Source organism: Arachis ipaensis, chromosome B9 (genome assembly GCF_059453495.1).
Source record: "Arachis ipaensis isolate K30076 ecotype BB chromosome B9, ASM5945349v1, whole genome shotgun sequence".
Lineage (NCBI taxonomy): Eukaryota > Viridiplantae > Streptophyta > Magnoliopsida > Fabales > Fabaceae > Arachis > Arachis ipaensis.
Window position 1 is genome coordinate 3,007,888 of NC_142444.1, and position 60,948 is coordinate 3,068,835.

General features: G+C 30.0%; 7 protein-coding genes, 2 long non-coding RNA genes, 1 other non-coding gene and 1 pseudogene across 12 annotated transcripts; 4 read left to right on the plus strand and 7 right to left on the minus strand.

Moving 5' to 3' along the window:
* Positions 1-4,824: 4,824 nt before the first annotated feature.
* Positions 4,825-5,918, minus strand: LOC107614644 (F-box protein At4g09920-like; annotated as a pseudogene).
* Positions 5,919-18,504: 12,586 nt separating this feature from the next.
* Positions 18,505-23,018, plus strand: LOC107617431 (uncharacterized; the record flags this gene model as incomplete). The annotated part of the gene is made up of 8 exons (XM_088498164.1): positions 18,505-19,008; positions 19,736-19,814; positions 19,895-19,956; positions 20,136-20,368; positions 20,803-20,841; positions 20,947-21,669; positions 21,918-21,979; positions 22,058-23,018. Coding segments are annotated over 4 exons (834 nt in total), but the record flags the coding sequence as incomplete, so codon positions are not given.
* Positions 19,552-19,662, plus strand: LOC148543533 (small nucleolar RNA snoR2/U65). The gene has a single exon (XR_015901802.1). It is a non-coding gene; the product is annotated as a small nucleolar RNA snoR2/U65 (small nucleolar RNA).
* LOC148543534 (putative S-adenosylmethionine-dependent methyltransferase At5g37990) lies at positions 21,824-22,360 on the plus strand. The gene is made up of 2 exons (XM_088498165.1): positions 21,824-21,979; positions 22,058-22,360. The coding sequence occupies exons 1-2, from the start codon at positions 21,824-21,826 to the stop codon at positions 22,358-22,360; spliced, it is 459 nt and encodes a 152-aa protein (XP_088354291.1).
* A 259-nt stretch (positions 23,019-23,277) lies between the features above and the next one.
* Positions 23,278-26,347, minus strand: LOC107614642 (uncharacterized). The gene is made up of 6 exons (XM_021112654.2): positions 25,949-26,347; positions 25,466-25,610; positions 24,659-24,996; positions 24,027-24,098; positions 23,725-23,813; positions 23,278-23,622 (listed from the first exon to the last, which is right to left on the minus strand). The coding sequence occupies exons 3-6, from the start codon at positions 24,915-24,917 to the stop codon at positions 23,476-23,478; spliced, it is 567 nt and encodes a 188-aa protein (XP_020968313.1). The 5' UTR covers positions 24,918-24,996; positions 25,466-25,610; positions 25,949-26,347; the 3' UTR covers positions 23,278-23,475.
* Positions 26,348-28,420: 2,073 nt separating this feature from the next.
* On the plus strand, positions 28,421-31,199 carry LOC148543535 (uncharacterized). The gene is made up of 3 exons (XR_015899289.1): positions 28,421-28,851; positions 29,981-30,347; positions 30,793-31,199. It is a non-coding gene; the product is annotated as an uncharacterized LOC148543535 (long non-coding RNA).
* A 119-nt stretch (positions 31,200-31,318) lies between these two features.
* LOC148543536 (uncharacterized) lies at positions 31,319-34,761 on the minus strand. Of its 3 annotated transcripts, XR_015899291.1 has the most exons (5): positions 34,370-34,761; positions 33,337-33,408; positions 32,793-32,864; positions 31,882-31,995; positions 31,319-31,668 (listed from the first exon to the last, which is right to left on the minus strand). It is a non-coding gene; the product is annotated as an uncharacterized LOC148543536 (long non-coding RNA). The 3 variants fall into 3 exon arrangements; XR_015899290.1 differs by lacking the exon at positions 34,370-34,761 and having other exon boundaries at positions 33,337-33,475; XR_015899292.1 differs by lacking the exon at positions 34,370-34,761 and having other exon boundaries at positions 31,442-31,590; positions 33,337-33,475.
* A 584-nt stretch (positions 34,762-35,345) lies between these two features.
* Positions 35,346-36,736, minus strand: LOC107614641 (FBD-associated F-box protein At4g10400-like). Its single transcript, XM_016316783.2, has 2 exons — positions 35,699-36,736; positions 35,346-35,606 (listed from the first exon to the last, which is right to left on the minus strand). Exons 1-2 carry the CDS (start codon positions 36,734-36,736, stop codon positions 35,346-35,348), a joined length of 1,299 nt encoding a protein of 432 aa, XP_016172269.2.
* A 15,166-nt stretch (positions 36,737-51,902) lies between these two features.
* On the minus strand, positions 51,903-53,196 carry LOC107614640 (FBD-associated F-box protein At4g10400-like). The gene has a single exon (XM_088500209.1). The coding sequence runs from the start codon at positions 53,168-53,170 to the stop codon at positions 52,091-52,093; it is 1,080 nt and encodes a 359-aa protein (XP_088356335.1). The 5' UTR covers positions 53,171-53,196; the 3' UTR covers positions 51,903-52,090.
* A 2,536-nt stretch (positions 53,197-55,732) lies between these two features.
* LOC110267289 (putative F-box protein At3g58910) lies at positions 55,733-56,945 on the minus strand. The gene has a single exon (XM_088500198.1). It carries the CDS (start codon positions 56,943-56,945, stop codon positions 56,166-56,168), a length of 780 nt encoding a protein of 259 aa, XP_088356324.1. The 3' UTR covers positions 55,733-56,165.
* Positions 56,946-58,065: 1,120 nt separating this feature from the next.
* LOC110267288 (FBD-associated F-box protein At4g10400-like) lies at positions 58,066-60,708 on the minus strand. The gene is made up of 3 exons (XM_088500197.1): positions 59,615-60,708; positions 59,266-59,547; positions 58,066-58,166 (listed from the first exon to the last, which is right to left on the minus strand). Exons 1-3 carry the CDS (start codon positions 60,671-60,673, stop codon positions 58,116-58,118), a joined length of 1,392 nt encoding a protein of 463 aa, XP_088356323.1. The 5' UTR covers positions 60,674-60,708; the 3' UTR covers positions 58,066-58,115.
* Positions 60,709-60,948: the final 240 nt, after the last annotated feature.

Here is a 60,948-nt window from a genome sequence, read left to right on the forward strand (position 1 = left end):
CCAAAGTCTGTAGTCCACTGCTTGCACAAAGATCTTCATCCTCTCCTTCCAATAGGTGTAATTTTTCCCATTGAAAAGAGGAGGTCGGTTGCTTGATTGTCCTTCGGTCAGATTGTAGGACACCAGATTTGAGCCACTGTTTTCTGCCATTTGGATCTTTACTCCAAGCTACAAAGCTTGATCTCTTTGAGACCAAGCTCTGATACCAATTGATGGTTATCAGTGGCTAAAAGAAGGGGGGTTGAATCTTAGCCCCCTTTTCGCTTGATAATACTTGCTGGCCTTAGAAATTGCTTCTGGAGACTTTTTGTCTTTTTATCTCGTCACTAGCCACGAGACTTTTATTTTGTCTCGTCCCCAGCCATGAGACTTTTCTTTTTGTCTCGTCAATCAGCACGAGATATTTTTGGTTTTATCTCCTGTTGCAGCAGAAACATAAATGGAGTAGAAGAAAGAGAATATTACACCCAGATATATCCTGGTTCAGCTGCTAAGTGCAGTGCAGCCTACATCCAGTCTCCATCACAACAATGATGGAATTTCACTATAATCATCCTTGATTACAAACACCAATTCTCCCTAGGAACTACCTTTCCTATCCGGGACAAGTCTAGAATCTAAACCCAAACTGAACTTGACTTGATCACAGCCAAGCTTTCAACTGTAAAGTGCTAACCCAACTTACAAGGGGATTCCCACAGAATCATGAAACACAACACAGATGTACAAAGGAACTCTAAGGACATCTATGATTTTTTCTTTTAATTTTGCACTCTCTTCCTTTTTCCGCTCTATGGCTTTTTCATTACAAACCTCACTGTTTGGCTTTTTCCATGAGACTCAAGACATGACAAAATTAAACAGAAAAATACAAAACAGAATACATTGAAGGAGAAAAAATTCTGTTAGCTTAGGTAGCTCTGAGAAGCCTGTGCTTTGCACTCTCACTCCTTGAATCAACCCTAACAGTTCACCCTTACTTATAGGAAGAACCCTCCAAGGTTGAAACCAAACAAACTAAGCCAATCTTCTTCTTCTTCAAACAGAACCGGTTCGGCCAGAGAGAGAAAAGAGATAACACATGCAAAACCCAACATGCAATTACCTCTAGTCCTTCCTTGGTCACCACTCTTCATCAATCCGAACCCTTTATCCTTGCCTTGCTCTCCAAGATGAACTTCTGGCCCTTGATGCTTCATGATGATGATAACTTCATCTGCTCCAATCTCTGCCTCTTCCATCACGTAGCCGCTCTAGCTACCTCCTGTGGTGGTTGAGCAGAATCAGAGACAAACTATCCTCCCAAGATTCTTCTTCTCTGTTGGCCGAGATCTTCACTTTCGTTTTTGGTATGGAGGAGCCAAGATCTCTTCACAAAATCTTACCACAAGTGTGAGAGGATCTTAGCCACAGCATACTTTTAGTTTGCTTTTTCTTGCCATCATTTTGATGGTCTTTAGGCGTGCTTCTTCTTCTCTACGGTAGCTTGCTATAGCTTCCATGGTTGGCTGTGTAATGACCGAAAGAGATGAAGAAAGCTGAGAGAGAGAGGAAGGAGAAATTTGAACATTAACTAATGGATTTTGACAAAGTAAATTAAATGTTCACTTCCCTTTGTTTCTCGGTGGCGTGTAGCAGCAAAGGAGCCATCAAATCAATTGTATAATCTCTCTCATATTTTCCATGCATTTATTAACTTCACTTAAATGAGATTTGAATTCCATCACATGGTGAAGTATGAGATTCGTTGGAGACATAAGGTAATAAAAATATTTGCTTTCCTTCTCCATTGGTTTCGGATCATGCATGAGGAACAATTTGGGCTTGTATTAATAATAAGTAAAACTGGCCCATCTAATAAAACATTTCAGCCAGCAAAAATTACGTAAGGCTGAATTTTGATTTTATTGGGCTTAGGATTTTCTTTTCTACTCGGCCCAAGAAACAAATAATTATTTCAGCCATGATCTCATCAATTTAATATTAAGGCTGAAAAACTGGCCCAATATACACTTGCATTGCAAAATTATTCAATCAACATATGAAAATTAAAATAATAATCTTGCAATTAATCATATTTATAATGTTTGATCATCACTTAAATTAAAACTGGAGTTTTCCAAACTCATCAGATTGTTTGTTCATTTTCTACTTAAAAATTTCCCTTAAAATGAACGTATACTGTTGAACAATTTGACCCCCCAGATCACCATTTTTGAATTTCAGGGTACAAGTTGAAACACCACCATCCTTTAGCTTCAGTTGCTCTGTAACATCTTTCTTGTCCATGTTTGTGAGATTAACCGTAGTCTCAGCAAAAGGCATTTTGACTACCAGAAAAATCTGTGAAGACATTTTAGGAATCAAAATAAGAGTAATTGTGTCTTCCATTTTGTGTAAAAAGACTTTCCTTTTCCGAGTGCCATTATTATAACTAATCTTTAACAAATCAAATTGGATACTTACTATCAAAGCATGTGTGGGGTTCATTCAAGATGTCCCGTTTGATACTGTGATCAAGTATACTAAGAAAAGGAAAAGAAGGAACTTAAAAAACATTGGAGAACCCTGTCTTGTTCTTATATGTTCCAACACAATTCCATAGTCTTTTAATCAACATATCTTTTACAATATGCATGTCTTAATGGTAATGACAGTAATAATAATGGTAGTTGAGGTTGAGATTGAGGTGGTAAATTTAGGATTAGGTTAAATTAAATAGTAGTTTAAAATTTTGAATAATTGTTTAGGATTTGGACAATTTTTTTTATAAAGGCTCAACTTCTTTCTTTTTTATGGATATAAAGTCAATTTAATTTTTTCGTGAATAAATTTGTTAATGTTCTAAAATTTTGTAAGTAAAAATAGTAGTTTACTCATTTATTTCGTCAGAAACTATTATTTTTTTCTTTTTATCCCAAATAAAGATCAAATAGATTGAATAAATATATATAGATTATAAAAATGCTAGGCGGATAATCACTTTGTACAATCAAATCTAACTAAGTACTTAAATTTTTTTTTAAAATTATATCAATAAATTTATATATTATGTATAAAAAATTGTGCTACGTCAACTTAGAAAAAAAATTTAGAGTGGATTTAAAATTTTCATTGGAGGAGAGAGTTGTTCCAATGGGAGATGGACCTTGTCCATCAACTTCACGACAGGTTAAGGCCAGTTAAGCTCTCAACGGATCGAGAGGATGCTGTTGTGTGAAAGTTTGATAAGAAGGGTGTCTTTTCTACTAACTCTTTTCTGCAAGTCATCCAATCGGAAACATTGACCGATGAGATCACAAGTTATAATTTCACCAATGCGATTTGGAGAAGCGTGATACCCCGAGAGTGAAGCTATTTGGATGGTTTGTGCTAGTTGGTAGAGTTAATACTAAGGAGTGGTTGGGCAGATTGGGTGTTATTCCTAATAGTGATAATGCTTGTGTTCTGTGTAAAAAGGAGATAGAATTTGTGCAGCATTTATTTCTCCTATGTGAAGTTACATGGCAGGTGTGGTGCACATGGTTGAGGTATTTTCGTACAGATTGGACTGTTCCTGACACAATAAAAGTGCTGTTTGAAAGTTGGACTGGAATGCACAATAGAAAACAAGAGCAGAGAAAGTGGTTGACTGGTTTCTTTGTAGTGATCTGAAATATCTGGTAGGAACGGAACAATAGAATTTTCAAAAATAAAGAAGCAGGTGTTGCGGAATTACAAAGCAGGACGGTTTTGAGCTACCAAGAATGGACTTCTAGTAATCCTGGTGGGTATTGATGGCAATACTTAGGGGCCAAGGAGATTGATATCTCTCCTGTAGGCAGATTTTTTTATTTTCTTATTATTTATACTCCACTCTATTGTGTTGAGTCTCCTTTGTTTCAAAAAAAAAAAAAAAAAAAAAAAAAGAAACGCGTGATGCATATATACTGTTGGTTTTTATTGAATTTATATTAATTTAGTTAGATTTATTTATCAAAAATATTTGTCTATGTAAGATGTTCGTATATATTATAATTTGGAGGAGAGAACTAGAGGTATTTTATGTTTGTTACATAAATAAAATAGATAAAGATACATAAGATAAAATCAATGAAGTAAAAGATTTGTCGGGATCTATCAACACTTCCACATTTGGGAGCTTCATTCACCTGAATGGTGTAAAGTTAAAATGGTATCCTTGTTGCTAAAATATTCTTGTTCCAAGTCTGAAGTACCAATTACTGAATTTCTATATACAACAAAAGGCTGTGTGAAACGAATGAATCATAATAGTATCAAGTATATATATGATAAATATCTGAAGAGACATCTGTGTTAAAATATAAAAAGAAAAAATCATCAAAATTTAAGTTTCCTTTTATCACTGGGGGGAATCTACTCAAACTAGTACAACTTGTTTCAGATATGAAAAATTCAGCCATAATTAGTAGGATACTGTATCTGACTCGTATCATCCACCATTATACGTACACATAATGGTAACGAAAAATATGGTACCTTAAATCCAGCAAAAGTTAATTTGGCACGCCTTGGAGCTCCTTGGCAAAAGGGATAATTCTTCTGGAAATCCTTTAGATCTCATATCATCCACCTGAAGATCAAGTGACTCCAAAACAAGTCCATGTTGAAGAACATAGGCGAAAAAATCTCTATCATCTCTGGATTCATAATATCTCTTGATTTTAATCACTTGCAGATGCGATGCAAGACAAGTAGGAATCTTCGCAGGGAGTTCCCATTTTCGTGACGGATGTGGATCCTAGCAACAAACAACAAACACACTTAAAAAGAATTGCCAGCAAAACAACAAAGTTACATAAATCATAGTTTGAACATGAGAACATGAAATACCATTTTAGGAAAGCTAAAAACGATAGCAAGAAGTTTAAGCATGGGACATTTCTGAAGCATATTCATTATGGATCTGGTGTCGAAACACTTAACAGTAAGCTCTAGCCTCTGTAAACAGGTAAACTCTGGAATACGATGCGGAGGAACCTCAGGCAAACAATCAACCGTTAATAAACCCAGTTCCAAAATCCTTATCCTGCAAAGCTCCACAAGAAACTCGAGCACAATGGATTGCTTAGAAATGTTGATACGGGCTTCCTCCACATTGTGCAAGTTGCGAACACGGATCTCGCGAAATCCTGACACAACTTGGATATAAAGACGTTTAAGAGATGGTGTGTCTATAACAAGAAGTAAGCTAAGAGCGTCACCGAAATAAGATTTGAAGTGCAAACTCTTCAAAGAAGGAAAACAAATACTCAATTGGCCCTCCTCCTGGGATCGACAGACTGAGTCAAGAACAAGAGTCTCAAGAGCAGTGCAGTGAGAGAGAAGCTCCTCCAAGTTACCAACAGAGGTTTTGACATTATACAATTGCAGTGTCTTGAGTGACGGCAAGTGATAACGGCACGACGATGAAGGCGGCGAAGGGATTCTTATGCCTCCGTTTAAACGGAGAGTCACGAGGGAAGTGCAGCTGAGAACGCCGTTGGGAATAACGACTTTGCGATCGGAGCAACAGACGAAGGAGAGTTGGAGGTTCAATTCCTCGAGGTTTGGCCCTAAAACCTTTCTAATGAACCACTCCACAGTGTATACATCGAATTGATCTAAGTTTCAGGTGAGACGAAAGGTTCGAATTGGCGGCGCTTTGTGGCGGGAGAGAATCCAATTAACGGTGGCGAACAATCGCGTTCGTGTACAGCAATATGAACAAGTATTGCGGTTTCGAAATTGGTTTTGTTCGAAGTGGAGGTGTTGGAGGTCGTCGCAGAGGTTGGTCCAGCGGCGAGAGAGGACGGTGGTGAGGAAGGCGGTTTTGGTAGGGAGGAAGGAGAGGACGTGCAAGAGTATGCAATCCGGCAAGTCGCTGATCATGTCCATGGCGATTAGGGTTTCTCTGTTTCCCAGTTCCCGCTTTTTCGGTTTTTCCCTCATTCCTATCTATTACCTATTATATATTATTCACATCAAATTTTTTCAATTAATAACACTAGCGGCTTAGTGCCTGTTCAGCCGCTTTTCTATTATTTTTTAAAAAAATTAAATTTATTTTTTGTTAATATATTATTTATTTTTTAAATTTATTAAATAAATATTTTTTATTATTTTAATATTGGCATGACTTTATTTATATAATATTTTGTTAAAATTAAAACTATTATAAAAAAATTTTAAAATGTTAAATTATAAAAATATACAATAAAGAAGTATATATATATATATATATATATATATATATATAGTTTAAAAAATAATTATAATAATATTATCCTGATTCAAAAAAATTATATATAAATCAAAATACATATTAGTTATTTACAAAAGTTAATTTTTACTTAAATGTCACAGATATTTATATTTGTCTTCATATTTTTTAAGTGGTAGGCCAAAATATGAATCTGAAGAGGTTTTCATTTTCTTATAAGTTATGAAAAAAAAAAGAAGAAATGAGAATGTTTATTTTTTTTATTTTTAAATATCAAACTATAAGAATAATTAATAAACAAAATAGGAGAATATAAAAATTGTGTACCTGAAAAAAATCTTCGTAATTCATCATATATATCCTTATTAATAATTTTTTGAGTCTTGAAAAACTGTCAGATTTATTGATTATAAAAATAACTATATAAACGCTTCAAGATTATTCAATTAAATTGATTCCTTAATATAGTAGGGACAAATTCAATTAATTCAATTAATTATAGATTTGATAAAATAATTTAAAAATAAAAAATTTATTTAAAAATAAATATAAAAATTTTATAAGTTATTTTATTTTTTAATTTTATATTCATAATTTTAATAGATAAAAAATATTTTATTTTTTAAATTTTATATTCAATTTATTAAATTATCTTTAATTTAAATTTTTTTTAAATTATTAATGTATACTTTTATTATATCTTCTTATTGTATCACACACTATTATTTTCTCTTACTATTACTTCTATGGTACACTATTATTGCCTTATTCTCTTTTCTCATTTTCTTCTTCTCCTCACACCTTCTCTTTACCCAATCGTAATTAATTATCACAAAGTACTATTATCGCAACTTTCAATCTTGTCTATCACTTTGATCTATAATCATTTATTATGTTAACTTTTATGAGTCGTTGAAGTGTTGTTAAAGAATTGGTTTTTATGTCTTCTGAATATCTAAATGTATGAAAACAGTAGTTTTTTCTTGATGTGAATTTTAAGTTGTCTTATTATTCTATTAAAAAAATATACCAAATAAAACATTCAAAATTTTTGCTCAAATTATCAAAATTTGATGTCAGTAATCCTTAAAAATAATATTAAATACATTATTTTAACTAATATAACAAAAATAGTATATTATTGTAAGTTTTTAACTAATAATTATAAAATTAAGTTGCAATTTAATATAGACCCTTAGAATAAAAGACTGTCATTACTTCTTACATTTGACTACTATTATATAAGTTGTATGTTTGTTTTATTCTTAATCATCACTTGATATAACTCATATTTAATAGGTTAAAAAATTCTTTCTTTCTCTCTCTTATATTCTTAACTTCTTCTATAATAAATTTTTTACATTATCTAATACATAAAATGTCACATCCTTACATTTATCTTAAAAGTTAAAAGTTAAAAGTAAATTATATTAGTATTTTTAATAAAATTAAAATAAAAAGATAAAAAGCTACTGAAAAGAATAATATTAAATTTGAGTTATGCTATGTGTACACCAAAGTCCGCCACCCGTATAAAATACATGCTAGAATACAAATACACATTGAAAATAAATTAAACTACACATGTATTTATTATACACAAATACATTGGTGGCTGATTTTGGTGTACAAATAGTATTTTTGATTAAATTTTATGTTCTTTTGTACCAGAATATTACAATTTATTAGATTATTATATTATCTTTGTACTACAGAACAAAAAATAAAATTCTATATCTTCTTATTGTTACTTATTTTACTTTATTTTTATTACAGTTTATTGTATTATTATATTATTTTTGTATTATATAACAAAAAGTGAAATTCTATATCTTCTTGTTGTTATTTATTTTAGTTTATTTTGGCTATCTAAATTAGCCTGTATAATATTGTAAAGGTTGAAACTATTTTTAACAGAAAATTTAGATATTTATTGTGTTATCAGGTTATTTAAAAAAACTAACTCATAGATATTATTATCCTACCATATCTTTAATGTTATATGTCAATCTAATATTTAATAAAAAAAAATATTAACCGACATAGAACTGATTAAAATTTAAAAAATAATTAGCAAAATATCCTTGAGAGTTTTTTCACTTTACTATTGATACATACATTTTCTTTTCCATCTTTTATATGCCAATCAAATAATCAATACTATATACCAAACAAATAATATTTAATTAATTAATTTTTTTGAAATATAAATTATTTATTTTAATTGAATTATAAACAAATTTGCATATACTTAAATGTCAGAACTCTACATCGTTAATAGTTTAGGAAATAAACATATCAATATTTTAACAAATCATTGGTAGTTACAATTTTTTTTGCGTCTTTTTATGTCAATCAAATAAGAATTTAATTTTGATGTCCTATTAGTGTAAAATAGTTTTACACGTACATCTAATCACCATCAAAATTAAACTCATCAAATAATCAGGACTATATGCCAAACAAATAATATTGTGGAATAAAAAAATAGTAAATTTTTTGTTGTATAACTGATTTAATTTAATTTAAAAATAAATATTTATGTACTCAAATTTTAATTACAATACTTTATATAATCAATAATTTAGAAAATTAAAAAAATAACATCATTAAATACAAAACAGTTTAAAAAAATGAGATTTAAAAGGTAAATATTGATGCACTTAAAATTTAAAAAAATATTCTACATAATTAATACTTTAAAAAATTTAAAAAATAATTTTATCTTGTACAAAATCGTTTAAAAAAATAAAAAAAATTAACAAAATAATTTATAAGAGTTCTTCGCTTCATTATTGATAGGTATATGCATATAAAAAAAATTAAAAAACAAATATCAGATAAAAAAATAATTTTTTTAAAATTAAATTGATGAAATAAAACTTTAGATGTGAAAGATAGATTAAAAATATATAAGAATTAATACAGTTTGGTAAGTAAACTGAAGAGAAAGGAAAATGAAGGTGAAAGTTATGCGTGAAATTAATAACTATAGTAAAACGGTATAAAATTTGCAATTGTAGTGAATGGAAGCGAGGAAAAGATGGAGGCGATACAATCACGATATTTAAGGAAGGAGAATGATGGCAACAGTAATAATACAGAAAAGTGCACCTAATGGTGAGAGGAGAAGCACTAAAAATTGAATAATGAGATTAACTATTGGTATAAAGTACTCACATAAAGAATATACCCAAAATAAAATGATAAGATCGATAAAAAAATTATTTATCACTCCTAATTATTTTTTTTCTCCTTTCATACATGGCGTCTAAAATCAACATTTAGCATAGTCACTATCTAGTTCAGAAAATCACAAAAACTTATCCAAATAATTGTTACATGCAGAGAAGCACATTCAGAATTGGAAAGAGAAATAAGAAAAATTGAAAACGGATAAAATTAATAAACAAATAAATTATTGGAATAAAGAATTAAAAAAGAGGTTAATCCGTATCGACATTATATATTGTTATAGATTTTTATTTGCCTGTTTTAATTGTAGTCAATCGGGCTACTCTTATGTTTGTGGTACCTCCACTTGTGTTTGGCATTGGAGTTGGAATTGAAGTTGTATCAATTAATATGACAACTTGTTTTCTTGTCGAATCATCTCCGAATAAACTGCACGTCTTCTAGTCAGGTGTTGCTATCTTTGTTCTTCGGTCATTTTCTGTCTTCTTCGCCTAGCAGATTCTGTCCAAGTGGTCGACGTTGACGTGATTGTTGATTTCGTGATAGCAAGATGTAGAGAAGAAAAAGGTTTGCGAGACCAAAATTGAAAGTGAAAGAGTAATTTAATTTTGTTAGGAGTTAAGTACGACTGAAGGTGGATCAGTTTTTTATTGAAAGTGGGTCAGTTTTTAAATTGAGTACGTAGTGGTAGCAGTTTTTTATTGGAAGTAAATCAGTTTTAAAACATGTGGTGGGGTTGAAAGTGAATTAGTTTGATAAATTATTTTTTTGATAAAAAAAAATAGAGGACGTAGTAACAGTTTGTTATATTGAATTCAGTGTTTAACAAACTTAAAAAAATAGGGGTAAAATAGAGAGAAAAAATTGGATACTAAATTTTTCTATCCCATTATATATTGGTATAATTCATTATATATTGGTATAGATTTGATTAAGGAGTACTCTTCTATATGTAATTTTTTTTTAAATATAAACAATAGACATCAGAAAAATATATAAACCGTGTATTATAATTTAATAAATTGGTATAGATTTAATTAAGAGTACACGTTTATATGTAATTTTTTTTTAAGATAAACAATAGACATCAGAAGTATTTAAACCGTGTATTGTAATTTAATTAATTTTGTTATAGAATATCAACAAATTATGTTATTATTTGAAATAAAATGAATTAGTTTTAAATTTTGTCATAGGTAAAAATAATTTAAAAAAAAATAAAAAAATTAAATACGTAGTAACAGTTTTTTTTATATTAAAAGTGAAGTGGGTAAAACATTTTCTTGAAAAAAAAAGAAGAGGGTAAAATGGGAAGAAAGAATTGGATACCAAACTCCTATATCCCCATTATATATTGGTATAGATATGTGTTGTTAATGGTGGAAGTTTTTTATTTAAAGTAACCGACGCATGCATGTACGGAGAACTTCTATCATTAAGGGTAATATTGGAACATAAAGTTGGACACCAAAAACTCTGTTTTGGCATTATATATTGTTATAGATAATTGATTTAAAATATTTTTTAATTTATTAATTATTAATTTTATTGAATTAAAATAAATATCAAATTAATTTTTTTTTAATTTTTTATTTAATTTATACTAATTTTTTTTGTGTTATATATTTTGAATAATAATTTTTAAGAAAGTTAAAAATAATTATTTATCTAATTTGATTTAATTTAAGGATCAACACAGAACTCACTAGTCACTAGGGAGTGGATTCTCTCCTAGTCACTAATACCCATTAGTCCATTACCCATCTCCCTATCCCACTCAGACGACAGGTCATTATCTATTTCGCACTAGGACGAAGTTTTAATGGGGCGAGATCTTGAATATATATTATTCGGCCATGTATTAATATATAATATATATTTTAATTAATGAAATGAATAATAATATTATATCATATTTAATTTTTTTATTTTAATTTATGTTATGTATGTGATTATAGTTACATAAAGTTTTGAATTTAATTTTATTTATTTAATTTTAATAATTATAAGGACAAGGCCTGCAGGAGTAGGTTAGAGTTTAACTTTTTATTATTCCACAAGTAAAAACAGGGCGAGTTTTATGCAAGTTATTGTAGGACGGGTTAGGATAGAGTTAGATTAGATAAAAACCTATCCCTACCTATTTCATTGTCACCCCTAATTTAATTGAGATAAATATTAATTTATTTAATATTTTTATTTGACCATATTAAGTATAACTAATCAATTAATTATTTGATTTAACTGAAATAAATAAATTTATTTTGTTTTGGTTTATATCAATTTCTTATATTATATATTTTGATCAACAATTTTTAAAGGTATCATAATTAATTATTTATTTGATTGAGATAAATATTAAATAATTTAATATTTTATTTGATCTCATTAATTATAACTTGATGGTAATTAATGGCTAAGAGAATGGGGGTTGAATCTTAACCCCTCTTTTTGTTGTGTGTTACTTTCTGCCTTTTAAGATAGTTTCATGAGATATTTTTATTTTTTCGTCTCGTAACTAGTCAAGAGACAATTTCTTTTTATCTCATAATCAGTTAGAAGATATTTTTCAATTTTGTCTCCTACACAACAGACTCAGAAATGGAGTAGAAGAGAAAGAGAGAATCATACCCAGAAGTATCCTGGTTCAGCTGCCAAGTGCAATGCAGCCTACATCCAATCTCCATCACAACAGTGACGGAATTTCATTATAATCATCTAATTAAATACACCAATTCTCCCTAGGAACTACCAATTCCTACATGAGACAAGTCTAGAATCTATACCCAAAACTGAACTTGACCTGGTCACCTACTAAACTTTCAACTGCTAAATGCTAGCCCAACTTGCAAGGGAATTTCCGTAGAATCATGATACACAACATATAGATGTACAAAGGTCCTCTAAGACACCTATGGCTTTTTCTTTAATTTTGTACATTTTGCCTTTTTTCTCTCACTAGCTTTTTCTTACAAACCTCACTCTGTCTTTTTTCACCATGAGATTCAGACAGACAAAACTAAAGAAAAGAAAACAAAATGTAACACATTGAAGGAGAAGAACTTCTGTTAGCTTGGGTAGCTCTGAGAACTTTGTGCTTACTCTCCTTGCTTCAACCCTTGGCCGTTCACCTTTATTATAGAAGGGGAAGCTTCCAAGGTTGAAACCGGTTGAACCAAATCACCTTCTTCTTCAATAATCAAAACCGGTTCGGACAGAGAGAAGAGAGAGGAAAACCGAAAGTAAAACCAACATGCAAGTACCTCTCTCTCATCCCTTCTTATCAAGCTTCATCAATCTGAGCCTTCTATCTTGACTTTGTCTCCAAGTAAGATTTCTGACCCTACTTGATGAATTCTTGATCCTTGACAGCTCAATTTGTTCCATTTTTGCTTATCTCTCCACGTAGCTACAGTAGCTACCTTCTGTGATGGATGAACAAAAGTGGAACGAACTTCACCTCAGGGATCTTCTTCTTTGACCAAAAACAGATTGCTTCAACTTTTGGGATGAAGAACTTGAAGCTTCTTCTTCACATCTTTTTTTTTGTGGCAAAAATTTCAACCACACCATGCTGCAGATCTTCTTTTTGCAAGGGCCATCATTACCTTAGCCGCTTGCTTCTTCCTAATTTTTCTGTGATTTTTTTTTAAAGCTTGCATTTTTTTTCCGGTTGAAGTGACAACTGAAAACAAGAGAGGAAAGAGAGAGAAAAAAAAAGAAAATTTTGAAAGCAATGAATGAAATTAAACCCAAATTAAATCCCACTTCTCATTCCCTGCATAGTAACGTGTGAAATCAATTAATGCAATCAAATTAATTTAAATTTTCTCTTTTCTAATAACAATGCATGCAATAAATCCAAATTAATTAACTTTTGAATTTTATTGAATGGGAGAGTAGGTATCCGAACTAAGCAAGCTCCATTTCCTTTCCTTCTTCTTCAATTTTCGGATCATGATAATGTTGGTCTTTCAATTAAAAAGATTTTGGGCTGCACATTGTTATCCTGGCCCAATTATCATTTGCAACGAAAAAAACACTATAGCTTCAATACTTAAAATATTTTTGTACAAAATCTACATATGTTTTCATCACATTAGGCTTGTGCACTTTTGGTCCAATAGTAAAATCTGCACACTAACAAAATTATTAAACAAATAATTGGATGCAAAAATTAATAATTTTGTAATTAATAATTTTTAATAATGTTTGATCATTACATTAATTTAAAGTTTTTCAAATTCATCGTAACTAATTAATTACAATAATTATTTAATTTGACTAGAATAAATATATTGATTTTATTTTAATTTTATTATTTTTTTTGTTTTATGTATTTTGATTAATAATTTTTAAAAGTATTATAATTAATTATTTATTTGATTTGATTGAAATAAATATTAAATATTAAATATTTTATTTGATCACATTAATTATAACTAATTATTTATATTAATTATTTGATTTGATTAAAATAAATGAATTGAGTTTATTTTAATGTTAGATTATACTTATTCAAATCAATTTTAACATAATAATAAAAAAGTTTGAAAGTTTTACTCAAAAATAATGAAAATATATATATAAATTCAACCATTAATATTATTTAAAAAAATCTTTGAAAAAATAAAATTCTAATATAAATATTTTAATTTAATCATAAACTTTATATTACTGTTAATAAATAATTGTTATACTTTGAAAACAAATAAAATTATTATTCATTGATTTCATTATTTTTAATATTAAAAATAGTTAAATTTTTAATTTACTTAATTTTATAAATTTTTTATAACAAAAATTATTATGTGTATTTTCATTTAAAAAATTCAAAAAATAGATATTCCGTCATTCCGTGCACGCAAGACACATAGATATACTAGTTTGAATTGAAAAATAACTTGAGACTCGGGGTGTTCAATATTTGAACTTGTCTATAATTCGGTTCGAATTCGAAACATATTTGCTAAGTTTGAATTTATTATTTTATTCAATATTATTTTTAATTAAGTTCGAGTTATATTTTGGATAATTAGACTCGATCTCAAATTATATTTTATAATTTAAATATATATTTTAGAGTTAAATTAATAATAAAATATTATATTTTATATTTTAATTAATATTTTTTATATGATGTAATATTATTTTTGTTTTAGAAGAATTTATTTTGGTGTAAATATATATGATATAATATTATTAAATTTAATTTTAGCACACAATACATAAGTTAGAATAACGATGACAGTTGTACAACAAAATTTTTTGAACTATGTACAAAATATTTCTGTGATATATCGATACATTTCCGTGCTGGGAAAAATTAAAATTTTGTATTACTAAAAAATTTTTAATGTTATATCAATAAATTTATATATTATGTAAAAAAAATTTGTATTATCTACAAAAATTTACGTGCTATATCAATATGTTTTTGTACTTTTAACAAAAATTTATGCATTACTAACGTAAAAAAAAAATGCATATGATGGAAATACATGGTAAATTTTTTTAAATTTATGTGTACTAATTTGATTGGACTTAGTTATTAAAATATTTGAATTTATAACATCACTCAAATTATAAATTGGAGGCGAGAACCAGCAGTATTCTATCTTTTTTACGTAAATAAAATAGATAAAGATACAAAATCAATGAAGTAAAAGATTTGTTGGGATCAATCAAGCACCTCAATATTTGGGAGCTTCATTCTCCTGAATGGTGTAAAGTTAAAATGGTATCCTTGTTGCTAAAATTATCCTGTTCCAATACTGAAGAACCAATTACTGACTTTCTATATAAAACAAAAGGCTATATAAAATGAATGAATTTTATTAGTATCAAATATATGATAAATATCTGAAGAGACATATGTGTTGAAATATAAAAAGAAAAAAATTATCAAAATTAAGTTTCCTTTATCACTTGGGGGAATCTACTATCTACTCAAACTACAGTAGAAGTTGTCTCAGATATGAAAAATTCGGCAATATAGGGTGTGTTTGGATTTGTGCAGGAAAAGAGAGAAGTTTGTTTGGGTTTTTTGAACGCTTTATTTTTATATTTGGTAATATTTTTATACTGTAAATATTTTTATATTTTTTCATTTACCTTTTTATGTTGGATTGAACTTTATATTCTATGTACCAATTATGTCTTTTATTATTCATATGTTTATTGTTTTTTTTATAATATTTTTTTCTAATACTCTCTTATGTATATTATTATTTTTTATAAAACTTTTATTTTTTTTATATGAGTTCTTCTACTGTTATTGTTATTTTTTTTGTATAGAATATTTTTTTACTGTATATTATGATTCTATTTATTCTATTAGAGTACTAAAGAATATTAACTAAAAGAAATATTAAAATTTATTTAAATATTTAAAATAAAATTATAAGATAACATAAAATAATTATTTAAATTCATGTTTTTTTCTGTAATTTTTTATCTAAAAGTAATTTTGAATAATGTAATCCAAACAATATTTAGTTTACTATAATTTATTTTGAATAAGAATTACCAAATATAAACCACGTTAATACTAACTCACTTTTGATCAAAATCAATTCTACAAAATCAATTTTATACAAACCTCCATTTACAAACCGTAATCCAAACACACACATAAACGTCCCAAAAAATAAAAAAGACTGATTTTGAACGGAGAATTCACTGCAAGGTACCTCAATGTCTGTGTTATTTGTATTTATATTAGTAGGATACTGTTTCTGCATCCACCGTTATATGTACACATATTGATAAGGGAGATTCTGTGGTGCTGTCTGCCAAAATCACTATAGGATGTGGTCTGTATGTGGCATCATCTCTAAGTAACGCGTGTATGGTATGGCTTGTTAAAGAGAGTAAGAGTAATAGAATACTGTTACGGATTTTTTTTTTAGTTTTTCCATTTTTGATGTCCCGTTTTTTATGTGTTTAATTAAGTGTTAATAGTTCAAATGGCATAGACTCCCCATATTCAATTAAGAGGTTGCGGGTTCGAGTCTCCTATATTTCCAAGTCACCAAAAAAAAAAAGTGTTAATGCAAATTTATGGAAACATATAGGATTTTTATATGATTAATAGTGAGAATTTGTTGATAAGAGATATTTTGCAGTATAATTAATGTATAACACGGTAATTAAAAATTCTTAATTTAAAATTTTAATAAAATATTAACAAATATTTTAATTGGATAATTGCATTAAGAAAAAAATTCAAAATGATACTATTAAAATACGATAGTGTAACCGTTTTAAAATATAAGTAACTGCATGTTCAAATAATAATAATATCTCATTTAATTTAAATAATAATAAAATATATTAAATTTTTAAATTGATCCAAATCAAATTATTAATATTTTTTATTATTTTAACAAATTATATTTGTATATATGACTATAAAAATTATATTTTTTTATTTTTAAATACTCATATCTGGTTTATAGTTTAAAATTTATGTCTTATAAACAAAATATACTCATAATTAATTCATTTATATTGTAAATGAAATAAATAATAGAATATAAATTCGTAAATTATATTCAAATTATCTATATCAATAACTGAAACGTTTTAAATTATTTATTTAAAAGAATTTGTTATTAATTTTTTATTACTACTTCATAGTTACAAATTATTAATTTAATATTCATGTCACCAAATAATCGATTTATTTATTTAAATTTTGTACTAATTGACTATAAAATAGATAACATTCAATCGACAACTAATTATAGTGAATAAAAATGAATAAAAAAATGTCATTTAGACATCTCGTAAAAAAGAAAATTATTATTTTTATTTATTTTTATTCAGTATGATTAGTTGTAGATTAAATGTTATCTATTTTAAAATCAATTAGTACAAAAATTTAAATAAATAAATCGATTATTTAGTGACATGAATATTGAATTAATAATTTGTAATTATAAAGTAGTAATAAAAATTTAATAACAAATTCTTTTAAATAAATAATTTAAACATTTTAGTTACTAGTATAGAAAATTTGAATATAATTTACGAATTTATATTTTATTAGTTATTTTTTTTACAATGTAAATGAATTAATTATGAGTATATTTCATTTACAATGTAAATAAGATAAGACATAAATTTTAAATAAATAAAATAGGTATACCCGTGATACATTACTTACACGATAAACGATATATGAGTATTTAAAAATATAAAAATATAATTTTTATAAGCATACAAATATAATTTGTCAAAATAATAAAAAAAATTAATAATTTAATTTAGACCAATTTAAAAAAATAAAAATTAATATATTTTGTTATTATTTAAATTGAATGAGATATTAATGTTATTTAAACATGCCGTTACTAATATCTTAAAACGATTATACTAACGTATTTTAATAATATCATTTTGAATCTTTTCTTAATTTAATTATCCAATTAAAATATTTGTTAATATTTTATTTAAATTTTAAATTTAGAATTTTTAATTACCGTATTATATATTAATTATACTGCAAAATATCTCTTATTAATTATAGTGTGCCATATATGATATATTCATCTACATATCAACAAATTCTCACTATCAATCATATAAAAATCCGTATATATTTCAACAAATTTTGATTAACACTTAATTAAACACATCAAAAACGAAAAAAAGAAAGGAAAAAAAAAAACCTGTAACGGTATTCTAATTATGGTGATTGCTACGGTACGATGATAAATTCATACGTACCGATACGTTTAAAATATGGACAAGTAGTAACAAGCCACGTGGAATTTAATTTCCACGTCAGCATTTAATTTTTTTTTTAAATATATATTATATCACAACTTTTACTAAAATACCCTTTTAATTAAATAAAAATAAAAAATATTTATTTATCTAATTTTATAAAAAGACTTAAATACCCTTTTTGTATATATTAGACAAAAATTATTCTTTTAGATTAATTAAATTGTTTAATTTTAAAATTTAAATAATCTAAAAAACAAAAACAAAAATACATTTAACAAAATCATTTGTCTCTTCATAAACCCTAATCAATTATTTATATAAAAAAAATTAAATAAATTTAAAAAATATTAAACAAAATCACTTTGTTCTTTGTTTACTGGGTTCTCATACAACCCTCATCTCTAATTGTTCATACAAAAAAAAAATCATCCGAAAAATTGAGAAAAAAATTAAAAGAGCTTCATGTCTTCATCTTCCTGGGTCTTTCACCGGCACACTCTCAACGAGCTTCTCTCTCATTCCTAATTCTGAGACTCAAACTCTCTCCTCTCTCACTGCCACTAGAGTCTCTCTCGGTCTCACCAGAGTCTCTACTCGTTCACACAGTCACACTCACCGGCGTCTCGTTGCTCCTCTCCTATCGTCGCCGGCGTTTCAACGTCTCGCGGCCTTCCCTGGGCTCCTCCTCGCCGGTGACAGAAGCACTCGTCGGATCGTCGTCGCTCGTCGTCTTCTGGTTTCAAGTACTCGCCGTCGCGAGTCGCCGTGGATCGTGGACCGTCGTAGGGTCGTCACTTGCTTCGTCGCTCGTCCTCTTCTGGGGTCGGGTCCTCTTCGTCACCCAGTCGCCCTTGGTAAGTCCATGCATCATCACTTCCCCTATACTCCTTTTTCCAGATTCCCTTCTCCCTGTATTTTGAGATGATGTTGAATTGGTAATCAATTAATTTGTTAGCGATTGAATCTTGAATTTGTTGCTGTCTTGCTGAATAATCACCGAGTTTAATTTTTTTTTTTTGTCTTTGCTAAAAATCATAAGAGTTGAATTTGTTACTGATTATCATCGAACCTTGAATTTGTTGCTGGCTTGCTCAAACACCTCCTATTATGTTTTCTATGCACTACTTGTGTATGTTACAGTTTTCATATGACCGGGCTTACAATTTGTTGTTGTCTTGCTCAAACACCCCCTATTATATTTATCTCTACAGTTTTCATATTGTACATTGCTTCATGATTTCAGTTTGTTTTTGCATGATATACTTCAACCGATAGCTTGTTTCCCCTGAATGAATTAAAATAAAAAACTGTAAACTGAACATATACCCCATTCGGGTATTTGGATCAAATAAAAGCAAACAAGCTAAACCCCCAACTGACAAAAGGAAAATACAGCTAGTCTTATGATTGGACCAAGAGCAAGAATGTTCATTTGTTTCACATTTCGATAGGAACCTGGGGGTCTTAATACACTGTGATCTGCGGAGCCGTTTTATGTGATTACATTCTATTTTATGTAATCCTTTTACCAAAAAAAGGAAAAAGAATCTGTATCCCTCAACCATTTCTTAATGGATGCAGCGCTTTGAGATAGTTAATGGTGTCACTGAAGTTGAAGGAATAGCAGAGGAGAAAACTGCAGGTGCTGAAGAGGACGAAGGTACTAATTACAAGATCACACCTTTTCCTTAAATAGCATTTCAATTCATTCACTGATAACATTTTGATTTGGTTTTGTAGAAAAAGGAGTACCTGCTTTTTGGCTCAATGCAATGAAAAACAATGAAGTGTTAGCTGAAGAGGTTAGTTGGTTCTATCAATAGTAACTCCTTTTTTTTAAATGTTTATTTCATGTCTTGCAACCAAGTCTTAGTGTTAGCTTAAGAGGTTAGTTGGTTCTATTCAATAGTAACTCCTTTTTTCTTTTAAATGTTTATTTTATGTCTTGCAACCAAGCTAATTTTAAGTCTTTGTGAAATAGATTTCAGAGCATGATGAAGGTGCTCTCAAGTTTCTCAAAGATATCAAGTGGAGCAGGATAGACAACCCAAAAGGATTCAAGCTTGAGTTTTATTTCGATACTAATCCTTATTTCACAAACACTATTTTGACAAAAACATATCACATGATTGATGAGGATGAGCCAATATTGGAAAAAGCAATTGGGTGAAGACCCCTTCAATGGAAATAATCAAATCCATCTCAGGCATCAAGGTTATTCCTCTTTGAGGCCTTCATTTACTTTATAGCAAAGTGTGTACTAAAATTTTTTGTTAATGAATAATTTGTAAAGCCACATTGATCATAGATAACCACAATTAGTTATTTGGAAAGTGTATTTTTGCGGCTTTCTCTTTACATCTCAAACTCAGTTTTTTTTTTTAAAATATATATATTTTTTTTGGAAGTTCGATGTTTGAGTTCTTTTTTTAAGTCAAACCATTATAAAAAATATGATAACTTTTATAGGAGGGAAGATTAGGCCCTGGTTAGATCATTTGTTTTTTGCAACCCTGGTTGTCTCTCTTTATCATGATTTTCCCTTCCACCTGCTAACAGTATATAGGTTCTCACAATCTGTGATTACTTTTAAGCTCTGGTATTCACCTTCAATCCAAAAGATAAGATGTGACTTGTTACTTTTGTAGGTTCAAGTCTGTGAAAGAAACCACCAACCCGTTGATGAGGTCACGATATGTGAATACACAAACTTATCTAGTTGCTTATGAATATTCCATCCTCTTTTGAAAACTAGGAGATTATTCAATTGATGAATTGGAATGTGGTTGCAGGTGGCAGTGACTTTGGTGGAGCTGTCAGTTGATGGTTCTATTATGGGTACTGTTGAAATTAAGCTTCCTGAAGAAGGAGTAAGAGGCCTTGGTTCTATTATGGGAGAGGAACAATAACTATGACCTGGCTTTACTTACATTTTATTATTGTTAAGACATTGACCAATTTGCATTCGATGTTGTGTGTTTACTTTATTTAATTAAAAACAAGAAGTAAACAAAGTTGAACAAAAAGAAAAGACTTGCAATTTCCTCAACGATAAACCTTCCCTTAAAGCACATAATAGTTAGCAAATAACAGGGCATTTTTCTTGCTTTTACTTTGACACACTAATCCTTTTCCACTGTCTCTCTTTTTCTCTTTACTCCCCCCCCCCCCCCTCTTGCGATTCCACATATATGATGTAGCTATCTGTGTCATTACAGGTTTGCCCTAATCACATGAAACCACATATATGAAACTACACATGAAACGAGCTTCGAAGCCACCGTCGGTATCGTGCAGCTCTGTTCCACCATCGTGCAGCTACTGTTTCAGCTTTGAAAGCACCGTCGCGCAGCTCGGTTCCATCGTCGCCGGGCTCGCCTCCTTTTTCCGTCGAGCAGCTCTGTTCCATCATCGCCGGCGCTATCTCTGTTCCACCTGTCATCCCTTCGGTCGTGCCCTTGTCCCCCTCTTGCTCAGGATCTGCTCTGCTCTGTTCTAGGGCTTCTAGCTTCTAGGTAATCTGTTATAACAATTATTGAATAATTGTTGTTAGTTAATTTGTGAACTTGTTATGGGTTGAATAATTGTTGAATAAGTGTTAATTAGTCTGTGAATCTTACTGTTTTTACTGTGAATTACTCCATTGTTAATGATTCTGATAATTAAGACATGGGGAATTTCCTCCATGCTAGAGCTCAAGAACTTGTGAAAAATGGGCTAATGCTACTTCAGTTTCCTGTGTCTAATGTTCTTCTTAATTCAGATGTAGACCCTGCTAAAGTTTTTGAACTCATTGGAACTTGCCTTGTGGATATGGCCAAAGTGGTAAGAAGAATTAGTAAACCTTTTGTTACATATCTTGAAGAGTGAAACAAATTGATTGATTAATTATCATTAATGCAGGGAGTGATTAGTGAAGAAAAAGTGGATTCATTCAATGTGCCTTTGATATACCCTTCTGTTAAGGCTGTGAAGGAAATTCTTAGAGGATGTGATGAATGTTTCAGCATTGAATGGATGGAAATATTGGAATTCAAGAACATGGTGTCATTGCCAACTGTGCAAATATTTGTTTCATGGTTCAGAGCTGCGCTGCAAGGGATGATTGAGAAACACTTTGGAGCAGAAATAGTTGATGAGCTTTTCGAACGCTTTGCCGAGAGAAAGTTAAAGAATTTCCAGACATCATGGACACAGATAAACTAAAACTTGATGTGCTGTTTGTTCTTCTCAGGAGAAAGAACAAGGCAAGGCCATAGGCTGTGTTATACAATGTGAACATCATCAGGTTTAATTAGTAAATGGGGATATAATAAAGAGTTGGTTCCATTCTTGTACTACTAATGATCTTAAACTGGATATTAATGCTAAGAACAAATTTATACACGTTGAATCTTGATGTAGATAAGAAACAAGTTTCTCACTTGCGTTTCATGTTACTATTAGGTCTAATGGCTACATACCATGCCCAGAATGAGTACTGCCTTTTTACGGATATGTCTCAACGGTATCGAGTTTTTGCAAGCATCATCGCTCAGTTAGAGGAAGATTGAGACTACTAGTTGAACTTTATTCTAGCATTCCACGGCCTATGAATATGTCATTGCTGCTAAAGCTGAAGGAAGACCTTAAGTGACTCTGTATTCATTGTATGTATGAAGTAGAAGTTTGGTGGTATTGATTTCTACACTAGTCTTACGAAAATAGTTGACTTTGTACACTATTATCTAAGTTATATGTTGTTTTATACTATTACTAATATGTATTTTCTTTTCCTTTTTGGGTGATATATAGCACTCCATGTGAGAAAATGTTTAATTAAAATTTTCAGTTTTATCTACCCAAAATAAATTCCTTTTCTTTATGAAGAATCTTATGTAACATTGTTTAGATGCATATCTATTTACCTACTTTCTTTTGCGTTTACAGCTTAACTTTAACCAGCACCTAACTAACTTGTGTGTCTTTTTTTGTCTCTTATTTAGCCCAGTCAACATTGGGGTAAAGCCGTAAAGGATATATACTACCCCACTACGTCACACGGTGAATTATTCACCCCATGATAGCTAGTGGTTCAAATAAAACGTTCTATGGATAATTTAAATGGAACAGTAAATGTGCTATTTGTTTCACCAAACATTTTCCCCCATTTTATTGGAAAACATTCATAACTGGAAAATTTTGTAATCAGAACTTGCTTATTCTGTATGTAAGAGATCTCAACTAACATAATTATACAACTTTCCTTTACAAGATTAACAACTCTAATACATATACAATTTTGAATCAAGCTGTGTCAGCCATGGATGGTATTTCAAAATCTACTTGGAATATCTTTCTTCTGATTTGAGCTGTTGGATTCTTTGCCGTAGTCTACGCCGGTGGTCATGAATTTTCCAAAGGCCATGTCCCAATATAACCGTTGAGTATATGCCATGTGTGATAATGGGAGCTAGAATGTTATTTGTCTGTCACATAACCATTGCCAATTAGTTTATCCTTGAAAATCTTACACAAAACAGAAAAATATTTTCAAAAGATTATATAAAATGTAAAGCTAAGAAGATTACTTGAATCCATTCAAAACCCAAGTAGAGGGAAAGAAGTCCTTCAAGAAGAGGGGAATATATCTTTTTCATTTGACGCTTCTCATACCATGCTGCAAACCGAAAGCAGACAGTGCAATCAGACTCATGAAACAGATATAATAAGTAGAAACTGCTTAATCAATGACTAGTAGATATTATATCATAGAGAAACTTTATAAGTTTATGACTTTATTCCACCACTTTCTGAACCAAATGAAACTTTGTTCAATCTATGAATCTATGAACTGATTCTAATGCTTTGCTGCAGGGATAAGTAATTGAACCTTCAAACAGCTTTTTCAAATCTTGACGGCCCGAGCGAGATTGCAAAACAGGTGCCACAACATAAGTGGGATCTGAAAGAAGTAAACAAATAAGCAAGAGATCGTAAAGCAAGCTTAAAAACAAAATAAGTCAATACAAAGGGAAAACATGTTGAAGGGCAATAAGAAGAGGACTTTTGGGCGAGGCAGCCACATAATAGAGAGAACCAGTTAGGTACTAACTAAATGCTAGGAGAATGGAATAGGCAAACTTAAAATTATTGGTCAATCAAATTCTATGAAACCTAAGAGCTATTAGTGCATAAGAATGTTAAAACAGTTTTTAAAACTTAAAAAAATTATAATAAAACATTCCAGAGAGAGAAGACAAGAATTCAACCATTCTCACAATGGCACCACTGAAGGATATCCTTAAATATGTTGGCTGGTTTATAGGTTTAGTAGTTGTATAGTTGTATTGTTTCTAGGGAATATAATAAAGCGACCAATTTTCTAGATCAGCAACATAATAGATATGTCACAAAATTTGATACCTTCTATCTACCAATATGCAACAATACAAAGGCTATGGGATCAAAGGCATACAGATCACTACGACTTAGGATGGAGCAGTTCTGAAATTCAAACAGTACAGGGAAAGGGAGGAGCTTTAAATCGCGACGGAGATGGCTGAATGGAGGCAGACAATGGCGAACGGTGGCTGAAAGGCCGCGGAACAGAGGCTGAACAGAGGCTCGAACACGCGGCGTAGAGGACTGAACAGAGGGCTAAGCAGCTCGAACAAGGGTTGGCCAAAAAACAGACGCAGAAGCTTGGCCAAAAAGGAGGCGGATGCGCGGCGAACAAGGGCGACGTTGCGCCGAAGCTGTAGCAGCGGCGGTGGCTGGACATTGAGGAACGGCGACGAGAGATGGCTGCTTCGGTGCTTCCTCCAAGCTGCGTTCGAGTTCTCTTCTGTCTTCTCTGCGTTCTTCAGTGTGTTCATTCAGAGAACAGAAAAGCAATAATCAGAAAAGCACATAGTTCCCTTATGTTCGCGAGAGAACAGAAAAGCAATAATCAGAACTACGTTGGTCTAACATTTCAGTTATCACATTATGCCAAGTTAGAACCAAAGTAGATGGCCTTGGAAAACATGCTAATAAGAAAGAATAGAAGAACTTTATATATAATAGCAAATCGTGTTCTTTACTTGCAATAGGCTATCGAGTAATGTGAGTGTTCCAATGTCTTCCTCACATAAAAATACTCAACAGTATTTTTTCTTTTTGGATAAAAGATGAATATCATTGACATAGTAATGCCAATGTGTATTACATATGCTTTTAAAATTGAATAGGTGTCATACTTTAACGGATTCGATACTCATCTGTACTTACTACTCAGTGCAGCATAACCACAAAACCAACAAGACAACCCCATATGAAATCAATTGGTACCTTTTTGCTTAATTTTACAGTTGACACACTCTTATCTCTGGCATCAGTCAACTTCAAAATGAGTGGGTAAACCTCAACACTATATTGCTTCTGTGTAGCACCCTGCGAGATCAACTTCCTTGGTAATGATGGTCCACCTTTATACCTAGACCATGGTAGATAGAAATCTGTTACATATTCTACAAATCAAACAGTAGTGACCATCAGAAGACACAATTGAAATATAACCTTAACCGCCCAAGTTCCAAGACTTCTCCATTTATATGTTACCTTCAATCTAACATTATCAAGATCCAGAACCTCCAACACTTGATAAATCATACTAAATCACTTCAAAACTCAAAAGTAATTAAGTAATTCAACAAAACAGCAAAACAAAACAAGACTCAAACTTTCATCAATTCAACAGAACAACACAAACCAGAAGCAGTTTCAGTAATTCAACAAAACAAACAAAACAGCAATTTCAGTAAAGTTACATACCTGACTCGGTGGCTCGGGCTCCATATCTGACTTGATACGGTGCTCTGTGTCCGCTGGGTGGTCCTGGGTGAGTGGGTGGTCCTGGCTTGCTGGGTGCGATTTGCGAGTTGCGAGGGATTGAGGGTGGTGGTGGGTGCGACTTGCAAGGGTGGTGCCGACCTGCTGGGCGCTGGGCGCTGGCTGTGTGCTGCAGTGCTGGGCTGCTCTGTCCGCGAGGAGGTCCTGGGTGGGAGCAGTGGAAGGGCTGCGCTGGGAGGAAGGTGGCGGTGGCTGCGAGGTGGTGGGAGGAGGTCTCTCACCGGCGATGGGAGTTGCAGAGAGCGAGGCTGTGAGACCTATGGAGCAGGGAGAGAGGGGCTAGGGTTCGTTTGGAAGTGGGGCTTGGGGGAATTGCCGAATGGGGGTTACTGGGTTAGGTTTAGGTTTCGTTCATTTTGGGGGAGGGGGTTTGGTTTTTTTTTGTTTTTTACTTGACCGGTTCGGTTCGGTTCGGTTGGAGTTTTCATTATCAGAACCGAAAACCAAACCGAACCGAACTAAAAACAGCAAAACATGTTTTTTCGGTTATCGGTTTGTTCAGTTTTCGGTTTTTCGGTTCGGTTGATCGGTTTAGTTCGGTCCGAATCGATTTTGAACACCCCTACTGGTTAGGGTTCTTCTAACCAACGGCACCGTTTTGAGCAAATTTTAGAAAACCGGTCGGGTCCCAGTTCGGTTCGACCGACCGGTTCGACGGTCCAACGATGGTTTCTAAATCTTTTGGTTTTGATATATGACCAATTCGTTTTTTGTACCGGTTCACGGTTCGACCCACCAGTTCGAACGGGTTTTCAGAATCTTGGTCCGAACCACTTTTCCCCTCGTTTCACGATTTGACCGGTTCGACCAGTCGGTTCGAACCGTTTTCAGAACTTTGCGTTTTTCCCTTATTCCAAAAATCCGGCCAGGTGACGGTTCGGTTCGACCGACCAGTTCTTGGCCGGTTTGACGGTGCAATTGCGGTTTTTGAAATTGGGGGTTTTAACATATTGTCGAGTTGTTTTTTTGTAGCGGTTCATGGTTCAACCGGTTTTTTAATATCTGTAAGATCGTATAATTAGTAGTTATTGGTATAAAATTTATGCAATTATATAATACTCTAATATAGCTTCCTCAATATGTAGGAGTGACGCGAGTGTGTGGGTTGCAAGTTGGATGATAACTTGTTTTGAAGATGATCATTTTAACATAAAGGTAATGTTATGCACTAATCTTTTCCTTCGTTCTTTCTTTTATATTTAGGTAGTCAAGCCTAATGTGTAATTATTCAAATTTTATTAGGTGGATAATGGGGTTCACATGAAGATTGCAGTCTCACTCGTGTTAAAGAATCGTAATATGATCAGCTATAGGGTAAAAAAAATACCATTGAATAAGCTGTGTGATAATCACCATCGTGATGATTATGAATTTCCACAAGATTAGATTTACAACATAGGATATTTATTATTATTTTTGTTTTTATTATTTTCTTGTGGAAACCGCCAATTTCAAAAACCGCAATTAAACCGTCGAACCGGCCAGGAACTGGTCGGTCGAACCGAACCGTGACCTGGCTGGTTTTTTGGAATAAGGGAAAAACGTAAAGTTCTGAAAACGGTTCGAACCGATAAATCGTGAACCAAGGAAAAAAGCGGTTCGAACAATGGACAAAACCGCATATTTTGAAAACCGTTATCAAACCAATGAACGGGTCGAAAACCGGTCGATCGAACCAAAATGTGACCCGACTGGATTTTTAATTTTTGCCCAAAACGCTGCGTTTGTCGCCAGAAGAACCCTAGCCTTCAGTCTTCACTCTTCAGTTCTTCACCCAGGCAACACTCTCGAGCCTCCACCCTCCAGCCCTCCACTCTCACCTCTCGCTATCAGTTACCACGCATGCAGTCTCCAACTCGAGCTTCCGGCGCACCCTCCGTCCAGCCACCACCGCGGTCGCAAGTTCTGTGGAAGTCACTCACCGTCGCAAGTTCCTGGAGCCAGCTTGGAGATTCGCACAGCCCTGTTCGTCGCGAAGTGTCTTCCCGTCGGCGCCACCCCTGTTCGACCCTTCCACCCCAGCCACTGTCCCTGTTGCCGCCATCTCTGCATTCTTCCCTATCTTCCACTAACCCTAGGTATAAATCTAATTTGTTGTTATTATAATTGTTGAAGTAACTCCCCCCGTTAACCAGCATGCATAAGAGAAGTCTTCTTATATGTGACTAAAAATCATGCTTATTTACCATTGTTCTGAAAATCGAACCCGACCGATCGGTTCGACCAGGTTAACCGGTAACCGGTCATCTGTCCGGTTTGGTTGATGTGAAAAACCGTCCTGCAAAAAACTGATCAAACCGACGGTTAACCGGTGAACCGCAAGAACGGTCCGGTTTTTTCCGGTTCAGTACTATTAATATATATATATATATATAGAAAAAGAAAAAAACAAACGTCCAGAAATCAGAACCCCTCACCCATCCCTCGCTTTCTCTTTCTCTCTCTGTGGGCAAACCCTAACGACGGTAGGAACCCAGCCCCATCCCATCGTCGAGCTCTTCTCTTCCGATAGACGGTGTTGTCGCCGCCGGCAGAGACAGATTTGGGTGCCGTCCTCGCTCGTGGAAGGTCTGCTCGCTTCTCGATCCTCTTCTCCTTGACGTTGAGTGCTTGCTCGCAACTATTGGCGACGCCGCTGCGAAGGGCTTCTCCGTCGTCGTCTCTGCTCGAGTTGTTGGTGCCCATCTCTCTCTTTGAGTCATCTCTCTCTTCGAGTTCTCTCTATCCGAGGCTACGAGCTCTTTCTGTCTCTCTCTCACTGCGACGTCTTTCTCTGATCGGCTGTGGAGTATTCGCCGCGCCGTCACCTTCCTCCCTCGCCGCCGGTAAGCACTATTGCCTCAATTTATTTTTGGTTATTTTGTTAATTTTATTTATTCTGATTTTTTGAGTTGTTGGCTGTTGATTTTTCAGATTCTGCGTTGTTGATGAACATTGTTAATGCTAGAATTTTTTCCAGATTCTGAGTTGTTTATGTTAATTCTGGGTTGTTTATGTTGGTTTTTCTGATTGAGTTGTTAATTTTGGTTGCTGATTTTGTCTGATTCTGAATTGTTGATGGTGGTATAGTAAAATTGTTTTTCATCATTTCTCATCTTTCAGTCGCACAAATTATATTTCTTTCTTGTACATTTTTTGTTCAAATGTATACACTTCTTTGAACTTTGAAGTATGCTGGAAAGAGTGTTTCAATTTTTTTTGCATTGAAAATTCAAAGAAAGTCCCTTTGTACTGGGTTTGTCAAAGTTTCTGGTTTCAATGTTACTGAAATTCTCAATGTAAGTGGATAATAATAATAATAACTCTTGGTTTATATCATTTATGATTATGAATATTTAGTTTATTTGTCATTTAAATGCATTTTGATTTTTATTAGTTATAAAGATTGATGGTTGAAGTTGTATGTGAACTTAATTATAAAGTATAGACAATTTATTATGTGAAATTATAAAATTTTAAATTTTATTAGTGTAAAAATAATTGAATTTAAATATTTAAAATTACATATTAAATTTTTAATAAATTTATTTTATATTTAATTACCCCGGTTGAACCTTTAAACCATTGAACCAGTCACTTCACCGGTTTAGTGACCGGTTCGGTTCTCGCAACCTTGTTATTTACATAATCTAATTTGTAAAACGAAGATGAATATGAACCATTCAAGAGGGAAAGGGAATATTTTACAGGTCCAAAATCCAAATGGCTATCAAAGGAATAGCATAACAGTGTTGGTCTGTCATGATTTCTACATAAGCCTTGATTTGTTCAGATGCATTAGTTAGAGTTCTTCATTATCGTCTTTTGCACATTTGTTGTCAATTCAGATGTTAATAGTTTGACATTCAACTGGATTTAAGATAGCTTTTGTTATTATTTTTGTTTATTTTTTTAAATTTTTTTTTTATTGTGAATTGATATTAAATTGGCCCTTCTCTGTCTTTCACTTTATAGATGCTTACCTGGGTATCCCTTCAAGTGTCCCAAGCTGCAGATTTCTCCTGAGAATGGATTATCAGAGAGTGACACCGATAAACTATTGTCACTCCTCCGTGATCAGATATGATCCCAGTTTATACCTCAATATATTTCTCTACTCGTACGCTTCAATGTTGTTGTTGAATTGCTGACCTTTGGTGCATTTATTGTGCTGTAGGTAGTGTTGTAGTAATATTTATGGCTAGGATGAAATATTGGTTAGCCATAGAATGCTTTGATATTTTGGGTTCCTTGGTGTCAATGCTGAGAGTAATTAAGAGCAAGCATCTGTTATGATGCCCAAGTTGGTAGAAGGGGAGCCACAAGGTGGAAGAAGTATCAAGTATGTATTATTGAATTAAAAGATTTTTAAAAGCGTAATTTGTACATTATCTAAAGAAAGTTGAGGTAGAATTCAATATTGAGGTAGTTGAGACCTGAATGGCAAGAACAAGTTACTAAAACAAGCATATTTCTATGTAATCTTATTTTGAATTCTTCATGTGTTCATCCTTCTTTTAATTCTTTGAATGTAACTACTGATCTTCCTTGGTACCCAGGAGTTTACTAGACATGTTTCAGTTCAATTATTTCCTCACTTCATTTCATTTAATCATGTATTCATGTTCTTTTCCTCTTCCGAAATTAGTTACTCTTTTTATTTGCATAGCTGTTATGACATGGTTTGTTTATGGAAGCTTCAGTTTTTACTAAAATTGAAGCCTTTCTCCTAATTTATGTATTTTTATTTCTTGTTTATTCTGAATTTTGGTTTCAATTTGATCTAGTTAGAGGCAGGGAAGCAGCTATTAACTCCTGCTGCCAATTTGCATAAATCCATTCTTCACCTTCCTTGAGTTGCCACTTGCCGGGATATTACAATTTTGTGAAGAATAAATCTGTATTAACATAGCTATTAGTTAGCAAGCTGCAGCCGTTAAGTTGAGCACTGTGATGGATGCCTCGAGAAGAAAATATAAAAAAGACCCAACAGCTTTAGAGTGCATGGTGCAATCAATGGAAACTGTGTTTTGGAGCTGAAATCTCTAGTTCCCTATCCCTAGGATTTGAGATGGTGTTGTATTTAAGTATGTATTTTTGTAGAGAAAAGAAAAAAAAAAGAAAAAAGAATGCTTGTGTAATAACCTTATCTGTTTTGGAAAATTATATCAAAGTGTCCATCTATTTACATTTATATTTAATTAAATTAATAGTTGATTAATTGTGTAGCATAGTCCATAGCTACCTCGTTCAAGTTTTGAACAATAACAATAACAATCATGCTATATTGCTATGCAATAATTAACACCAGACTTCAAATATGATAATATTTTGGTTATTATTATTTTGTTTGGAATTTGGACACTCTTGTCTTGTACGACATATAATACAACTCAACCTGTGTCAATCAAGGATAGAAAGGAGAAGAAGGAAAAATTTTCTAATTTGGAATAACCAAACACAGCTTGAATTATAATTACAGTGTAGCAAAAAGTTTGGGATCCCATTCTTTGTGAAATCCGTGTATTTATCTATATCGTTACTTTAAAAGATGTTTACATTCTTTGCTCTTCTCTTCGGCATCCCTGTTATAATGATAGAACAATATTCATCATCATAGAATTAGGTAGCATCGTAAATGAATTATCAGACAAACCAATTACCTGCAACGAAAAGAAGAATTTGCATTGTGGTCTCTTAGCTTGGAGTGAGAATATAAACATGATGTTTAGTGAGCAATATTATAGTTTTTAATTAAAAAAATTATCAGCTTGAAAATTTTTCCTTCCACCTTTCGTCAATAAATCCTCATACAAAAACTAAACAATGCTAAGGTATTTGGAAGCTCATAAAGTGAAGGAGGAATATGACTTTACCCTGAAAAGATGCTGCCAAAATTCAAATGCACAAAAGTTAGCCATGAATTCCATCTCCTTTCGACCGGCTAAGATTGTTCGGTCAGTAAAGTAGCTAGCAATATGCTTTGCAAACTGACGAAAACAAAAGGATTCAATTACAATAAAGCTCATAAAAATTACAACATAGAATCAGTGCAATTGGAAATAGTAATATTGATCCACTCTGGCGTTACCAATATATCCTCTCCAAATGGATGAAGAATGGGTAAAGGCTTTTTATCCATCATTATACCCAGCAATATGCCTTCACGTATCATACCAGCATTCCCAAATTTCAGAACTAGAACAGAAGCATCAAACGACAAAGGACAACTGGCTATCAATTGTCCATAAAATGTAGGTTCATAACGGCCCCTTGGAGTCTTTTCCAGTCGCACTAATTATTCGGTGCATTGAAAGAGGGTGTCCATTAGATTCAATAGCTTGCTTCTAAATACACTTCTTTTGTTTTCTTGTTCAGTTGATTGAATTGGCAAAGAGGAAGAGATTTTTCCATTCATCCAATTTGACTGGGTTATGTTTATCTGCTTAGGTACCCTAAATATTTTACTTTCCCCTTAATTAAGTATCACCCATTTTAGCATTCATTCTTGTATTGAAAAGATAGTAACAAGTTTGATCCAACATATCTCTGAACATAGAATATTTGTTTTTATGGAAATAAGCTATAAATTACTTGTTATCGAGAGAGAGAAGACAAGAATTCAACCATTCTCACAATGGCACCACTGCAGGATATCCTTAAATATGTTGGCTGGTTTATAGGTTTAGTAGTTGTATAGTTGTATTGTTTCTAGGGAATATAATAAAGCGACCAATTTTCTAGATCAGCAACATAATAAGCATAAAAGTATATCAAGCAATTAAACCTGCAAGAGAATCCAAGCATGCAGTTGTTACAAGGCACCCTTCCAAGTTTAGTAAGGAAAGCTTTTGCAACCCTGAAATGAACCAGGACATCATCGAAAATTAATGAAGCATAGATAATTATGAAATACTGAAACTCAAGAATTCTGTTCAAACTGGCAAGCTGAGATGCTAGTATTGTATATCGGTACTGTTTATAGTTCACACTGCAACATGTCTACTGACTAACATAAACAATATCAACTACAGAAATTACAAGGACAAATGGAAAAACAAAGAGACTTTTCCAAGAATGATTTATACAACTGAAGTCTACATCAAAGAAATGAAGCACAAGGAAGATTGGATATATAACTGAAATTTTTCCCCAGAAAAGACAAACTGATTGGTTGATAGCTGCATTCAGAATTATAACCATATATTCACATAAAAACAGAAAACAAAGAAAAATCCATGGAAGAAGATGAAAATGCTAGGTTGAACCTATAAAATAAAAAATCCTGATTGTTCTGAAACACCACAAAAATACAAGGAAACGGAAAGTACCTTTTAGAAAGCTGATGCCAAAATTAGTGACTTTACTGCAAGAAATTTCAAGACTCTCCAAACATGCCAACTCTGGAAGCAAATTGAATAAAATACATTGTTCTGTTAATCATTGAACCATGTGTTGACTAAGACAACAATGACTATACTTTCATATGTACACATCACACTGACAATTATACAGTAGTTAAGCACAGTTGCAATGTGTTCTTTCTTAGAGAAATAAAAGTATTCACTAAAAATAGTTTAGAGCAAGTACAGGTTTATAGGAATTGAGCATCAACAAAAATTAGCAGCCAAAACACAATAACAATTTGCAAAATTCAACTTATAGCAGAGGCAGCAAGAACACCAACGCAATGATCAATAAAAGGCTATGCATGGATTGGATTATATAAAATCGAATCATAATCAAATTAAAACCAATTTTCTGGTCCAAGAAATTTAAGAGATGACTTTTTTCTTTTAGGAAAAAAAGGGTAGCAAGTCACAAAGTATTGCAGAATCATATTGTTATGAACCCTTTCATTTATAAAATATATACATCAGAATTACTCTACTCAGATTTTGCTTCTGTTTTCATAACTAGAACATTGGAATAAGCCAACAGAAGAATCTAAATGAAGTTAGAAGCCCCAGTCCATGAAATCACACCAGACTCCCAATCATAATATTGAGTAAAATTAACAATTCATTATCTAAGGAAGTTCCAAAATGATTTTCAGATTCCAAAATCCCACACTTCTTCCTTTTGTATTTCTCAGGAATGTTAACAATCCAATCAAGCTGAACATCACATGAATTAGCACAAAAATCACAAAGCCGCATCGTTTCCCCCTATAGATATAAAGTTATGATCAAAAGCAAAGGGAGCATAGCAAGCAAGAACAAGGAACAATAACAGGGCTCATAGGTCCAGAAACAAAAGAAAAACAACAGAACCAGCTCCATTGAAGGTAACAGTGGGATAAAGTATTTCATATGCAAACTATTTCACATAGAACACATATTGTAAAGTTTGTTATCTATTCACCCTAATCCTAATCAGTAGATCAGATGACAATAGCTTCAAGTTTCATTGACATGAGAAACAAAACATAAACAGAGAGAGCAAAACAGAAGACGACGAGCGACGACGATCCGACGAGTGCTTCTGTCGCCGGCGAGGAGGAGCCCAGGGAAGGCCGCGAGACGTTGAAACGCCGGCGACGATAGGAGAGGAGCAACGAGACGCCGGTGAGTGTGACTGTGTGAACGAGTAGAGACTCTGGTGAGACCGAGAGAGACTCTAGTGGCAGTGAGAGAGGAGAGAGTTTGAGTCTCAGAATTAGGAATGAGAGAGAAGCTCGTTGAGAGTGTGCCGGTGAAAGACCCAGGAAGATGAAGACATGAAGCTCTTTTAATTTTTTTCTCAATTTTTCGGATGATTTTTTTTTGTATGAACAATTAGAGATGAGGGTTGTATGAGAACCCAGTAAACAAACAACAAAGTGATTTTGTTTAATATTTTTTAAATTTATTTAATTTTTTTTATATAAATAATTGATTAGGGTTTATGAAGAGACAAATGATTTTGTTAAATGTATTTTTGTTTTTGTTTTTTAGATTATTTAAATTTTAAAATTAAACAATTTAATTAATCTAAAAGAATAATTTTTGTCTAATATATACAAAAAGGGTATTTAAGTCTTTTTATAAAATTAGATAAATAAATATTTTTTATTTTTATTTAATTAAAAGGGTATTTTAGTAAAAGTTGTGATATAATATATATTTAAAAAAAAATTAAATGCTGACGTGGAAATTAAATTCCACGTGGCTTGTTACTACTTGTCCATATTTTAAACGTATCGGTACGTATGAATTTATCATCGTACCGTAGCAATCACCTTCTATTATACACACTCCTTTTAACCAACCATACCATACACGCGTCTCTTTGAAATCATGCCACATACAGACTACATCTCATGATGATTTTAACAGACAGTACTATAGAATATGATATCTTAAATCCAGCAAAAGTTAATTTGGCACGCCTTAGAGCTCCTTGGCAAAAGTGATATTTCTTCTGGAAATCCTTTAGCTCTGGCACGATCCACCTGAATATCAAGTGATTCGAAAACAAGTCCATGTTGAAGAACATAGGCGAAGAAATCTCTATCATCTCTGGATTCATAATATCTCTTGATTTTAATCACTTGCAGATGCGATGCAAGACAAGTAGGAATCTTCGCAGGGAGTTCCCATTTTCGTGACGGATGTGGATCCTAGCAACAAACAACAAACACACTTAAAAAGAATTGCCAGCAAAACAACAAAGTTACATAAATCATAGTTTGAACATGAGAACATGAAATACCATTTCATATTTTCTAACGTTAAAAACAATAGCAAGAAGTTTAAGCATGGGACATTTGTGAAGCATATCCATTATGTATCTGGTGTCGAACCAACTAACAGTAAGCTCTAGCCTCTGTAAACAGGTAAACTCCGGAATACGATGCGGAAGAGCCTCAGGCAAACAATCAAACACTAATAAACCCAGCTCCAAAATCCTTATCCTGCAAAGCTCCACAAGAAACTCGAGAACAAAGGATTGCTTAGCAATGTTGATACTGGCTTCCTCCACATTGTGCAAGTTGCGAACACGGATCTCGCGAAACCCCTCCACAACTAGGATATCAAGACGTTTAAGAGATGGTGTGTCTATAACAAGAAGTAATCTAAGAGCGTCACCGAAATAAGATTTGAAGTGCAAACTCTTCAAAGAAGGAAAACAAATACTCAATTGGCCCTCCTTGCGGGATTGACAGACTGACTCAAGAATAAGAGTCTCAAGAGCAGGGCAGTGAGAGAGAAGCTCCTCCAAGTTACCAACAGAGGTTTCGACATTATACAATTGCAGTGTCTTGAGTGACGGCAAGTGATAACGGCACGACGGAGAAGAAGAAGGCGAAAGGAATTTTATGCAGCCGCCGTTTAAACAGAGAGTCACGAGGGAAGTGCAGCTGAAAACGCCATTGGGAATAACGATTTTGAGATCGGAGCACCAGATGGAGGAGAGTTGGAGGTTCAACTCCTCGAGGTTTGGCCCTAAAACCTTGCTAATAACCCCCTCCAGAGTGTGTTCATCGCATTTATGTAGGATACAGGTGAGACGAAAGGTTCGAATTGGCGGCGCTTTGTGGCGGGAGAGAATCCAATTAACGATAAAGAACAAATCTGGCCAAGTATTGCGGTTTCGAAATTGGTTTTGTTCGAAGTGGAGGTGTTGGAGGTCGTGGCAGAGGTGGGTCCAGCGGCGAGAGAGGACGGTGGTGAGGAAGGCGGTTTTGGTAGGGAGGAAGGAGAGGATGTGTAACAGTATGCAATCCGGCAAGTCGCTGATCATGTCCATGGCGATTAGAGTTTCTCTGTTTCTGCGTTCTCTTCTAACTTCCCACGTTCCCAGTTCCCGCTTTTTCCCTCTCCTATCAATCATCTATTTATATATTTATATATTATTCATATCTTTTTTTTAAAAGATATTTTTCTCTTAAAAAAAAAAGAAAATAAAAAAGTATTTTTATATTATTATATCCAAACGATAAAAAAATTTTTTGTATGAGATATCCAAACATAAAATTACTTAAGTCGAAAAAAGATCTTTTTTAACCAAAGATAGGAGACTCGAACCCGCAACCTCTTAATTGAGTATGGAGAAACTATGCCATTTGAACTATTACTCATTGGTGATTTAATTAGATATTTAAGTATCACACAATTTAATATTATATATATCAATTAATTGAATATAATTGTTAGAGTATAATTAGGATCAATTAGATCAATTAGCATTATTCAACATATCTGAATATTTATTATAGTATACTACGTCTTTATTATTTTGATTCTCTTATCACCTATAAATACCCTTCTATATTGTATTATTCTACACAATTTAAATACACACGAACTTTTCTCTATTGCTTTCTCTTACTCTTTCTAATAATAATAAATACAATTTAATTATATATATATATATATATATATATATATATAAACATGACAGAATAAAATTGTAAAAATAATCTTTTTATCACTTTGCGATATTTTAATTCTTTTTTCTTTTTTTTCTCTTTACGAATAATTTTGTTTTGCGTTAACTTTGTTTATTTAATGATGAAATATACTCATGTTAATTCTAACATATAATAGTTTATTTTTCTCCTATATATTTTTAGTTGTATAATATCTATTGATCTTACTGTTTTTGTTTTCTTAAATTGTTCTTTATTTTTTTATGACTTGATAATTTAAATAAAAAAGTAAAGAAAAGAAAAAACGATGGCCAAAAGGCGAAGACTAGAAGTCTAAGGTAACAATATCATTTCTCAACATTATTATTGGGGTAATTTACCTAAATGAAATGGATGGAGGAAATGTTTACGCAAATACAATAATTGAGAATCGTTTACTTTTATGTCCTGTTACTGTTTTATATAATCCGTGGTAACCTACCACGGTTTATGAAGAGTAAGTAATGAACATAAACTTTGATAACTTAAAACGGTTTATGAAAAGAGTTTTATAAACATAAACCTTTGTAACTTACCACGGTTTATGAAGAGTACGTAATGAACATAAACCTTGGTAACATACCACAGTTTATGAAGAAGAAAACTCTATATATACACCGTGAAAATTTATGCAATATTTTTATAATATTTTTTTTAGTTTCAATCAATAAGCATTTAAAAAATTATCTTTAAATGGTAAGACATGTAATTCAAAGATCATTGCATTTATATTTTCTAAAATTTTAAAAAAATAATTTTTTTTATATTATTATAATTATTTGAACAGAAAAATAATAACAATCACATCATAATTTTAATTAATAAAATAAAATAATTTATTAATTTATATTAAATTATTAATTTTAGTTACACTTAAAAGTAAATAATACTTTAAAAATAACTAAAAAAATTCAAAATCTTATGTGAATCAACATGTACATGAAATATTATGTGAAGATAAGTATAAACACTAGGATAGTCAATAAGTAATTATCGAAGAAAAAAAAGAGTAAAAAATAATTGTAAATTTTAAGAGTTGAAATAGTAAAAAGAATTACTCATAATTAACTATGCTAAAAATTCCTCTATTTTTATTATAACTATAAAAAAATGATTATAATTTTTTTAACAATTTGTGGTAGTATAAAAGATGTTTATTTATACTGGATTAAGGCACAATAAAAAAAGATTGAGAGTAAATGGAATATATATTTTTTTGCATTCATATGGTTTATATAGAAAATTAAGAATGAAGCGATTTAAAAAAAAAGTATACTTTAGAAGGGATAAAGACAAGAAAAAAAATTGTCTTAACTTTTATGGTTTAGTATTCACTACGTCGGTCTCAACTTTTAACAAACATAAATAGAGAATTCATTATATGCATACATATATTTTTTAAAAAATGATATTATAAAAAAATAAATTAAATTTTTTATTTATAATATTATTTAATTGATATATATCTAACTTTTTTTTTCCTTATTTTTTTTACTATTTCAACTCTTAGGATTTACAATTATTTTTTACTCTTTTTTATTCATCGATAATTACTTATTGACTATCCTAATGTTTATACTTATCTTCACATAATATTTTATGTACATGTTGATTCATATAAGATTTTTAAATTTTTTTAGTTATTTTTAAAGTATTATTTACTTTTAAGTGTAACTAAAATTAATAATTTAATATAAATTAATAAATTATTTTATTTTATTAATTAAAATTATGATGTAATTGTTATTATTTCTCTGTTCAACTAAAAAAAATATTGTAAAAATATTGCATAAATTTTCACGGTGTATATATATATATATAGAGTTTTCTTCCTCATAAACCGTGGTACGTTACCAAGGTTTATGTTCATAAAACTCTCTTCATAAACCGTTTAAGTTACCAAGGTTTATGTTCATTACGTACTCTTCATAAACCATGGTAGATTACCACGATTTATGTGTATTTTACTAAAACGTGGTACCACGGATTATATAAAACAGTAACAGGACAGGACATGAAGGTAAACGATTCTCAATTGTTGTATTTGCCTAAACATTTTCTCCGTCCATTTTATTTAGGTAAATTGCTCTTATTATTGTAAATATTACTTTATTATTTCTTTTCTAACATTATTTAATATGAGATTCATTTCTTTTTTATTATTATTATTAATATTTTTATTATTTTCTTCTCTAATTAAAATTTTCCTTATAATAATTCTTTACTAGAATATTGTTTTGATTTGATAGATTTTTTTCTATTTTTTGGTCAAAAATAATTTATATTAGGAGAAAAAAAGAAGATATATAAACATGACAGAATAAAATTGTAAAAATAATCTTTTTATCACTTTGCGATATTTTAACTCTTTTTTCTTTTTTTTTTTTCTCTTTACGTATAATTTTGTTTTGCATTAACTTTGTTTATTTAATGATGAAATATACTCATGTTAATTCTTATATATAATAGTTTATTTTTGTCCTATCTATTTTTAGTTGTATAGTACCTATTGATCTTACTGTTTTTATTTTCTTAAATTGTTCTTTATTTTTTTATGACTTAATAATTTAAATAAAAAAGTAAAAAAAGAAAAAACGATGGCCAAAAGGTGGAGGCTAGAAGCCTAAGGTAACAATATCATTCCTCAACATTATTATTGTTAATATGACTTTATTATTTCTTTTCTAATATTCTTTAATATGAGTTTTATTTCTTTTTCTTTATTATTATTAATGTTCTTATTATTTTCTTCTCTAATTATAAATCTTCTTATAATAATTCTTTGCTAGAATATTATTTTGATATGATAGATTTTTTTTCCATTTTTTTGTCAAAAATAATTTATATTAAGAGAAAAAAAGAAATACAAATTAAATTTTAAAATTCAAATTTAAATAAGATGTGCAAAGAATAACTATTCAATTGAGATCTAGAATTTATTTGGTAAATTTAAACTCTTTGTATTATCATCATTGAAAATTTTTAATATTATTATAAAATTTTAGATTTTTTTATCTTATTATTTTTAAATTATATATTATACCGTGTATTTGAAAAGTTTTATCTTTTTTAAAATAAGTATGACATTATAGACTTTTTTGGATACAAAGGGGTAATGAAGTTGAAGTGAGTAACAAAATTGATTATATAATAAGATACAATTTTTTAGAATTTCTAGCACAATTGAAAATTTTTTAGTTTCAAAATAAATTTTTATTCTATTTTTTATCTTTTATTTGATTTTTTTATAATTTTTTTTCTTGATTTTTTTATTAATTATAATTGTAATAATTCATCACAAATTTGTATTTTGTAGAAAAATTTATCAATCATAAAATACAGAAGACTTAACTAAAAAATTTAAAAAATATTGATTAATCACAAAATAAAAAATTATAAATTGTACTTTAATTATGTTGTAAAATACAAATTGGAGCTATTTCAAATTAATTTTTTACCATTAATGTTAACTTAAATTATAATAAGGTAAAAAAAATTGTATATAATAATTTAATTTAATTATTTATACTATCAAAATTATTTTTCATTATATCTCATTTATTTTTATTTATTGGTGATCTTTAATTGTCTATTTTAAATAAAAAATTGAATTGATTTAATTGATTTTTTTTCAATTAGTAATATAATTATTGTGATATTTTTTTTGTTCAGTAATATTTTTTGATTTATTTAATCTTATTAATCATCTCTTTCTTATTTTATGCTAATTTAACTAATTAAAGTTAATAAATTTCAGTTATTTTAATTCTTGCATTGCAACTTTTTATTCTAATAATGTATTTTAATTAATGCATTAATACAAATTTAATATTTATATGTCATTAATAATAATAATATTATTTTAAAGTGATATTTTATTCCCAATATATATATATAATATTTAATATTTAATTGTAAAAAATTTACTATTTCTTTATACGATTAATTAGATTAGACATATTTATATTCAATTTATTTGATTACTTAATTAGAATTAATTATATTAAAAATTAGATTAAGATTATGGTAGACTAATTATATTATTATTATTAATTAAATATATTAAAAGATTAAGATTATGATGGATTATTATTATTTTATTATTTTTTATTTTTGATATTAATTCAAATATTTAGTTTTTTATTATTATTTTTTATTTTTTTATTCTATATGTTTATTCCCATAAATTTTGCTAAATTAAATAAGATATTGTATATCTTCTTTTTATTCCTCTTTTATATAAACATAAAATTTATTAAATTATTTCTCTGTTGTCTAATAATTTTGTTTCTATTTTATTTATATTTCTTTCCTTCAATATTTTATTAGTTCTTTTTTTAATTTTATTTTAATTTATGTATTTGTTCTTATTACATCTAATATTTTTTATTTATGTGTAATATTCATTCTTATATATGTTATAGAAATATGATTTGATCCCATTAACTTGCCAATTTTTTAAAAAAAATCTAAAGCTAAAGCACAAAAATATATTTATGGATATTTTACTTTTTTAACTAAAAAATATCATATTTTTTGCCATTTTTTTTGAAATTCTAAGTTAAATATGAATATTAATTTTTGAAATAGAACAAATATATTTTAAACTTTTTACATCTAAAAATAATATTCTATCAATGTTATAATTATTTAGATAGATAAGTAATAATGAATATAGAATTATTTAGGATGGATAGAATTAAGTACATCTTTTTATTAAAAATATAAATTTAAAAATATTATATTCAATTCTCAATAGTCAACCTCTCATGGAACCATTATATGTTCAAAAGATTTTTGAAGAAATGAAATAATTTTAGGTATATAATTTTTTGTAAGAATTTAATTAATTCATTGTATTTATTGTCGTTGATTAAAAAAAGTAAATTGAAATGACAATTTAATATTTTTATACTCTTAAAATATTATTTATTTATTTTTCTAACATTCTTTATCATCCAATGATCACATTAATATAATTTAATTTAATAAAATTATTTATCATCATTTGATTGAATAAAAATTTTATTTTATTTGAAAATTTTAGGATTTCTCAACCTCACAGATCATCCATGTTAAATTATTAAGAAATATAACTGAGAGCATATATAGAAGCGTCCCTTCATTTGAGAGCATGATTGAGATCAGAGAACTTGGTTCTTGCGGTTCTTTGATCTTCGTCAACCAAAATCTTCTGCATCTCTGATAGGACTGAATCACAACTCCATTGTAGAAAAAGAGCTACGGAGACGAGTTTAATGTGTTGGAGACCAAAATCCTGAAGTCATTATTTATATTTGAGTGTGACACTCATTAAACCTTAAAACTCAAATAAAATAGTATATATGGTTATAATTTCATTTATCCAAATCAAAAGTAATAATGACTTATTTAATTCAACATTTATGACAATAAATGAGATAACCGTTATATAAGTCATTTAATGTGAAATTACTTAATTTGCGATTATAATTAATATATGTATTGCCCATAAATATATTAAGAAATAATAATTTCCTAACAATCTTCTACTTGGACTGTACGTATATATTTTTCTGAGATAATCACATCTTATAAATTTTATACGCACATCTGAATGTTATTTTCCTGATTACTTTAATAATCTGGTCTGTCTCATATATTAGTTATGAAATTACCACAGCCTTTATCACATTAGTGTCGCAACGAAACCACAATGATCACCATACTAAAATACTCAACCACATAGATCAAATTTAGATGAGAAAATTCAAAAATTACATGCAAAAATGATCTCATACATGCGTATTTTCAACTGGTCCAACTTGAATAAAAAATTCTATTTTATCCGGTGACAGACTCAGATGAAACTACAACGGCAATGCCTGTGCTTATGAGGTTTCTTTTCAATATAATTAAAAGATAATTAGCAAGACATTCATCTTTAATTTTGTTTCTGAGTTATTCTTTACAATATTCATAACTAAATAAATTCTCTCAGTTGTAGTAGTTGAAATAGAGAGAATTAATACCAAACAAATCAAGAATGACAGTCACAAGAAGAAAAAGAATCCACTTTATGAGATTTGAAAAATTTTATTTAAGTAAAAAGTATTAGTAATAATATCTTTTTTAAAATTTTTAATATTATTACTTACTTTTTAGATATTAGAAATCATTAATATTTAGGTTGGACTGGACTTTTATTTATACTAGACTAAATACTAAATAATTTTTTTAAAAATTAAATCATACTTAATAACTTATTACTATTAATTTAAAAAAAAAAAAAAACTGGAGTCCGAGGCCTCCACTCGCTCTCCGGTATATTCGTCCTTGATTTTATGTATTATCCCGTACAGGTACAGGAATATATACTAGTAATTATAATTATGTGTTTATGTTTGTGAAATATTTTTTATTTATTTAAATATATTAATTAATTATTAATTTGATTGGATAAAAATAAATGTTAAATTATTAATTTAAATATATTAATTAGTTATTAATTATTTGATTTGACTATAATAAATAAATTACTTTTATTTTAATTTGCATTAATTTTTGTCTTATTATTTTTATTAATGATTTTTAAAGTATTATAATTAATTAATTATTTAATTTAATTGAGATAAATATCAAATTATGTAATATTTTATTTGATCATATAAACTAAAACTAATCAATTATATTAATTATTTGATTAACTGTAATAAATGAATTAATTTTGATTTAATTTATATTAATTTTTGTCTTATGTATTTTGATTAATGATTTTTAAAAGTGTTACAACTTTTATATAGCATATTTATACAATTTTTTATTTATTTAACTGATTTTGTTGAACCAGACAAATATTTAATTAATTAGTTCAAATATACGTTATTTAATTTAATTCATTATCATATTAATATTTGAGTCGTTGTTTATAAAAAATAATTTTTTTATTTTAAATATTTTAATTTTGATTTTTAATTTTTATTCATTCTTTCTATTTTTTTTATTTTAATATCAAATCTAATATTTCTAGATATTAATATTTTCTTATAATTTATTGTCTAATAGTTATATATCCACTATCTATTATATAGTCGTAAATAAGAGTTAAGACAAAATATTATGTATTTAATTGTGTATTCTTTTTCTTTTTCTTTTTTCTCCTCCTCCTTATAGTTTCAGCAAAATTATTGAGTATAGAAATATTGATACCCCAACATAGAATCCAAAACAACAATAGTAGATATATTTATGAGTTGTATAGTAAAATTATTACGTACAAAAATTTTAGTGTACAACACAAAAATTTTGGTACATAACACATAAGTCAGAACAAAAATGATAATAATAGGAATTTGACTGATTTCTAAGTTATATAGCAAAATTTTATTTGAACAAGAATGACAATAATAAAAAAATTTTATTTGACGCCATCATGTAAACGGAGAATCACAAAGAGAACTGCAGCTGAAAACACCATGGAGAATAACGACTTTGACTGTCAAAATTAGGTCGGATGCTCAACTCCTCGAGGTTTGGCCCTAAAATCTTGCTAACACACCAATCCACAGGGTATTGATAAAATTGAATTACGTTAACAAATTGGCGGCGTTCTGTGACGGGAAAGAATTCGATAAACGGTGGCGAACAATCGTGTTCAATCACTGTCAACTGACCACATAGAATTGGGACGATGAAATTGGTATAGTTTGAAGTCGAGGTATTGGAAAGGATATGTAACTTACCAATCCGGCAATCCGACAAGGCGCTGATCCTGTCCATGGCGGTTAGGGTTTCTCTGTTTTTGCATTTTCTTCTAACTTTCCACTTCACAACTCCTGCTTTTTTCCTCATCTCCGTGAATTATTGATTATTAAAAATATTATTTGTATACTAAAGTTAGTATTAAAATCAGTTATTAATATATTTATGTATAAATATATGTGTGATTTCATTTCTTTTTAATATGTATTTTTATTTTAATATCTATTTTATATTTGTAGCTGATTTTGGTGTGTAGTATCTACATAGTCGATTTATTATATATTATTAAAAGACTATGCTATGTGTACATTAAAAGTAGCTACTAGTATAAAATATATATTGAAATATAAATATACATTAAAAATAAATTAAACCACACATGTATTTATACATAAATATATAAGTTGATTTTAATGACTAATTTTAATGTACGAATAATATTTTTTATTATTAAAACTGAATTTCTTCGATTAATATTTAATAGCAAGTTGACGTGGTATATTTAAAAATATATTTTTATTTAATTTATTTAAATATATTAATAAATTAATAATGATATAATTAATTTAATTAAAATAAATATTAAATTATTTATTTTTTTATTTGAATACATTAAATATAACTAATCAATTTTATTAATTATTTAATTTAACTAAAATAAATGAACTAATTTTATTTTAATTTATATTAATTTTTTTGTATTATATATTTTAATTAATAATTTTTAAAGATATCATAATTAATTATTTATTGAATTTAATTAAGATAAATATTAAATTATTTAATATTTTGATTGACCATGTTGGCTACAATCATATTTCGTCCTATGTATTTTAATTAATAATTTTTTAAGGTATTATAATTTTTATTTGGCATATTTATAAGATATTTTTTTTGTTTATTTAACTTATTTTAATATTTTATTGAGTCAATCAATTATAATTAATTTATTATATTAATTATTTAATTTAATTATTTTATTATATGTTATTTGATTCAATTTATTATTACGTAAATATTTGAGTCATTGTTTACTAAAATTTTTTCTTCGTTTATTTTTTAATTTTAAATATTTTGATTTTAAGTTTTCAAATTATATTCATTGTTTATATTTTCTATTTTAATATCAAATTTAATATTTTTATTAATAATTTTGTATAATTTATTGTTTAATATTTATATATCCACCGTCAATTATATGATAGTGAATATTTACAAAAGGCTAGAAGTTTTCAAATTTCTAGTTCTAGTATTTTCCATAAGTAAAAGGCTAGAAGTTTATGTTAATATAGTAAGATATTAAGAGTAAATACGCTGCAAATTTGAAATGTTTTCTTTGCTATCTTAACTCTCACACTATTCAATAAGTATGCAAAAAACTGAAGAAGCTATGAATTGAAAGGATAACCCTCCTACTCTACAACAAAAAACTAATTGAAAAAAGAAATATAGGGACCTAATTGAAAATTTCGCGAAACTATAGGGACTAACAGAATAATTAAACCTTTTGATAATTTGACTCGATCTTAAATCATGTTTTATAATTAAAATATATATTTTAGAGTAAAATTAAAAATAAAATCTTATATATTTATATTTAAATTAATATTTTTTATATTATATTATTATTTTATTTTAAAAGAATTTATTTTAGTATACCTGTAATATAATATTTATTAAATTTAATTTTTTAAATTAAAGTTTATTAAATTAATATATAAAATTTACAAGTTCGCATGCACTAATTTTATTAAACAATTTGACTCCGAGATCATCATTCTTGAATTTCAAGGTAAAAGTTCAAACTCTTGAGCAATGGGTAAGGTTCAGCGATAAGAATATAAGATTTTTTCATGTTTAAACTCTTGTGCGAAAGAAACATAATAAGATTTATGATTTTTTTCTAAGGATGGAGTGTGAAAAACTGATTCGGAGGTTCTGAGTCGAGAAGCATAATTTTTTTACAAAAGCTTATTCTATCGTTTGGATGATGTTGATTTGGGTTGCCTTGGTGATGTGTATCTTCTTTCTCTGAATAAGGAAGCTAAGCTTGCAATGATCTTACGACACCAGTTATTATTGAGGACGTCAGAACATCTGTTTTTCACAATACCTCTTTTAAAGTTTCGGGTCCTTATGGATTTTAAGCTTTCTTCTTCAAGAAATATTGGGAGATCATTGATCTTAATGTTTGGAAGATGGTTAAGCATGCATTTTTCAGTATTGCTCTTGATCCGAGAATGATGGAGACTTTTCTGGTTCTTATTCCAAAGGTTGAATCGTCAGTATCTATGAAAGATTTCAAGTTGATTAGTCTCTGCAATGTAGTTTACAATATTATCATGAAGATCCTTATTAATAGGCTCCGTCCTCATCTTGCGGAGATTGTTGGCCTGCTTCAAGGAGAATTTATTTCGGGACGAGGAACGCCTGACAACATCATTATTGCTCAAGAGGTCCTCTACTTTATGAAGAAGACTAAATAAAAGAAAGGCACGCTACTGACTTTTAAGATTGATCTAGAAAAGTTTATGACAGAGTTGACTAGAGGTTTTTAGCCCATATCTTTAAGAGCTTTGGTTTTTCCAGTCTTACAATTAATTTGATTATGAATTGTGTCACTACTTCCTCCTTATCTATTCTTTGGAATGGGAATCGTCTGAATGACTTTACTCCTAACCGGGGTCTTAGACAAGAAGACCCTATGTCACCCTATCTTTTTTGTATTGTGTATGGAGAGATTGATATGCTTTATTAGTCATCAGGTTGATTTGGACTTGTGAGAGACGGTTGTTGTTTTTAGAGGGGGACCAAGAATATTCCACTTATATTTGCGGATGACTTGCTTTTATTCTATAAAGCTACAAAGAGACAAGTGCAAAATGCGATGTTGGTTTTAGAGACTTTTTGCAAAGCATCTGCGATGAAGATTAATATGGATAAGTCTACAGTGCTTTGCTCCAATAATGTCTCTGTAACAAGGAAAGATGTTTTCACTTGGGTGTCCTTTATCAAATTTGTCCAAAACTTGGGCAAGTATCTTGGGATTACTCTTAGCCATTCTAGAGTGACCCGTTCAGCTTTCAATGATATCCTGGATAAGATTTGGGGTAGACTAGCAAGCTGAAAAGGGAGTTTACTCAATTGGGTTGGTAGACTCTACTTGGTTAATTCCATTACAGTCGCTATTCCCACGTAATAGATGCATGTATCTATTTTTTTCAAAGGAATTATTAGTAAATTGGAGTCTATGATGAGAAATTTTCTTTGGAAATGACAAGTTGATGGAAGAGGATTGAATCTTGTTAGTTGGAAGGTACTGGTTACTCAAAAAAATGGAGGTTTGGAAATTAGAGATCCTTATTGTGTGAATATTGCTCTTCTTGAAAAGCTAGTTTGAACTTTTTTCCAGCAGTCAGACAAGTTATGGATCCAATTATTGGATGTCAAATACCGATCATCTCTATATGACTATTTTGTTTGACCTAAGAACAAGGGATCCCCCATTTGGAGGAGTCTTTGCAAGGCTTGAGAAGTATTGAAGGATGGATTTGCTTGGTGTATTGAAAATTTAAACCAGAATTTTCGGTTTTCTAGTTGGAGGAGAGAAGGGCAGTTATCTAATGAGATGGATTATGTTCACATTTTTTATTCAAATCTCCGGATACAAGATATCAGATCAATTGGTAGGTGGCATTTGGATACTCTTTATTCTCCTTTATCTCAAAATTTGAAAGGTATTCTTTCTTACAATCCATATGTGCAAGCAAGCCCAGAAGTGGGTTGGTATTGGTCTGGGTCTGCTGCCAAAGTCTATGAATCACGCAATGGTTACTTGTGATTGTGTAAGCAGTTGTTTGGTTGGGATGAGCGGGAGAATCGGCTTCGATTTTGGCGCCAACTTGTTCCGAAAAAACACAAGTTTTTGACTTGACTGTGTCTTAAGAAGGCTCTTTCTACTGCAAGTTTTCGCTTCAGAAGATGTATGTCGTCATCGAATAGGTGCCCAAGATGTCTTTCTAGCCAGTAATCGATTTTACATTGTATTCAGGAATGTTCAAAAGCTCAACTTGTATGCCATAAGTTGGATATTTCTTGTCATTCTCTAGATTTGAAGAATTGGTTCTTGTATCATAGTAGAGAACATCCGTTCAGCTTCTTTTCGAGACTTTGGTGGATATGGCGAGTAAGGAATAATGACATCTTTAATGCTCATGAGACTTGGCCTCCGAAAAAAGTAAATTGTCTGGCATTAGCTTCAGAAACGGAGTTTAGGAATATTTTTGAATTACAACGTATGTCCCTTCCCTTTATTCTAAATGGTTTTTGGAATCTCCTATCCATTGGTACTTTCAAGATTAATTGTGATGTTAGTTATCCTGATTTGGGATATATTGTTGGTTTTGCTTGCGTTATTAGAGATTGTAATGGGAGTTGACAAAGGAGATGTTTGGGAATGATTGGGAGTAATAGTATTTTTCAAGAGAAATTGTTTGCTATTTGGAGAGGATATCTCTTAGCTTGGGATGTGGGTCAACGATTTGTTATTTGTGAGACGGATTGTGTAGAAGCGTTTAATTTTGTTAGTAATCACCAAGATGATTTTAGATTTATTGATCTGTTGGTACTCAAAATAAGGGATATCATACATTGGAATTGGCGTGTTGACTTTCGTTTGATTATGAGATATGCAAATACAGTGGCAGACACTATGACAAAGATGGCGATGATATTACAACTTTATCATGTGAAATTTCCTTCTTCTTAAAAGGAGTTTAAGGGTAATTTTAAATAGGTCTGTCCCTCTATTTAAGTATTTTTTTTGTTTTTCTTGTTTATTTTTGTTTAGTTTATTTAAGTCATAAAAAAAATAAAAGTTGAAACATCACGCCATCTATACAAAAAGATATTAATTTTTTATATTTAAAAATAATATATATTTTAAAAATTTGTTCCCATATGAGACAAAGGAAATTTGTGATTTCTTTTTTTGATGAGGAACGTTGCCCATTATTGAAAGAAGATGAGATAATATAAGAGTGAAGTACCGACTCGGTTTTTTTTCTGTCCATTTTTTAGAATAATAATGCAACCCCTTTTTATAAAAACGACTTATTTCTGTCTTTGTCCTTTATTTTTGTGATCTAACATGGTTTTTGTGTGTGTTTTTCTGTCAATTCTGAATGAAAAAAACTGACGTATTAGGTTTAAAAATGGACAAGGACCTAATTGTCTCTAAATTTAAATTGGTTAGAGATTTATTTGTCCCTATTCTTTAAATGATATTTTTTGAAAAAAATCTTATTCATTATATTAATATTATTTTTTAATAAATTATTAAATATATGGTATAATAAGTACAAACTAATTAATAAATTATTCAAATTTAAAAATATTATTTATTATGAAACTAAATAAATAATTTTCAAATATAATTTTTAAATATATAAATAATAAATATTAAAATATGGTTAATACATTAATAATAATAATCGTATGATATAATATTAGTATTATAATCTAAATAATTTTTACAATAAAATAAAAAATAATAAACACATTATTTGATATATAATAATTTTTTTTGAATTTTTCTCTCTTTAAACTAAATTAATAATTCTATTTGATATCTTTGCACTAAAATACACCATGAGTAGGCTACTAATACTAAATAAAATAAAAAATAATATATATATATATATATATATATATATATATATATATATATATATATAAAATAAAACATATTCTCATAAGGTACAGATCTATGAAAGTTTATCAATATAAGAATAATGTGGATTAACTAAAATTTTATGTATATTAAAATTTAATTAAATGTTATATATATTTTACTCAAAATATTAGTTATATATTAATAATATTATTGATGTTTTGAGTTTGCTAAGTTTATAAATGATCTCCATAATATATATATATATATATATATATTATGTTTTATTTCATTTAGTATTAGATTATTAGTAGCCTACTCATAGTGTATTTTAGTGCCAAGATTTCAAATAGAATTATTAATTTAGTTTAAAGAGATAAAAAAATTAAATTTGTTATTACTAAATTTTTTTTACTATATATCAAATAATGTGTTTATTAATTTTTATTTTATTGTAAAAATTATTTAGATCATAATACTAATAGTATATCATAGGATTATTATTATTAATATATTAAAATTTAATACAAAGAGTGAAAAATAAGAAATACGTGATCTATGCACATGTTGATTTTTATTATATTTGTGTCAACTTAGTTACTAAAAATATTTATACTTATAACATCATCGGATAGATTTGGTGGAGAGAACGAGAGGAATTCTATCTTCTTTATATAAATAAAATAGACAAAGATACATTAGATAAAACCAATGAAGTAAAAGGTTTGTTGGGATCTATCAACACTTTCACATTTGGGAGCTTCATTCACCTGAATGGTGTAAAGTCAAAATGGTATATATCCATCCCTGTTGCTAAAATTATCTGGTTCCAATACTGAAGTACCAAGTACTGAATGAATTTTATTAGTATAAAAAATATGATAAAATATCTGAAGAGACATATGTGTTGAAATATAAAAAGAAAAAATTTATCAAAATTACGTTTCCTTTATGACTTGGGGATCCAGCAAAAGTTAATTTGGCACGCCTTAGAGCTCCTTGGCAAAAGTGATAATTCTTCTGGAAATCCTTTAGCTCTACTACGATCCACCTGAATATCAAGTGACTCCAAAACAAGTCCATGTTGAAGAACATAGGCGAAAAAATCTCTATCATCTCTGGATTCAACATATCTCTTGATTTTAATCACTTGCAGATGTGATGCAAGACAAGTAGGAACCCTCACCGGGTGTTCCCATTTTCGTGACGGATGTGGATCCTAGCAACAAACAACAAACACACTTAAAAAAGAATTGCCAGCAAAACAACCAAGTTACATAAATCATAGCTTGAACATGAGAACATGAAATACCAATATTATATATTGTAGAGCGTTAAAACCAATAGCAAGAAGTTTAAGCATGGGACATTTGTGAAGCATATCCATTATGTATCTGGTGTCGAAACACCTAACAGTAAGCTCTAGCCTCTGTAAACAGGTCAACTCCGGAATACTATGCTGAGGAGCCTCAGGCAAACAATCAAACACTGATGAACCCAGCTCCAAAATCCTTATCCTGCAAAGCTCCACAAGAAACTCCAGCACAAAGGATTGCTTATGGATGTCGATACTGGCTTCCTCCACATTGTGCAAGTTGCGAACACGGATCTCGCGAAACCCAGACACAACTTGGATATCAAGACGTTTAAGAGATGGTGTGTCTATAACAAGCAATCTAAGAGTCTCACCGAAATGAGATTTGAAGTGCAAACTCTTCAAAGAGGGAAAACAAATACTCAATTGGACCTCAAAGAAGTACGGACAGACTGAGTCAAGGATAAGAGTCTCAAGAGCAGTGCAGTGAGAGAGAATCTCCTCCAACTTACCATCAGAGGTTTTGACATTATACAATTGCAGTGTCTTGAGTGATGGCAAGTCATAACCACACGACGGTGCAGAAGGCGAAGGGGTTATTATGAGGCCGCCTTTTAAACGGAGAGTCACGAGGGAAGTGCAGCTGAAAACGCCGTTGGGAATAGCGACTTTGGGACCGGAGCAACAGAAGGAGAGATGGAGGTTCAATTCCTCGAGGTTTGGCCCTGAAACCTTTCTAATGAACCACTCCACAGTGTATTCATCGGAGTGATTTAGGTCACAGGTGAGACGAAAGGTTCGAATTGGCGGCGCTTTGTGGCGGGAGAGAATCCAATTAACGGTGGCGAGAAATCGCTTTTTTGTACTGACATCTGGCCAAGTATTGCGGTATGGAAATTGGTTTTGTTCGAAGTGGAGGTGTTGGAGGTGGTGGCAGAGGTGGGTCCAGCGGCGAGAGAGGACGGTGGTGAGGAAGGCGGTTTTGGTAGGGAGGAAGGAGAGGATGTGTAACAGTATGCAATCCGGCAAGTCGCTGATCCTGTCCATGGCGATTAGGGTTTCTCTGTTTCTGCGTTCTCTTCTACCTTCCTACTTCCCAGTGCCGCTTTTCAGGTTTTCCCTCATTCCTATCTATTACCTGTTATATATTATTCATTTATTCACATCAAATTTTTTCAATTAATAACATAATTGATGCGAAATGTTTTTAAAATATTTTTCAATTTATTTAAATATGTTAATTTATTAATTACTAATTTTATTGAATTAAAATAAATATCAAATTATTTAATATTTTTAATCATATTAACTATAATTAATTAATTACATAATTATTTAATATAATTAGAACAAATAAAATAATTTTGTTTTCGTTTTTTTTTTATTTGTACTAATTTTTTTGTATTATATGTTTTGAATAATAATTTTTAAGAATGTTATAATTAATCGGGGTCAGATTTAGGTAATACCTGGTCATATATATAAAAAATAATTAATGAAGTGATTAATAATATTGTATCATATTTAATCTTTTACTTTAATTTATGTTATATATGTAATAATGGTTAAATAAATTTTTGAATTTAATTTTATTTGTTAAATTTTAATAATTATAAGGATAGGGCGGATACTAACAAAAGTGTGTTAGGGTTTAACTCTTTAGTACTCCGCATGTAGAAATGGAACGAATTTTATGCAGGTTATTATAGAACGGATCAAAATAGAATTGGACAAAGCAAAAACCTATTTCTATTTGTCTCATTGCCACCCCTAGTTTAATTGAGATAAATATTAAATTATTTAATATTTTATTTAACCATATTAATTATAACTAATCAATTAATTATTTGATTTGACTGAAATAAAAGAATTTATTTTGTTTTGGTTTATATCAATTTCTTGTATTATATATTTTGATCAACAATTTTTAAGAGTATCATAATTAATTATTTATTTGATTGAGATAAATATTAAATTATTTAATATTTTATTTGGCCACGTTAATTATAACTAATTAATTACAGTAATAAATAGATTAATTTTATTGTAATTTTTATTATTTTTTATTTTATGTATTTTAATTAATAATTTTTAAAAGTATTATAATTAATCATTTATTTAATTTAATTGAGATAAATATTAAATATTAAATATTTATTTGATCACATTAATTATTTGATTTGATTAGAATAAATAAATTGAATTTATTTTAATTAGATTATACTTACTCAAATCGATTTTAACATAATAAGAAAGTTTGAAATTTTTACTCATGATGAATAATATATATATAAATTCAACGATTAATGTTATTTAAAGAGAAATCTTTAAAAAAATGAGATTCTATTATAAATATTTTAAATTAATCACAAACTTTATATTACTATTAATAAGTAATTGTTATATTTTGAAAAAAATTAAAATTATTATTCATCGATTTCATTATTTTCAATATTAAAAATAGTTAAATTTAAATTTAATTAATTTTATAATTTTTTATACAAAAATTATTATGCGTATTTTCATTTAAAAATTTCAAATAAAAAATTTCCAGTGCAAGACACATATAGATATACTAGTTTGAATTGAAAAATGACTTCAGACTCGGGTGTTTATATTTGAATTTGTCTAACATATTTTGCTAAGTTTGAATCTATTATTTTATTCAGTATTATTTTTAGATCAAGTTCGAGTCATATTTCAGATAACTAGACTCGGTTTTAAATTATATTTTATAATTTAAATATATATTTTATAATTTAATCAATATTTTTTATATTATGTGATATTATTTTTATTTTAAAAGAATTTATTTTGATGTAAATATATATGATATAATATTTATTAAATTTAATTTTGATACACAACACATAAGTCAAAATAATGACAATGACAGTTGTACAACAAAATTTTTTGAACTATGTACAAAAAAAATTTTTTCTACACTACTGTACTACGTGCAATATTTTTAATGTTATATCAATAAATTTATTATTATGTACAAAAAATTTGTATTATCTTTCTGTACTTTTTAATAAAAATTTATGTATTGCTAACATAAAAAAGAAGAAATGTGTGATGGAGACGTATGTTAAATTTTTTTAAATTTATTTGTGCTAATTTAATTGGACTTAGTTATTAAAATAGTTGAATGTGTAACATCACCCAAATTATTATTTGGAGGCAACAACCAGCGGTATTCTATATCTTTTAGGTAAATAAAATAGATAAAGATACAAAATCAATGAAGTAAAAGATTTGTTGGGATCTATCAAGCACCTCAACATTTGGGAGCTTCATTCACTTGAATGGTGTAAAGTTAAAATGGTATCCTTGTTGGTAAAATTATCTTGTTCCAATACTGAAGTACCAATTACTGACTTTCGATATAAAACAAAAGGCTATATGAAATGAATGAATCTTATTAGTATCAAACATATGATAAATATCTGAAGAGACATCTGTGTTGAAATATTAAAAAAAAAATTTTTTTTATCAAAATTAAGTTTCCTTTATCACTTGGGGGAATCTACTCAAACTACAGAAGTTGTCTCAGATATGAAAAATTCAGCAATATAAACGGCATGAAAAAAAAGACTGATTTTGAACGGAGAATTCACTGCAAGGTACCTCAATGTCTGTGTTAAGTTGTTTGTATTTATAATTAGTAGGAAACTGTATCTGACTCGTATCATCCACCATTATACCTACACATAATCGTAAAGCCAGCTAAAGTTAATTTGGCACGTCTTAGAACTCCTTGGCAAAAGGGATAATTCTTCTGGAAACGCTTCAGCTTTCGCACGATCCACCTGAATATCAAGTGACTCCAAAACAAGTCCATGTTGAAGAACATAGGCGAAAAAATCTCTATCATCTCTGGATTCAAAATATCTCTTGATTTTAATCACTTTCAGATGTGATGCAAGACAAGTAGGAACCTTCACTGGGAGTTCCCATTTTCGTGACGGATGTGGATCCTAGCAACAAACAACAAACACACTTAAAAAGAATTGCCAGCAAAACAACCAAGTTACATAAATCATAGCTTGAACATGAGAACATGAAATACCGATATTACATATTGTCTATTAAAAACAATAGCAAGAAGTTTAAGCATGGGACATTTCTGAAGCATATCCATTATGTATCTTGTGTCGAAACACCTAACAGTAAGCTCTAGCCTCTGTAAACAGGTCAACTCCGGAATACGATGTGGAGGAGCCTCAGGCAAACAATCAAACACTGATAAGCCCAGCTCCAAAATCCTTATCCTGCAAAGCTCCACAAGAAACTCGAGCACAGATGATTGCTTATAAATGTCGATACTGGCTTCCTCCACATTGTGCAAGTTGCGAACACGGATCTCGCGAAACCCTGACAAAGCTTGGATATAAAGACGTTTAAGAGATGGTGTGTCTATAACAAGAAGTAATCTAACAGTGTAACCCCAATAAGATTTGAAGTGCAAACTCTTCAAAGAAGGAAAACAAATACTCAATTGGCCCTCCTCCTGGAATCGACAGACTGAGTCAAGAACAAGAGTCTCAAGAGCAGTGCAGTGAGAGAGAAGCTCCTCCAAGTTACCAACAGAGGTGTCGACATTATACAATTGCAGTGTCTTGAGTGACGGCAAGTGATAACGGCACCACGATGGAGGCGGCGAAGGGATTGTTATGCCTTTGAAGTGGAGGTGTTGGAGGTGGTGGCAGAGGTGGGTCCAGCGGCGAGAGAGGACGGTGGTGAGGAAGGCGGTTTTGGTAGGGAGGAAGGAGAGGATGTGTAACAGTATGCAATCCGGCAAGTCGCTGATCATGTCCATGGCGATTAGGGTTTCTCCGTTTCTGCGTTCTTGATAGTATGAACAAGTATCAATGTTTATTGTATGGTTATGCTAAATAGTATGGGTGTATTATGTTTGAAAAATTAATAATATTTTATTTTAAATGTTCATTTTTTAATTTATATTGGGCTAAATAATTAGCTTATTATACATATTATGCATATACTTTATTGGCTCCCTAACAAATTTATATTATATTACTTACATCAAATTTTTTTAATTAATAACATAATTGATGCGATATGTTTTTAAAATAAATTTTTAGTTTATGTAATTGCATTTTAGTTTTGTTTTTATTTTGAACGTTAAATTTAACCATTTATTTAAATAAAATAAAATAAAATTCTGATCTTAGTATATACTTAGATTAGAACAAAATGCGACATGTGAACATTTATATAAAACCGTATCAACATTTAACAAAAAGATAAAAGAAACCAAAAGAATCAAAATCAAATATTGGAGAGTTAAAAAATTGAAACTGTGGTTTTGTTCGGACGAGTTTAAAAAAAAAAAGATTTTTTTAAAGTAATTTTCTTAAAAGAAATTTTAGAAAAATAAAAATAATTTAATATCTAAATATTTCATATAAAAATATTTTTTTAAATAAAAAACTATTTAAAAAAATATAAATTATAAAAAAATAATTTATTTAAAATAAAAATAATATGATTAAGTGTAATTTATTTAGATGTGATTAAAAAATTATTGAATACTACATATAGAAAAAAATTGATATTATTAAAAGATAAAATTAAAATTTATTTTTATATATCATTTTTGTCTCCAACGTTTTCGTCCTATTTAAGTTCCTAACGTTTCAAAATCATCTCAATTTTGTCCCGCCGTCAATTCTATTAACAAATTCCTAACAGGACAACATTGAATCAATTTTAAAATGTTATGACTTAAATAGAACGATTGAAACGTTAAGAATAACTTTGGAACTTACCACAATTATTGAAGATAAAAACAATACTTTATTCTATATATAAATTATAAAAATATTAGACAACCAAGGACTTTGTATTTTAACCAAGTACTTAAAAATAAAAATCCACCCATGCATCTCTCTCTTTGATTACCTTCTTCGTCTACTTCGCCTTCTCTATTCTCCTTCTTTCAAGGTTCTCTTCTTCTAATGCGTTGTCATTGCGGTCGTTCCCATTGTGGCGTCTCTTTCTCCTCTTCCTTCTTCTCCTATATATATATATTTTAAACAAAATCACTAAGTACAAAAGTTTTGATGCATATTATACATTCCAAAACAATAGCAATAGAAGTATTTATAAGCTATGCAGCAAAACTATTAAGTATAAAAATTTTGGAACATAGCACAAATTAGCTATGTACAAAATTTCTGTGATATATCGATAAATTTTTGTGCCATATAAAATTTTTTATACTATATATAAAATTTTTTATATTATATCAATAAATTTATATATTATATATAAAAAAATTTGTGCTACATCAATATGAAGTGTGAAAAGAAGTGATATATGTATAAGTTGGTTTTTGTTGGATTTAAACTTAGTTACAAAAATACTTATACGTCTATCATGTTCGTATAGATTATAATTTGCAGAAGAGAACTTAGAGGAATTCTATCTTTGTTACATAAATAAAATAGATAAAGATACATAAGATAAAATCAATAATGAAGTAAAAGATATGTTGGGATCTATCAACACTTCCACATTTGGGAGCTTAATTCACCTGAATGTTGTAAAGTTAAAATGGTATCCTTGTTGCTAAAATTATCTTGTTCCAATTCTGAAGTACCAATCACTTACTTTCTATATAAAACAAAAGGCTATATGAAATGAATGAATCTTGTTATATCAAACATATGATAAATATCTGAGGAAAAGTCTAGGGGCCAGCAATTTTATTGCATTTTGGCCAGCATGTAACCAGCAGAGAAAAGTGAGCCATTGGATGAAATCTCACATCAATCTCACACCATCAAATCATCATTGATGACTAGTTGATGGCTACCAATCACAAATGTTGCTGGCCCCTAGCATTGCTCAATATCTGAAGAGACATCTGTGCTGAAATATAAAAAGAAAAAATTTATCAAAACTACGTTTCCTTTATCACTTGGGGGAATCTACTCAAACTACAATAGTTGTCTCTGAAAAATTCAGCAATAAAAACGGCACAAAAAAAAAAGACCGATTTTGAAAGGAGAATTCACTGCAAGGTACCTCAATGTCGGATGAATTGTGTTATTTGTATTTATAATTAGTGGGATACGTACACATAATGGTAAAGAAAACAAAACATATGGTACCTGATTCCAGCAAACCTTAATTTGGCACACCTTGGATCTCCTTGGCAAAAGGGATAATTCTTCTGGAAATCGTTTAGCTCTCGCACGATCCACCTGAATATCAAGTGACTCCAAAACAAGTCCATGTTGAAGAACATAGGCGAAAAAATCTCTATCATCTCTGGATTCAAAATATCTCTTGATTTTAATCACTTTCAGATGTGATGCAAGACAAGTAGGAACCTTGACTGGGTGTTCATTTTCGTGACAGAAGTGGATCCTAGGAACAAAGAACAAATACACCTAAAAGAATAGCCAGCAAAATAACGAAGTTAAATAAACCATAGCTTGAACATGAGAACATGAATACCTTATCATAAGGGCCAGCGTTAAAAATAATAGCAAGAAGTTTAAGCATGGGACATTTCTGAAGCATATCCATTATGTATCTGGTGTCGAAACACCTAACAGTAAGCTCTAGCCTCTGTAAACAGGTAAACTCCGGAATACGGTGCAGAGGAGCATCAGGTAAACAATCAAACACTAATAAACGCAGCACCAAAATCCTTATCCTGCAAAGCTCCACAAGAAACTCGAGAACAAAGGATTGCTTAGCAATGTTGATACGGGCTTCCTCCACATTGTGCAAGTTGCGAACACGGATCTCGCGAAACCCTGACACAGCTTGGATATCAAGACGTTTAAGAGATGGTGTGTCTATAACAAACAATCCAAGAGGGTTCCAAAAACAAGATTCGAAGTGCAAACTCTTCAAAAAAGGTAAACAAATTCTCAATTGGCCTTGGCCCATGCGTGATCGAACGATTAAGTCAAGAATAAGAGTCTCAAGAGCAGTGCAGTGAGAGAGAATCTCCTCCAACTCACCAACATTATAGGTTTCGACATTATACAATTGCAGTGTCTTGAGTGATGGCAAGTGATAATGGCACGACGATGAAGGCGGCGAAGGGATTTTTATGTCGCCGTTTAAACGGAGAGTCACGAGGGAAGTGCAGCTGAAAACGCCATTGGGAATAACGACTTTACGATTGGAGCGACAGACGAAGGCGAGTTGGAGGTTCAATTCCTCGAGGTTTGGCCCTAAAACCTTTCTAATGAACCACTCCACAGGGTATTCATCGAATTGATGTAGGTCACAGGTGAGACGAAAGGTTCGAATTGGCGGCGCTTTGTGGCGGAAGAGAATCCTACTAACGATGGCGAACAATCGCTCTCGTGAACTACTGAAGTCTGACGAAGTTTGGTTGCCGTTATGAAATTGAATTTGGTTGAACTCGAAGTGTTGGAGGTCGTGGCAGAGGCGGGTCCATCGGCGAGAGAGGACGGTGGTGAAGAAGGCGGTTTTGGTAGGGAGGAAGGAAAGGATGTGTAAGAGTATACAATCCGGCAGGTCGCTGATCCTGTCCATGGCGATTAGGGTTTCTTTGCTTCTGTGTTCTGTTACTCCCCAGTGCGGCAGTTCCCTCTTTTCCGTTCCCTCCAATCTATTTATTTTCGGTCCGTACCAAAAGATTCGGCGGCTCATAAGAAGGCATTGATATTATTCATAAAATAGTTTTAAAAAATTTAAAATATAATAAAAATAATTAATAAATATTATATATTTTATGAATTATAAAAAAAACCTTGTATTTAGTAAATAATTTTTTTATTTGATCTGAATTTTTGTGACATTTAAATAAA

What these genes read in the sequence shown, in the direction of transcription:
- LOC148543534 (XM_088498165.1), top strand. Translation starts at nt 21,824, where the DNA reads ATGGGGAATTTCCTCCATGCTAGAGCTCAAGAACTTGTGAAAAATGGG. An exon ending in TTGTGGATATGGCCAAAGTG is followed by an intron (nt 21,980 to 22,057) that starts GTAAGAAGAATT and finishes TCATTAATGCAG; the next exon opens with GGAGTGATTAGTGAAGAAAA.
- LOC107614642 (XM_021112654.2), bottom strand. Translation starts at nt 24,917, where the DNA reads ATGTCCAGCCACCGCCGCTGCTACAGCTTCGGCGCAACGTCGCCCTTG. An exon ending in TAAAGCTCCTCCCTTTCCCT is followed by an intron (nt 24,099 to 24,658) that starts GTACTGTTTGAA and finishes TACTTCTTTCAG; the next exon opens with ATCCCACTTATGTTGTGGCA. An exon ending in TTTGAAAAAGCTGTTTGAAG is followed by an intron (nt 23,814 to 24,026) that starts GTTCAATTACTT and finishes TTCGGTTTGCAG; the next exon opens with CATGGTATGAGAAGCGTCAA.
- LOC107614641 (XM_016316783.2), bottom strand. Translation starts at nt 36,736, where the DNA reads ATGGACATGATCAGCGACTTGCCGGATTGCATACTGTTACACATCCTC. An exon ending in ACGTTAGAAAATATGAAATG is followed by an intron (nt 35,607 to 35,698) that starts GTATTTCATGTT and finishes GTTTGTTGCTAG; the next exon opens with GATCCACATCCGTCACGAAA.
- LOC107614640 (XM_088500209.1), bottom strand. Translation starts at nt 53,170, where the DNA reads ATGGACAGGATCAGCGACTTGCCGGATTGCATACTGTTACACATCCTC.
- LOC110267289 (XM_088500198.1), bottom strand. Translation starts at nt 56,945, where the DNA reads ATGGACATGATCAGCGACTTGCCGGATTGCATACTGTTACACATCCTC.
- LOC110267288 (XM_088500197.1), bottom strand. Translation starts at nt 60,673, where the DNA reads ATGGACAGGATCAGCGACCTGCCGGATTGTATACTCTTACACATCCTT. An exon ending in ACGCTGGCCCTTATGATAAG is followed by an intron (nt 59,548 to 59,614) that starts GTATTCATGTTC and finishes CTATTCTTTTAG; the next exon opens with GTGTATTTGTTCTTTGTTCC. An exon ending in TTAAGGTTTGCTGGAATCAG is followed by an intron (nt 58,167 to 59,265) that starts GTACCATATGTT and finishes ATATATATATAG; the next exon opens with GAGAAGAAGGAAGAGGAGAA.